The sequence below is a fragment of the Ochotona princeps genome, chromosome 3 (genome assembly GCF_030435755.1).
Source record: "Ochotona princeps isolate mOchPri1 chromosome 3, mOchPri1.hap1, whole genome shotgun sequence".
Classification (NCBI taxonomy): Eukaryota; Metazoa; Chordata; class Mammalia; order Lagomorpha; family Ochotonidae; genus Ochotona; species Ochotona princeps.
This window is the reverse complement of record NC_080834.1, coordinates 92,813,434-92,884,324: the sequence shown is the minus strand read 5'-3', so window position 1 is coordinate 92,884,324 and position 70,891 is coordinate 92,813,434. Positions and strand designations below refer to the sequence as shown.

The 70,891-nt window shown below is 50.6% G+C and overlaps 1 protein-coding gene and 1 pseudogene across 1 annotated transcript; one reads left to right on the top strand and one right to left on the bottom strand.

The window, feature by feature from the left end:
* The first annotated feature begins 28,198 nt into the window (after positions 1-28,198).
* LOC118758871 (ras-related protein Rab-18-like) lies at positions 28,199-29,617 on the top strand (annotated as a pseudogene).
* A 12,067-nt stretch (positions 29,618-41,684) lies between these two features.
* TMEM44 (transmembrane protein 44) lies at positions 41,685-68,775 on the bottom strand. Its single transcript, XM_058662096.1, has 10 exons — positions 68,639-68,775; positions 65,699-65,825; positions 63,238-63,331; positions 62,231-62,400; positions 61,756-61,842; positions 58,819-58,992; positions 57,521-57,652; positions 55,058-55,162; positions 49,414-49,572; positions 41,685-41,806 (listed from the first exon to the last, which is right to left on the bottom strand). The coding sequence occupies exons 1-10, from the start codon at positions 68,773-68,775 to the stop codon at positions 41,726-41,728; spliced, it is 1,266 nt and encodes a 421-aa protein (XP_058518079.1). The 3' UTR covers positions 41,685-41,725.
* Between the last annotated feature and the right edge of the window lie 2,116 nt (positions 68,776-70,891).

The window sequence follows — 70,891 nt, the reverse complement described above, 5'->3', positions numbered from 1 at the left end:
GGCCACAAGCCCTGCACTGCATGCCTCAATGGAATTCCAACCTGTCCTGGACACTGACAAGTCTTTCCTTCATTTTCCCTGTTAGACGCTCTTCTCTCACTACCAATAAATCTCAATTCCTGTGGGTCCAGATTCCACATTTTCACTAGGCAGGAAGCCTTCCTAACTTCTCCACGGTAGCTGAAATCCTCAGGTGCTTTTACATTCCCTTTGTCAGGCAAGCTTAATCCCTTTACTGGGTGTAGTCGCCCACCTACACAGCAGGCAGGACCAACACCCTCTCCAGCTCTCGCTTAGAACACCTCCACTCAGGTTCATTGTTGAAATCAGACTGGTTGTCAGTTCAAGGTTAGCTAAACCAGGATATATTCAACAAGGCTGAGGCACAGACCTAACATGATGCTGTGTGGGAACTGATCACTCCCTGCACATACTAGTCTGACAATCGAAGGTTTCCCAGAGGCGTGGAAGGTTGAGTGACTGTGAGTGACACATGCTGATCTCGCTCTCACCTTCCTCCCTACCCCGTGGGCTTCAGTGCATGTCTGGATGCCACAGGCTGGCTGTAGGAATCTTGAGAGATGTCTCAAACTCAGGAGTGATAGTAACTGAGGCACGCTTCTGTTTTTATGCCCTCATTTCAGTACTCCCAGCACATGCTGTTCTGACGAGTTCATCTCAGTGCAAAACTAGGGTATACTTGACCCAGCAGAAGTCCCAGATCCAGCATGGTGCAGGAAATGGGGGGCTGAACAGACACCCCCTTGGGGTGCCATCTTAGACACTGAGTGCCTGCACAGCACCAGAGCTTAAAGGAAAAGTGCCTGCTTATTTTCTACACCACAGCCTGGGTGCCTGTTTTGAGCTTTAGAATGGAGAGAATTCGTTTAGATGGGTCCTCCATGCATGGCTTGATTGGATTAACTCTGCTGCTGTGCTAGCTCCCCCTCCACCCACTACTGGCCCACTACTGGCTTTCTGGTCACTTCGGCCCTTCCCTGTTCTGTCTCGCTTTTAGCCAAAGTCTCCTGGCTGCACCCTGCCAGACACTGTTAGAAATTTCTAGCAGGAGATGGAAGTTCATTTTGTCTCTCCTTGGTCATCCCTCTCCGAAACAAAAGGGAATACTGCTAGTTAACAACCCGCCTGGCCAGACTCCCCACCCCCGCTGGGGAGAGGCTTGAATTCATTAACCCTTTTAGCCTGGAAATCTGAGCCAAGGACCAAAAGGGTTGGCACCACAGGGGCTTGTCAGATACCAAAAAAAAAAAAAAAATCTTGTCTCCCTTTCCTCCCCACCCCCAGATCTCCTGAATCCAGAATCTACAGTGAATGAGAATGTGTGGGAGGCTCTCCATCAGCGCAGCAGTGTGAGAAGCACTGGTCTAATTCAGCCCTTTCGCAAGCCATGAAAGCAAATGTCCCTGTGCAGTGGCTGACAACCATTCACTGAATTCACACATACACCGCTGGCTCTGGCTAGCCTGTCGTCCCTGGCACCACACTCTGCCTCACCCAGTGAGAAGGCTAACAGTAATGACTATTCATTCAATCCATCCACCCCTAACTAATTTCCTTACGCCCCACTCAGGCTTTGCCCCACAGCAACATACACCACCATCTTTTAGCTGGGTCAGGCGTTGGTTAAACACACATCATCCCATTTTGGAGGACCCGAGTTCAGGTCCTGGTTCCATTTCTGACTTCCTGCCAGCGTGAACCCTGAAGTAACTGAGCCCTAGCCACCCACATGGGAGACCTGGATTAAATTCCTTCCAGGCTGGGCCCAAGGAACTGCAGATCTCTGGAAAGTGAATAAGCAGATATGAGTTCAGTCTCTCAAATTATGAAAACAAACAAACAAAAAAAAGATGTTGCCTTTTAAAAACTCCAGAGCATGAAAAGAAAGATGAATCTGCTTCCCTTAACCCCTACAGCACAGAGTGCCTCTGGTGGGCTTTCCCTTATACATCACCTCATCTGTTGAGATTGGCTTGACATACACAGGATGCTTAGGTGTGGTGTCCCTTGGAATGTTTCTCCCTCTGGAAGGATGAGAAAGAACACAAATGTTATTATGACAAAACAAAACAAAACAAAACAACTCTTATGACCTGAAGCATTTAAAACAAAAAAAAATTCTGGGCTATGCCACCCCCAGGATCTTGCAGATTAGACAGCAAACCCAGGTCATATCCCAAAAGGGAAGCATCCAGGAGAGGAAGGGCTCTATTTTCAGGGATTGATAGGGAGAATGGCTGGAAGTTTCTACAATGGAAAAAAAAAAGGCTAGGTTATCATCTCTGCTGTTGCTATTATTGTTATTATCAAGAAACATGTAAATAGTGCTTTTCAATGATTGTCCCTTTCAAACAATAAAGGTGATAACAGAGACTCTTTGTGCATTTTCAAGTCCAAAGGCAGCCTTGCACAGGCCAGCTTTAGGAAAAGTAAGGAGGTGTCCAGCAACTGTGGGAAGCCGGGCAAGGCCAAGGTCAGAGCCAGGTGTGTTCTAAGAGAGGGAAAGGGGGCAGAGGGCGTATCCAAGAAATGGTTCTGGTAGCAGCGTGGGAAAAGATGATAAAGAGAGGCACCTGATAGGCTGTGTGGGAAGGAAAGAAAAGGGGGGTGGTGGAGCCCAGGGCATCCACCCCAGCCTGGGTGGGAGCCGGGGAGGAGAGTGGGGGAGAGACGAGGCAGGAAGGCAGGGGGAGCAGAGAGTACAGAGGGCAGTCTGGGAAGGACCAGACCTGAGTAGTGGAGTGGGGTGTGGGAGTTACCTTTCTGGTCCTGCAAGGATTGTATGAAATTCAGCATTAGCACTAGCAGCTGTGCACCCTTGTCAACACTCAGTATAAGCAGAACTGACTTTTCTTTCACTTATGTCAGGGTATGGTGTGATGGAGCTCCTGCTGTGTCACCTCCCGCAGCCCAACTGTCTTTCAAAGAATGACTCAGCACCTCGTTGAGCCTAGCATGAACTTTACTTGCCTTGAGCCTGAGACACAGATCACCACCTGTGACTTAGACGTGAGCCCCTACTTCTGCAGGCATCTATCCAAGGATGAACACCCATCACCTGTGATGCCAAGGAAGACAGTAAGGCTAGGAAACAGCTGTGTCTACCTGAGGTTTCATAGTGGAAGCAGGAGGCCTTGCTGTCCAGGCCGTGTGTGTGTGTGTGTGTGTGTGTGTGTGGCCACTCTGGAGGCTGGCCCATTTTCACAGAGGGAACTTGCTGCCATGGGTGGGGAAGCTGTGGGTGACTGACTTGAAGATGGTTTCTCTGGTACCTCCTCATTGCACATAACACCATGCTGTACCATCTGGAGGCCCATGGTCAGGGCTGGGGTTCAGAGAGCATGGCAACCTCTATAGTTCTGGCCACTGCCCTTGTAAATAGCAAAGCCCTGCCCTGCGTGCTGTTTGTCACCTTTGGCTGCTCCTTTCAACAAAGGGAGGTAAGGATGGCTGTCTGCTGCTTCTGCCATCCTATCCCTGGTCTCAGGGGAAGCTCTGCTTCCCCTTGGCTACAACAGGGGTGGTGGGCCTGGATGTTCTTCCCAGGCCTAAGAGCTGATGTCCCTGCAGGGAGCTGCAGAAAGCAGCTGCTTCCAAGTCCTTGTGAAGAAGGAAGGTCTAGGAAACCTGCTGTAAGCATGGGCTCTCCTGCAGCCTGGCCCTACTATACCAGCAAACTCACAGACTCACACGGCTGCCCAGCTGTTGACCTCCAGGAGCCAGAAGATACCCAGTGAAAGCAGGAACTGAGTGGGGACAGGAAAGAAGACCCAAGGACCTATGCCAGGGTAGGGAAAGGATTTCATGTCATCAAGGTGTTCTACTGGCCTGGAGCCCTGAGAGATGTAGGTGTGAGCAAGCCTGAGTATCCATGGACATGAGATTAAGTTATGTCGTGTGGACTCCAGGAGACGGCAGGTGCACACTCAAAAGCCTCTTGAGAGAGCGGAGGGAAGCTTGAGGCTGGGCCTGTTGGCAAAGGAGTGGCCAGAGATAAGGCATAAGCACAGAAGGGTGAAGCGTCCATGGGCAGTGGCCAGGCCTGAAGAGGCCAGGGAGGAGATGGGCTGACTGAGAGCTGGAGTCATAGGAAACGGGCTTCCTGCAGCAACAAGAGCCATCCAAATATATCTGCAGCCAAGCAGGGCTGGACCGGTGTGGATGGAAGCGGGATGGACTGGAAAGAAGCATGGCAACCCCTAAGCTCTTACAAGTGCCTGGCATTGACTGACCCCAACAGGAAGCCTGAGATACAACTATAAGAAACACAGAGGGCCCGGAGCCATGGTAGCCTAGCAGCTAAAGTCCTCGCCTTGAATGTACTGGGATCCCATATGGGCGCCGGTTCTAATCCCGGCAGCTCCACTTCCCATCCTGCTACCTGCTTGTGGCCTGGGAAATCAGTTGAGGATAGCCCAAAGCTTTGGGACCCTGCACCCGTGTGAGAGACCCGGAAGAGGTTCCTGGATCCTGGCTTTGGATTGGCACAGTACCGGCCGTTGCGGTCACTTGGGGAGTGAATCATCGGACGGAAGATCTTCCTCTCTGTCTCTCCTCTCTGTATATCTGACCTTGTGATAAAAATAAATAAATCTTAAAAAAACAAAAGGAAAAACAAAGAAACACAGGATGCAGAGCAGAGGTGGGAGCACGGGAAAAGAAACTAGAGTCTGAGATCTCAACTGATCTTTTTTTCTCCCCATCTTATTGTTGGGCACAGTTGGCCTGGACGCAGTGGTGCACTTCCCATGAAATTCCCAGCCAGGTTTGTGATGAGTACAGAGGTCATGCAGATGGTGACGTGATTTCTGTTTTACCTAACTGTGTGTTCCAGCAGCAACGTCTAGTTACCCAGAGCACCTTTCACAGCATGAAGGAGCCAGGTCAGACGCTCCGCCTGCTGCATCTGAGATGTCTTCTCAGATATAGATTTGTTTACCTTTTTCCCAAGTGGTAGCACTAGCAGCTCCATTAGGCCAGTGAGAGTTTGCAAGAGTGGTATACATTTAGACCACAGAGTTATTGCACTTGGGACAATATTTTACATACTTAATTTTTAACATGACCTTGACCTCTCTGGCTTACATAACCGCCTATTTCCTGCCTTCCGTCTGTCTAGACTCTGGGTGTCTCACCCCCAGGCCCAAATGTATCTCCCTGCTCCCTCTAGCTATGAATAGTCCATGTGAACAATGAGACTGAGTGTGGAGCAGTAATCAGTTCCCACTCTATCAGATACCATCACTGTCAAAACAAAATCAGCTATGTGAAAACCCTGACCATTCTGCCTGCCTCCTCTCAGAATGTGCCGCGCTGACTACGAGGACAAAGTCGCAGTTTATGAGCCTGAGTTGGTGCCCAAAGCAAGACACACGTGCAAGAAAATGACTAGGCCATGGCATGGCATGAAATGCAGCTAGGGTGCAATTGGGAGTGAGATGTCTTGAAGGACCAAGAACATGGACTTAATATTCCTACATTGTAGTGTTCATCTGAAACTATTGTCAATAGATTGTTTCCAGCTGGAACTTTTAATAGTTTTTCAGATAAGCATTTGGTGCATTTACGTTGTTTTCCAGTCCTACTCTGGGAAAGACATAGAAAGGTCTTCTCTGTCTCTCTTTTTTTGTTGTATACTGTTTTTGAATTACGGGTCGCAGTTTGGATAAATCACGAAACTAATGGAATGACATCAGCATGCTCCAGGAAATGAAGTAGTTGAATATACACAGCAGAATATGTTGCACCTTGAAAGTGAAATGTACTGTAAGATATTACCTGTCAGTGTGTGTGTCTGCTGGGTGTTGCTGGAGCAGGTACTTCTCCCCGTGGGCATGGCTGGGCTGGCATCAGGACACTTGTTCCAGCACGGTGACTCGTCCCCTAAGTGGCTGCTTCTAAACAGTTGTCCTCTCTGACCTTGGTGTCCTCATGTGCAAAATTGGTACCAAATGAACTCTAAGAGCCTCTCAATCCACCATTGAATACCAACTAGATGCCAAGCACTGGGCACTCAACAGCAAACCAAAAATAGGCCTGAGATTGGATTCTCCTAGGGGGATGCAGGCAGGAAACCAAATGAGTGCCATGAAGAGAGACAGAGCAAGGTAAGGAGCTGGAGGGCAGCAAAAGCAGGCACTGCCATGTAGAACCCCGTGATCAAGGGCAGCCTCTGGGGAGGTGACTCTTCACCAGAGGCAAGAAGAAAGTGAAGGCATCAAGGCACATAGCTGTCTGGGGTTCAAAGGCTAAAAAGTGCTTATCTTGTTCAAGGGCCAGTGAAAGGTTGGAGCAACTGGAGCAAAATCATCCAGGAGTATTGCTTTCAAAGGAAAGTGCGACAAAGGCAGAAAACAAGCAGAGGTGAGAGCTGGGAGACAGGTGAACAGCAAAGTGATGCGATCTGACTCATGTTCTATAGGGACTTCTGCAGACTGTTGGCTCCTGGTACTCTCCAGAAGTGAGGCTGCGATGTCCTGCTGTAGGAGGGTGACATGTGTGCTGGAATTTGATTGCCACTCTGGCTGTGTTAGGTGGTGAGGACCCTGAACAGGTGATTGGGTCAGCAGGAAAGATTCATGCACTCCTTGAGAAGTGGGTTCACTCTGATTCTAAAGAGAGCCCGGAACCTCTCTTGCCTTGATGTGCCCATTTGCTCTTCTTTTCTGCCAGATAGGGACACAGTATGAGGCCTTTGCCTAGGCAGCCACCCAAACCGTGAGCTAAATAAGCTTCTTCATGAATGACCCTGTCTTGGGTATTGTATTACAGCAGTGGAAAGAAGACTACGATAGGTAACAAAGATAGTGGAGGTGAGAGAAATTCTGAGTATGTTGGAGGTAGACCAAGTGGCAGGTACTGATGCCTTCTAGAAAGCGAAGGAGAAGAGGAACACTGTGTGGGCTCAGGGACTGAGGCCTAAGCAGCTGGAAATACAGAGTTCCCATGGACGGAGAAAATGAAAAACACGAGAGTCATTAGCCTGGGTGGATTTGGCTTCCTGAGCTGTTCTCTGACGGCAAGAGAAAGCAAGCAGGCTAGACTGCCCTCGTTGCCCGTGTCACCTGGCCATTTGTACATCTCATTGTAAATTCATGATGTGGCAATTCTGTCTTATCCCCAACAGATTCCTCTGGGTGAATCAGCTTTTTAGAGTCCCGTTAGCTTTGGGGCCCTAATGGGATCCAATTTCTAAGCTGCCGAGGCCAGTCCCTGGATAGTGGCTCTTCCTATAAAAAGTGAGTTACCACCCCCTAAGGGCCTCAGCTGCTGGCCGGCTGTTCCTTCCCAGGCACCACCCACCATGATTGCAACATTTGTTTAGTGTCATGGTAGTGCCACTTACGAATTACTATCAAAGAGATAACCGGGTATCTATGTGAAGATAAAAGCACGAGGTGTTCATTGGGCCATTGTCATCTTTCTCTCACCTCCTCCTCCAATGGAACTGCTGCTGCTGGGACTTTGAATTCCAGGCTGCTCTCAGAAGTTGGCTGGATGCCAGAGCCCTCAATTGTATTTAACCATTTATTGACTTATTTATGTAAAAGGTAGAGTTACATCCAGAGAGAGAGGAGGAAATCCATTCACACACACAAAGAGATAGAGGGAGAGAGAAAGATCTTCCATCCACTGGTTCACTTCCCAAATAGCCAAAACAGCTGAGGTTGGGCTAGGTTAAAAGTCAGAAGCCTCGAATTCCATCTATGTCTCCCACTTGAGGTGCAGGGAGAGAACTTGGACCATTTTTGGCTGTTTTCCCAGGCCACAATCAGAGAGTTGGATCAGAAGTGGAGCAGCTGGGGATCTAACCAGTGCCCATTGCCTACTCTGCCACAAGGCCAGCCCAGTCTTCAATGCTTTTAACCCCCATGGGGATTAATTGGTGGTGGTGTCTCCTACTGTAACCATAAGGAAAAGCTAGCGAATGAATAACAGTTGGTTTGGTAATCTACCAAAGCCATCAGTGGGTGAGCTTTGGCCTCATTTGGTGACCCAAGTGTTGGGCAGCCATGTCTCCCGCTGGCACCAGGAGTGGAGTCCTGGTGGCAGAACAGTGGACTGAATCCTGGTCTAGGAGACAGGTTTTGTCTTTAGTTCTCGCGCTTGCCAAAGGCAGGTTTGCAAACAGACCTGGAAGTCAGCCAGAGTCAAGAGGGGCTCTGGGCCCTGACAGTTCACCAAGGCACCAGCTGGAGTATGGCAGCATCCTCTTCAGCTCCAAAGGTCCCTGCAACTCCCATCACAGGAAGAGACGGTAGAACCTTCCACCCACCCCACCCCACCCCTCCGCTCCTCAAGCCTTTGCTCCACATTCACCCCCCGATACTACTTTGAAGAGAACAGCTACTTTTATGTTTTTATATTTGCCTATTTAAGAGACAAGGCACACATGCTCACATCCAGCATTCACTCCCCAAAGGCCTTCGTTAGCTGAGACTGGCTTGAAGCCAGAAGCCAAGAACTAGGTTCAAGTCTCCCTTGTCAACGTCAAGATCCCAACTGCTTGAGTCCTCCCAGCTTTCTCCCAGGATCTGCATTTGCAGGCAGCTGGCATTTGAAGCCAGAGTTGAGAATTGAACCTAGGCACGCTGAGGAAGGATGCCAGCATTTCAAGCTGAGCCTAACTGCTTAAGCACCCTCTCTGACGGCTGCTTTTAGTTTCCAAAGGTGATTCTTCCTATCAATGGAGATCAAAATCTCCCTCTCCTAAATCCAGCCCCCCCCCCCCCCGCACTCCCCAGCAGGTTGGTGACAAGTTGGAAAAAGCTAAACCCACAAATCAAAATTGGGTCACTATACAGTTGTCAAAATGAAAACGTGGATCTAGACAAACGGTCTCCCAAAAAGAATGACAAGACTGCATCTGTCCTCTGGTCCATATTTGGCAAAAAAAATATTGATGTATAAATATATATTCATGCAGAAGTAATTGAATGGTGTGCATGAAAGGGCTTAGCAGTGGCTATTTGAGTAGTGAGATTTCTGGTATGCCATTTGTATACTTTCTCTGTATCATTTGCAATTTTGCAATGAGTGTGTTTATTTTATACTAGAAAAAAGAAAGGCTATCCACATTCTGAAAGAAAACACTTCCATTTAATCTTGTGTACCTCCATCTGCAAAGTGCTGGTGTAATGCTGGTGTAAATATCCCTCTGAAGGCCCAGGAAGGCCAAGAGTGACCATGATATTGACCCTGGCAGCTCCTTGCAGTCAGGGTCAGATGACTTCATGGTAGGTCTTCCTATTTCAAGAGTCGATGGTTTTGAGGCGCCAAACAGTATCTCTAAATCCAAACTATTTATAAGAATCATTTCCTTCATGATGAGCGGGAACTTCCACTAACTACTTGTATATTTAGATGACCTCATCTCAGAGATTTATTCAAAATGACTCCTTTTCCTTGATCTTATCAAGGGGTTTCAGCCCTTGAGTTTCTTACAGTTCTTTGTGTTGAAAGCATATCTGAAGAAGTTGTCATTTGTCAAGGTTTAATTGTTTTCCATTATTTTTCCCTGGGAAGTTTCCAGATATTACTGGGCAGATTTGATTTTTTAAAAGGCCAGCAAAGAAAACGCTGAGCGGTGGAGCAAAATCTTCTCACTATTTAGCTGTGTGGCCTTACCTCAGTCATCTTTTACTGTACCTTCATTTCCGAAGTTACATAAAATTGGAAAGGGGAAAGTAAAAGATTAGAAGAAATGGCTTTATGCATCTTTTGAGTTCCAACTCTCAAGAGGAATTTCTTCTTCTTCAGGCCAAGTTCAGCTCTGCTTTTCAGCTGTTTCAGCAGGTGGGATGATCTAATCATATAGGGTCATCTCCTTTACTTAGACCCTTAGGCTCGCCTCACACCTGTCACCTCCACAGCACTGTCTGGCGTGGTGCTTGATTAAATCACCAGTGGGGAGCACCTGGTGAAGTTAGCACATGAAAAGCGCTCCCACGTCCCTCGGAAACTTGTCTTGGAACTTAAAGGCACTCACCATCATCTATTTTTTTCCTATGAAGGATTGATAGAAAATGTGCTTGATGTTTCTTTAGAAAGGTTTGTATTCTTTGCGCTGGACAGTAACTCTCCTTTTGTCTGTTAATAGAGTGGCACGAAGGGCCCAAAGTGGCCATGTTCAGTCTTTACTTTCAGTCCAATGGAAGCCTGATTGTTTCCCAGGAGAAGTACTTCTCTCTCCAAAATGAACTCTTTTTTTTTTAAAGATTTATTTATTTTATTACAAAGTCAGATATACAGAGAGGAGGAGGAGGAGAGACAGAGAGGAAGATCTTCCATCCGATGACTCACTCCCCAAGTGAGCCGCAACGGCCGGTGCGCGCCGATCCAATGCCGGGAACCAGGAACCTCTTCCGGGTCTCCCACGTGGGTGCAGGGTCCCAAAGCCTTGGGCCGTCCTCAACTGCTTTCCCAGGCCACAAGCAGGGAGCTGGATGGGAAGTGGAGCTGCCGGGATTAGAACCGGCGCCCATATGGGATCCCGGCGCGTTCAAGGCGAGGACTTTAGCCACTAGGCCACGTCGCCGGGCCCCAGAATGAACTCTTGTGACCAATACTGCTTAAGGTCATATGGGAGGGAGCAAGACCTTAGCTAATGGACCCTCAACAATGATGGTGAGTAAAGTCCTATGCATTTCCACCCCTGGATTCCTGGATCCACACATGAATCCTGACCATGAGAGACAGTGTCAACCATCACTCACTGCTTGAGAGAATACACTGCACTAAAGGACACTCCCCCATGCCCCTTGAGGTGGTACTGTCCAGTGGGTGTTACCTTTAGGTTTCAAAGGGCCATGCCACCATGTTGTCAAGCTAGCCAGTTCACAATGGCAGAAACACGTTCAAACCAATGAGTCCCATGAGCACACGACCACTGCTATACTTGGTTTGCTGTGAAGTAAGTTCTTCCATCAGCAACACTCTGTGGAATAGCCTGATTGGAAATAAGCTTCTGTTGATCCACAGGTGGCATTTTTGGCAGATGTGTGTACACAGGGGAGGCAAATCCTTATCCAGAGTAAGTAACTGTGTCAGTAAGAACAAAGGCCTGGCCATTCCAGGATGGAAATGGTCCAATGTAAACCAAAACCACTTGCTAAAAGGTAGCTGGCTGATAACCCCCAGGTCACACTGGGTTCTCAGCATGGGTCCCTACTGCTGGCAGACTGGACCCTCAGCAGTGGACATAGCCAGGTGAACCATGTTGAGTAGAAGCTCACATTACTGAGCCTCTGCCCAGCTCCTACCCGACAATACAATCACTATAGCACTGAGCCCAGGGGTCCATGACCATGGTGGTCGTGCAAAAAAGTTAGCTAGTGTCTAGAGAACAGATCATCCCATTCACCAGTTAGTAAGTTTGCCGTTAGGTGTAGTTCCCCTTGGGTGAGCATGTGTATGAAAAATAAACATCTTCATGTTATTTGCATATTCTGAGAGTTCTGTTTTCTTACCTCTTATCTGTAAGTGTTTATCAGTCATGTTCCTTCTAAATCCTTGACCATACAGTTAAACCATTAGTCACAACTTGCTGTATGAACTATGGGAATGAGTATTTGGCCAGGATGTTTTAGAATGTCCACACCCCGTACCAAAGTGTGTGGTTCAAATCCTGACCCCTCTGCTTCTGATTCAGCTTCCTACTAATGTGCATACAGGGAGGCAGCAGATGATGGGTCAAAGTCTTGGGTCCCTGAGACTCACGTGAAATATCCAGATGGAGATTCAGGTTTCTGGTTTCAGCCTGGATCCAATCCTGGCTGTTGCAGCGATTTAGGAAGTGGACTAGCAGAGTAACTGAATAAAATGTTTGTTTGAGTCCTAGTCCCAGTGTGGTGATTATGGGAAGTGGAACCTTGGGAGAAGATAATTAGATCATAAAAGAAGAGTCCTCTTGAAGAGAATGAATGTCCTTAAAAAGACAGACAAGGGTGACCTCATTTCCCCTCTCTTGTCTCTCCCGCCATGTGTGATTATCTGCAACTCAGAAAAAGTCCTTACCAGATATCAGAAGTGCCAGCACCCTGCCACCAACTGGAACCAAGAAAACTGGATCTGGGGGTGGATTCTGTAGGGGATTTGTGGGCTCACCCCTGTGGGACTGTGGGACCCACTGGTGACTAGCCAAGCAAGCCATGACACAGAACTCACTGACACTCGTGGGAGCTGGGATTGAGAGCAGGTTGTGCTGGGCTAGACTGTAGCATCAGCTGAGAACTGTGTCCCAGGCCAGGCCAGGCCAGGTCAGGCTGGGCTGCTGCACCCATAAGCACATGCAAAGGATGGGATTGGGAGTAAACTATGCTGGGCATGGACCTAGCAGCTGCCAGTACATGTGAAATCCAGGTCCAGGAGCGGGCCTGGTAGTGGAACTTGGGGAACTCCCCTGCTAGGCTGCATCTCCTGCTGGTAAACAAATACTGGGGTTGGGCCATGCCAGGCAAGGTCATAGCACCTGCCAGCATGCACAGGAGCCAGGACAGGGTGTGAGCCATGCAAAACTTGACTGCCACACTGGCTGGTGCACAAGAGAGCCAGGGCTGGAGACAGGCTGGGCTACAGTAGGCTATAGCACCTATCAGTGATAGTTGGGACTGAGGGTGGGCCGTTCCAGGCCAGGCTGCAACATCTGCTGGCAAGTGCTGAAACTGGAGGCAGGCCATGTCAAGCTAGATGGAAACACCTACCAGTGTACCCAAGATCCAAGGCTGGGCCTGGTAACAGAAATACAGGGACTCTCCTGCTAGGCTAGAGCTCCCGCTGGTGAGCACAGGAGCCAGGGCCGGGTGTGGACCAGGCTGAACAAGGCTATAGCATCCCTCAGGCTATGTCTGGGCTGGGTCCAGAGGCAGGCCGGACTGAGCAAAGCTTTAGGACCTACTGGCACTTTCAAGAGTCAGAGTGGATGTGGGCTAGGCTGGGCTAGGCTGTGACATTTGCCAATCCACATGAGAACCAGGTCTGAGGGTGGGATAAGCAGGGCTGGACTGTACCAACCAATGGTGAGAGCCAAAATGACTGTGGACCAGTCGGGCAAGGCCAGAATACCTGCAGATAGTGCCTAGACTAGGGGTGGGCTATGTCAGGCTGGGCCTAGCACTCACCAGTAAGCATGAGATCTGCACCGTAGATCTGGCAGAGAAACTGGGGGAATTCCCCTGTTATTCTACAACTCCCACTGGTGAACATGAGAACCAGGACAGGAAGTGGGTCAGCTTGGAAAGGTGGTAGCACCCATCACCATATGTGTAGCCTGGGTCTGGGCTTGTATTAGGCTGAGCTAAGACATAGCACGCATGCGATGCAGGATGGGATGGGCTAGACTGCAGCACATGCTGCACACACAAACTTGTGGCTGGGGGCAGACATGGTGGGAATTATTAAGGTTGCCCTAACTAAGTTATAACACCCACTGGTATACATGAGAACTGGGTCTGTGGTAATCTAGGTTGGGTTAGATCTAAGCACTTGTCAGTTTGGGTGAGAGATGGGGCTGGAAGGTAGCACTGGCAGAAGTGCTGCCCACAGGTGAAATTTCTTCTTCAGAGAAACCTCAGTTCTGCTCTGGAGGGCAGATCAAGCCCACTCAGATCATGCAGGATAATACACATGACTTGAAGTCAGCTGATGCTGGGGCTTTTAGAACTTTATTTATTCTGATCTTACTTGAAAGGCAGAGAGATAAACAGTAAGAGGAGAGATTTCATCAGCTGGTTCCCTCCCCAAATATTTTCAACAATCAGAGTTGAGCCAGGTTGAAGCCAAGAGCCAGGAACTCCATCCAGGTATCCCCCACGGGTGTCAGAGGCCCAAGCACTTGAACCCCCATTTATTGCCCGCAAGGTTACACATTAGCAGAAAGCTGGATCAGAAGTGCAGTAGCTGGGACTCAAATTGGGGACTCCAGGATGGACTGTGGACATCCCAAGTGGATTTTCAACCACTGCACCAAATTTTATAGATGTGAGCTGTAACCACATCTATAAAATACCCAGACTTCAATGCCCCAATTAGTGTTTGAGTAACAGCTAGAGTTGACTATTTAAGAAAGATTCATTTGTTTTTATTTGAAGGCAGAATTACACAGAGAGAAGGTGAGAGAGAGGGACATGCGTTCATTGACTCGCTCCCCAAATGACTGGTCCGAAGCCAGGAATCAGGAGCTTCTTCCGGTGTGCAAAAGAAGGACCAAGGACTTGAGCCACCTTCTGCTCCCGGACACATTGGCAGGGAGCTGGCTCAGAAGCAGTGCAACTGGAACTTGAACCCAAATTGCTCCCCAAATGTCTCCAATGGCCAGCCTAGGCTGAACCAGGAACTGAGTCAGGATTCGGGAATGCAGTTCAGGTTTCCTGCATGGAGGCAGGGGCTCAAATACTTGAAACCATCACCACAGTCCCCCATGGCCACGTTTGGCAGGAAGCTGGAATTAGCAGCAGAATTAGATATTAACTCCAGTGGCGCACTGGCTAACTACTAGGCTAACCACTAGGCTAACTTTCTGCCCCTATAATTTTTTTTCCATACAATTTTGAAAGTCTCATTTTAAAATTTGCACCATCAAGTCTGCAATATCCTGTTGGTCACATGGACCAGTCTTCTTCATAGTGTGAGGGGGACTCACCTAAAAGTGAATATTGGGAAGTGCAATGACTAGGGCCTGGCTACCACACCCGGCACAACAGTGGTCCATTAAAGGCTATTTTGAGCAATATTGACCAAAGGTTGAAGGGCAAGCAACCAGCAAAGGCCCGAGCCTTACTGTCCCTGTGATTCCAGCCAGAGGATCTATAAATGACACTCTTGGGCTTGCAAATTTTTTCTTCAAGGTGAGAGTTCCTAAGTTCCTTCAAAGGTATTGATTCAAAGGTTTTGGGGGTGCCTTCAAAGCAAAGCCACACACAGACCCACCATCGGTCCAGACACACTCTGTTTGCTGTGCAAGTGTGAAATGCAGCATCTCAGGGGTCACGTTGTCTCTGTTCGTTAATGGATTTAGAGCTGATGCGAAAGGGTGGGAACACACAGGGCACAGCTACAAAGAAACAGACCTGATTTTCATGCGGAGTATCTTTTTGTTCTTTGTCAAGAGAAATTTATCAGCCTGTCTGGGGTGGTCTGGCAGGCTGCGGGTAAGGCAGCGGGTTCCATTTTGATACATTATGGTGAAATGCCAGGGTACCTCAGTAGCTGTGGAACCTACCAGAGACAGATCCTTTGCCCTTCATATCACCTCTTCTGATCCCAGCCAGGAACTTTCCTGCCCCCATGGTTCTCCAGAACACTAGGTAAAGGGCCTTGTGCAGTGGCCTAGTGGCTAAAGTCCTCGTCTTGAACGCGCCAGGATCCCATATGGTGCCAGTTCCAATCCTGGCAGCTCACTTCCCATCCAGCTCCCTGCTTGTGGCCTGGGAAAGCAGTCAAAGACGGCCCAAAGCCTTGGAACCCTGCACCTGTGTGGGAGACCTGGAGGAGGTTCCTGGCTCCTGGCTTCAGATGACTTGCAGTCACTTGGGGATTGTTGCAGAGCGTTGCAGTCACTTGGGGAGTGAATCATTGGACGGAAGATCTTCCTCTCTGTATATCTAACTTTCCAATAAAAATAAATAAATCTTAAAAAAAAAAATCACTAGGTAAAACACTTATGGATGAACTTAGAGCTCAAGTTTTCTTTTCCCCAACAGTCACGCCTCTGACATCTTTCCGTGCCGCAGGATGCTGCGGTAGGTGCACTAGAGCTGAGCTTAGAGGCAAACATTCATTTGCTACACCTTGCTGTATGACCTGGAACATGTCGCCATCCTGGGGACCTGTCTGAAAAGTTGGCCTCTGTGGTTCTCCTTCCTGGACAGTCCACAGGGGGTGTGGGGGGACAGCAGAGGTGAGGGTGGAACGCAGCACAGCCAGAAGAAGCCTGGGTGCCCATTGGCCAGCTCTTCAGGCAAGCTCAGATATGGCCCCACCCTGTGGTTTTCTGCCTTGTGGCTCTCCAGGCTGTACCCCACATCACCTGGGGGAGTTTGAGAACAACTCCCTTACCTCACCCAGACCAATAGAATAATCTGAGAACATGGACCTGTGTGGTTTTATTTGCTTCCCACACGATGCTGAGTTGCTTAACCCTTGCTAATTCACAGCTCTCAGCAGGGAGAGGCTGAGATCTAGGGAGACAAGGAACCAGGTGCACCACAAGGTGGCAGCTGGACTGAGACTGGACCTCCATCCTTGAGAAGGACCGACATATCGACATCTGAAAATCTCTGGGGGCCCCTCCCACGCAGATTTGTGGGTTTCTGCAAGAAAAATTGTTGCTGCTCCAGCCAACAGTGGGAGGATCAGCTCCACGTGATGGCGTTGGGCAACCTGATCAGACAGATTCTTTTACTTTGTTTGATTTATTTATTTTATTGGAAAGGCAGATCTACAGAGAGGAGAGACATAGAGAGAAGGTTTTCTATCTGCTGGTTCACTCCTCAGGTGGCCGCAACAACCGGAGCTGAGCCAATCCAAAGTCAGGTTCCATGAGCTTGTTCTGGGTTTGCCACGTAGGTATAGGTTCCAAGGCTTACGACCGTCCTCCACCGCTTTCCCAAGCCATAAGCAGGGAGCTGGATGGGAATGCAGCAGCCAGGAGCAGCTGGGACACGAACCGACACCCAAATTGAGTCCTGGCACTTGCAAAGTGAGAATTTAGACACTGAGTCGTCGCACAGGGCCAGACACAGATTCTTATTTCCTGACTATACCTTCCCCCCATCTGCAGGTGCTGGACAGAGTGGCCTTCATTCTCGCTGAATACTGTATGGTTTTGCTCATCACCTCAAGAAGTCCTAGTCGCCAAGAGAATCTTCTACTTGAGCTTGTCCTCTGACAGAGCTGCCTGGGGCTGCCTCATTGCCTCCGTAGAACTAAAAGGACCACGAGGCCTGGCTGCTGCTGGTGGAGTTCTGAGTAACGGAGACAGTTTCGTGACCGTGCAAACCCCACCTCTGGAGTTAATACTTCTCTGGGTGATGGGGGCTTGGAAGGGCCTCCTGCCTCCCACACATCATCTCCTACAGTCATCTTGTCTCCTCTCCTCCTCCAGGAAGCCCACCAGGAAGAAAGCAGCAGCAGAGGGGTGCCGTGATGGCCTGTTTCATATTTTTCTAGCTAAGAGATCGTGATCTTGTGGTGACAGGAAGGAGTAGATGAAGCAGTAGTGAACAGGTCTAGATTCCAATTTTCAGTGTTTGTTTCTCTTGCTACATGACTATCGGATTGTGGCTAACATTGAGGCATAGTAGGTTTAGCTATAACTTAGACCAATTGGTATCCCAAATGGGTACCGTTCAAACCCCAGCTACTCTACTTCCAATCCAGCTTCCTGCTGATGCGCCTAGGAAAGCAGCAGAAGATGACCCAAGTATCAGGCTCCTGCACCCACATAGGAGAGCCAGAAGAAGCTTCTGGCTTTGCACCAGTCTATTTCTGGCTGTTGTGGTCATTTGCAGAGTGAACCAGGGATGAAAGATCTCTCTCACTGTCTCTCCCTTTGCGTGTGTATGTAACTCTGCCTTTCAAGTAAAAAATTTTAAAGATTTATTTATTTATTGGAAAGGCGGTTATATAACAAGAAGGAGATACAGAGAGAAAGCTCTTCTGTCCATTGGTTCACTTCCCAAGTGTTTGCAAAAGCTAGAATTGAGCCAATCTGAAGCCAGGAGACTCTTCCAGGTCTCCCACATGGGTATAGGGTCTCAAGGCGTTGGGCTGTCCTCTACTGCTTTCCCAAACCACAGGCAGGGAGCTGGATGGGAAGTGGAGCATCTGAGACATGAACCAGCACCCATATGGGATCCTGATGAGTTCAAGGTGAGGACTTTTAGCCCCTAGGCTATCGTGCCAGGCCGATTAATAAATACTTTTTAAAAAATTGTTTTTAAAGCACAATGTATAGATCTTGTCACTCCCCTGAGCTTCTGGTCTCTCAACCTGAACACGAGAATCTCAACTGTGCCCTGTCTATCTTTCACTAGTGAATGAGAAAGATCTTGGTAAGCTGTAAGGACAATGTGAGTATTGTTGGAGAATTGGTGCTTGAATGGGAGTGCATACAGCCAAGATGATTTATTTTGCAAAGAACCAGAATATTCTGTCTACCCAAGCCAGGGATAGGGGGCAAGACGGAGGATGGGGGAGAGTCAAGTAAAAAGGGAAGGGAGGGGAAGAGAAGGCACAACCCAGGTGAGCCTGAAGGTGTGGGGGGTGTGGAGAATTAGTTGGGAGGAGGAGCTGCAGGTGGGCCTCAAGGGACTGGTGACAGATTCTTTTATTTTTTCCCTTTATTTTTGACAATCTTTACATAGATGATTAGAGCACAAATGGTCAAGGGCTACAGGAAAGTGGGTAAGACTATTGTTTCCACATCATTGCTTTTTTTTTTCCTGTATCTGGGGTAAAGGGGGAGATAAAGGGAGAAGCCCCACCTAGTTTCCCACCCATCCCAGGTCCCCGATGTGGGGCATGCTCCAAGGGTCCTGCTCAAGTAGTTTTGATAGTTCAACAGTTATGAATTGCTGCCAATCTCGCCATTCCAAGCACAATGAGGTTGCTGCAGAATCCACTGATTGACATAGTCCACCTTAGAGTCTCCATTTGCCCAGTTTTTCATTGCCAATATGTGGCTGGGGTAGTTGATTGATTTGTTCTGGCTGGGGTAGTTGATTGATTTGTTCTGTACTCTGTTGTGGTACCAGGTATCCTCTGCAGGTTCTGATGGACTGCCATATCTTCCATGTGCACCTGGATATGCTGTCTACTGCTCCGTCTGAGCCTCTGAGGAGGCTCTGCTCTGACACTTGCCTCCATGGTCAGACCATGGATGGAACCTGCACTTCTCTTCATGGTTAGGGTTCTGAGTCTGGCAGTTTGATTGGGGAAACCCCAAAGAAACTTTGTCTGAGGTGATCCCAGACCAGATTCTTGTGTGTACTTGCCAGTACAGGGCCCAGCACAGTCTGTCACCCCAAATCAGCTGATGGTTGCAATTGCTGGGTCAGTTCTGTTTCCAGCCCTGTCTTCCACACAAACCAATGGTGTTGCAGTCCAGCTGATTCTGCCCACCTCACACTCGACCCTCACACAAACCAGTGGGATCTGAAGCCTAGTCAGGGCAACTCCCAATAATCCCCACCGGGCCCACCCCCTGCCCTGGTTCCTGTGCTTGTCAGTATGTACAGCAGACTAGTCCAATCTGCCCACATCCCATTCAGCTCTCATACATGTCAATGGGCATTGAAACTTAGTTCAACACAACCAGCTCCACTATCCAGCCCACACACATGCTGGTGGGTGTCGTTCTGTCTAACCACGTCTGCCTCAGTCCTGGTTCTTAGGCTCTCCGGTGGGAATGGTAACCCAAGAGGGAGGTGTCCACTACTTTCCTACTGGGCCCACTCCTGGGTCATGCACTTTCTGGCTGGTTCTGGAGTTTAACTTCACAGAATTAGGCCCCAGTGCCAGCATCTGCCAGCTGATGCTGCAGCAAAGCCCAACAAACCCTCACCCATTCTGATTTATACTTGCACCAGTAGGGACAGTCAACCAAGCTTGGCTCTTCTTTGATCTGGCTCACATGAGGCCCACAGGTATTGTAGCCCTGCCTGGTCTGATCTGCCCCCATCCCAACTCACGCTCTCCAGTGGGCAAAGTATTTAGCAGGGATGCCCTCCACATTCCCCCTAGCAGCTTTACCCTCTCCCTCCCTGGTTCCTACTAGTTGGGCACTGAGGCCCAGTCTGGCATGGCCTACCTCACCTCGGCATTTGCCAGTGGGTGCTGTAGCCTGGCCTGGCCAGGCCAACCCCCAGTTCCAGCTGATGAGGGTTACAATCTAGCCCAGTGCAGCATGCACCCTATCCCAGCTGTACTGTGTACTGGTATGTGACTGGTACGTGTTGCAACAATACCTGACCTGGCTGTTTTGGTGTTTGGATTCATCAGCAGTTGATGTGAACTGGTTCAACCTGGTCCACCACTGACTTGTGCCAAATGTGTGCTGGTGAGTACCTTTCCCTGGCCTGGTCAGGGCTGTTCTTTATCGTGCTTCTTGTGTTCACCTGCAGGGACTGTGTCCCAACAGAGGAGTTTCCCAAAATCCTCCATCAGAACTTCTCCCAATGCCAGACCTCGCGTATACCGGTGGGTCCATCCTGGCCTTCAATCCATTCTGGTTCTTACTGTTGGATGTTTCAGCCCAGCCAAGGATGATCCACAAGCAGACACAGCTCACACATGGCTCAGTAGGGGCAGAGACCTAGCCTACTCCATCCTACATCTACCCTGGTCCTCCAGAGCACCAGATGGTGCTGGAGTCTAGCCAGACTTGGTGCATCTAGTTTCAGTCCACACTTGTGCCAAGGGAGACTGTAGCCATATCCAGAACAGAACACAGCCCCCTCCAGCCCCTGCACTCACCAGTGAGAATCCCCAACCCAGCTAGGGTGTCCTCTTAACTCCCCAACCGGGCCTGTTCCCAGCCATAGATCACACATGCCAGTGGTTGCTCTGACCCAGCTTGGATAGCCCTTCACCTGTCTTGGCCTTTGCCTTTGATGTGGTGGCCTAGCATCCCTGGCTCATGCAGACCAGTAAGTGTAAGAACATAGCTCGGCATGACCTGTGCTCCATCCTGATTTCTATTTTTGCTTGTGAGCTAAGGTTTGCTCGGCACTGCCAGGTCCACCCCCTTCCATTACCAACCCACACATTAACCAGCCATTGGAGCTACTTTGCCCAGCTTGTCCGACCCCTGGGCCTGGACCATGTGTTCACCAGTGGGAGCTATGACCCACCAGAGGAGTTTCCCAAGTTCTTCTACTTGACCCACTCCCAGACCCAGTTCTCACACATTCCAGTGGGTTTTAGGCCAGTGTCAGGCATAGTCTGGCCTTCTATTTGGCCTTGTATGAGCTCGTGAATGTTGCAGCGTGACCCACCCCACACCCTATTTAGGATGCGCATTCGGGTGCTGCTGCCTTGACCAGCCCAGACTGTTGTCTGTTCCTTTACCTGTGAGTGATGGCAGGTTCCTTGGTCACACCTAGCTCAGCCCATCACCATCCCAACTCTTGAGCTAACCAGTGGGACTAGTATTTCCACAGGGTTTGGCCCACAAATTCCCCACAGAATCTACCGCAGGAAATGGTTCTCTCGTGTGCTGGTTAATGTCGTGGCTCTGCCTAATGTGACCTGTCTCCTGATCCAACATCCTGTCAGGTATTGGATTTGAGCTTGCTAGACAAGCCTCCACTCTTAGCTTTCACATGGACTGGTGTGTGCTGGTCAGCATCGTTCAGTGATAACAAACTCTACACAAGACTCAAAGGAGGGTGGTATATCAGTCTGACCTATAAAGATCATCTGGTCCCTCTTCTCCAAACCACCAGGTCTCAGTACCCTTGCTTACCTTCAAGGAAAAGTTACTCTGTTGTTGGGAGTCTTCAGGATTGATTCGCATCCCAGAAGCACAGTGAGCTCAACATGGAGGTACCTAGGCGGCAGTTCATACCCCCCAAAACCCCAGAGCTTGCCACCAGGCTGCCAGCAAGCAGAGCCTGGCACCAAATGATGCACTGGCCACCCGAGGACAGCTCACTGACAGACTATTTTAGTCACAGGTAGGTGGGAAGGGACTGGGGGAGGGGCCATGAGAGATTGGGGGGTGGGATTCTCAGGTAAGACATGAGGTTACATCTCCTTTGTGGATAAACAGAATGGTGCAAATTTCACCAGCTGTGGGAAAAGGGAAGCAGGAAGTGGTGCCAGGTCCAAGGCGGGATGTTCAAATCACTCTTCACATTCCTCCCTTTTGTTATATATAAAGGAAAAGGGGCTTTGTTCTCCTCCATGACTTCTTCAAGCTGAGTTTGGGCACAGTGTTCTCTCAGCACTGATGTCAGCCTGGTGAGGGAGGAATGGGAGACTCTAAGCCCTGCAAAAGAAGCTGGTTAATGATTTGGTTAGAAAACATTTTGCATTTGAGTGTGGATGACACAGGAATGGAGGGAGGTTATCAAAAGTCCTTTTGAAAAGATGGCTTTGAGTTCTTCCTGAGGCTCGCAGGAATATGTAGTGTCTGAGGGTTTGTTTTGATGAAGAGCTTCTTGGGGGTGCCTCTGTGGGGGTGGATGGATCATCAGGACAGGTGCTGACCTTCTGTGCAGACTCTGCATTCAGCCATTCTTGGAAGGAGTGTCCACTTGGCTTTGGCAGGGCACTGAGATCACTTCTGCTCAGTCCCACAACCCTTCTGAGTGTTGCTGTAAGCAAAGGCCAGTGAGGAATACCCCCTCAGCACTTTAAGGTGAGAGACTGCATGGGGACCAGGAGGGACCACAAAGGGCTTGAGGACAGGTGACAGAGAAGGGATGAGGAAAGCCAGGGCAGGTGTGGGGACCTTTGGTCTACCCAAGGCCATTTGGATATTTACAACATTATTCACAAGCCATACAAAATCGTCAACTTAAACATCAGCCTTATATAGATTTACTGGCTTCCGGGTCCCACCTGCCATTTCCTAGTCAGGGCCAGACCCAATGATTTTGTGAGCTTTTAAACAACCTGTGGGCAGGACATTTCCCACCCACCCCTGCTCCAGAGACTGTCATGATAAAGTCACAGCGACTACTGATTGTTTCCTATGTAAAAGAGCAGTGTTAAATACTTGACGGACCCTGTCTTATTTGCCCCTCACGATAGCTCTGTGAGGTCAGTGTTTTTATTTCCATGTTACATCTGCGGACATGTCACCTAGCAGTTTAAATGTGCAAGTCCCGTATCAGAATACCTAGATTTGATTCCCAGCTCCGACTCCTGACTACAGCTACCTGTCAATGCAGATTCTGGGAAACGGTAGGTGACAGCGCAATTAAACTCCTGACACCCACAAGGGTGACCTAGATTGTGTTTCTGACTCCTGACTCCAGCTCCGGCCCAGCTCTGAGTATGGCAGGCCATTTGGGCAGTCACTGGTCCTGTGGCAAATGGGTTCACTCTTCCTCTCTCCCTCTTCTCCTCTCCTCCCCTATCCTCCTTTCCCACCTTACTGCCTCTCAAATAAATAACAACAAATAAGAAAATAGAGTTCAGAGAATCACAAAGTTAGCAAATCAAAAAAAAAAAAAAATTCAGACCCTGGTCTCCTCCCAAGCTGGCCCTTGTACAGTCTGGCATGGATGGAATGAATTGCTTACAGAGCCATACGGTGGGAGAAAAGATAGGATGGAGACCAGCTATGGAACATCTTGTTCAAGGTTCTGGAGGAGTCTTAACACCCAAGCCAGTATCTGTGGTGGGGACGTCATCGTAAGCTGCTGGCACTCAGGAGGCACCCTGAGGATCAGTTAGCAGGCTGTGGTCCAGGGTAAGTGCGTCATCTCTCGCCATCACATTTTGTTACTTGTGGTCCACAGAGTGGCATTCTCATCTCCTTGACCTTGTTAAAAACAGAGGCTCTTAAGTCTCTCTTAGACCCACTGATTTTCACATATACCCAGAAGGTCAAGGGCACACTGGATTTGACCACCATTGCCCAAAAAGATAAGAGCCCTGTCTGGGAGGTGGGAGACCTCTCCTAGAGAGGTGTGCTTGTTGTTGTTGTTGCTTTTCTTAGAACTCTTTGAGAATCAGAGGAAAGCCAAAGAATGCCTGGGGGGCGGAAATTGTTGGCAGCTACATGCCAACATTCCCCAGAGCCACAGGGGCCTGACAGCAGCAGGACCCCCTCTGGCTCTAGGGAGGACTATCCCAGCAGGACTAATTTGGCTGCAGAGAAAAAGTGAGAAATTTGCAGTTGAAAAAAACCACCTGAGGTCTGCTGCTATGGGTTGTCATTTTCCAACTCTCCGGATCCCCGGGCAAGGCTTGTGGCTACAGCAGCCCAGGAGGTCGCAACTAGCTCATGGGCCACCCCGGCATTGTTCCCCAAATCCCTGGGTGATCTGAACTTAGTCTACACCAGGGAGACAAGGAACCAGGCCCACCCCGGCTGGCTTCCTTGAGCGGGACAGAGCCCGCCCGGGTGCCTTCCTTTAGTCTCAGAAAAGCCAAAATTAGCCTTGTGTTGTTTCTTTTCTCAGGAGCCTCCTAATTGTATCTCAGGAAAGGATTATTGTGCTCTGGGGACCCTATCTTATCGGGGAGGGGTGGTGGTGGTGCAGGAGGCGATGAGTGAAAGGAAAATGGTCTTTGACAAATTGGTCCCCTTTGGGCAATCACATGACCTTCCAGTAACTGCCCACCAATGTGTCAGTCAAGCTATTGTTCCAGCTCCCAAATAGTTATCCACAGAGGAGGCCCAAGCAGACTGCGGAGGAAGGGGCATGTGGGCAGAGGGCGGGTTTGGAGAGCTCCAGGGAATTTTATTGGGAATGAGGGCCACCCTTGGTCACCAGCTTTGAAGGACTGAGTATGTGGGGTGCAGCAATCCCCGGCCAAAACGTGTAGAAGCAGGACAGATTACATTGGCCCCACTGCCAATGGGGTGCTCTGGCTGGGGCAACCTTAGAGTAGAGCTGCATTTGGGGTCTTCCCTGTAACCTGGTCGGCCAGGCTATTTCCCTGAGCCCTCTGAACAAATACAGAATTATTCTTTTACCTCTATTAGCAAAGTTTAAAACACAGAAAAACAAAATCACACAGGGAACCCAGGGACCAATGCAACCTGAGCTGTCGCAGTGAGAGCTTTCACACATAGAACTGGAGGCAGCAGCAGGCGTTTGCCCTCAGGGATCACTTTTTCGCTTGCCTCTCCAGGGAGGGAACTTGTGAGCTCAGGGCTGACCTTGCTGAGCCTGGCCTGGGACTGCCATCACATCACAGGACATCGCCACCGGGGCGAGGCTAGGCAGCACGTGAGAGTGTGTGTTATCGGTGGGGAACACTTTTTCCCTGCCCTCAGGGGCAGTCATCCGTCTGATACGACCATGGGTGGAGGTGGGCAGAGGGGAAGGGCGTGTCCAGTCAGCCACGGCCACACAAAAGAGCCATGAGGTCATCGGAGCCCTGACTGCTGGCAGCAATTGTCCTCCCAGCTCAAATTCCCAGGGGCTTGTCTCCGCTCCCACTGAGGGCTCTGCAATTCTGCTTCGCACATACATTTTCTCTCAACAGGACCTGGGACCCGATAGCCAGATGGGGCATTTGTTATCAGGCAAGAGATTTGAAGTCTCCCTTTGAGACACTTGGAGGACCACAGTGTGCCTCCCACTTGTAATGACCACTGCCCTCCTATCTGATTGATTCTTCTCTGCCTGGGCTGTGACAGTTTGTGCAGCCCTCCACCCACCTTGCTCATCCGCTCCTACCCAGGGTCCCTCCCTGGACCACCCCTCCAAGACCCCGCTCTCCCCTCTACTCCACACAGACTTTCTGAGTTCATGTGACTGGTCAGGAGCTGTCGCCTGTGAATCTGTGTGGACAGCGCCCCACCCCAGAGAGCCGTTCCTGCTGGAGTAGCCTAGGGCAGAAACGTTTCCAAGGGTGGAAGATGTGCACAGCCTCCTCATGTTTAGCTGGGTTTTAGTAACCGCTTCTTACCCCACTCATCTTTCACTGTGGCTGGATATGAGAATCATGCCTGAGACTGTTTAAGGATCACTCAGGCTGAGGTGTCCCACCAGATATTAGCTTGTCGGGTTTCTGTCCTTTAAGGTAACCAGAACCTAGCCTGGAATCCCACGCAGTAGCTCCACCCAAAATGTAGGTGGGGGCACCTGGCACTGGCAGTGCTGGGTGGCATTTCCATTTGGAGTTCCAGAGGACAGCTTTCCCAACAAGTGAGAGTGGGCAACCTGGGATTTACCATGATAATTTCCTTTGAAAGAATAGCCTTTCGGGGCTAGTGTTGTGGCACAATGGGCAAAGCCACTGCTTGCAATGTGGCATCCCATATGGACACCGGTTCAAATCCCAGCTGCTCCACTTCTGATTCAACTCCCTGCTAATGTGCCTGGGAAAAGAAGTGAACAATGGTCTGAGTGTACGGACCCCTGCAGCCACATGGGAGACCTGGATAAAGCTCCTGGTTCCTGGCTTTGGCCTGGCTCAAATCTAGCCACTTGAAGAGCAGACCCAGAGGGGGGAAAATAATCTTTCTTCTCTTTAACTCTGGCTTTCAATCAAATAAGTAAGTCCTTAAAAACAAACAAACAAACAAAAAACAAACAACAAAAAAAACCACCAGCATGGAGTGAGCACATGGTTCAGTGGTTGAGACACTTGCATTTCACATTGGAGTGCGTGAGTTTGAATCCCAGTGCTGTTTCCAGCTGCAGCAGGACCCTGGATGGCTTGGGAAAGCCAGATGGAGTTCCAGGCTCCTGACATCAGCCTGACTCTGCCTCCACTGTTGCAGGCATTTGGTGAGAGAGTCCATGGATGGAAGATTGCTCTCTATTTTCCTTTGTGTCTCTGCCCTTTAAATAACATGACAATAGATAAAGTTGAAAAGAAGAAGAGGCTCACTGTTGGAGTAATATGATAACCCAAACTCTTCCGGTTCAAGGTACACAAAGAAAAGCTGCAGCTAGGACAGACACCTTGAGAGGGAACATAAGAGGGCAGAAGTTGTAAATCTGTGAGCTAGATGTCTGGGAGTGGGAGAGGTCCTGGCATTGGTGCTGATGTGGTAGTCCGGGGGCCAGCTGGTGTGCTGAGAGCAGGTGTGTAGGTGGGAATTCCCTTAGCCAAGCTTCACAAAGGGGGTGATGGTTTCTTCTTCAAGAGCCACAGAGGGCCTGAGAGGCTGCGGGGATCAAGTGGCAGGTGCCAGCCGACAGGGTAGGACCAATGTCCAACAGTGACACCGTGAGGCAAGGAGAAGTCACAGCAGAGGTAGGCATGGCTACTAAGTTTCCCTGGATATTGCTTGCTCATTGATCCAAACACCTTCTGATGCTGATTGATGTAAAGTGTATCATCAACAGTTCTGTAAGAAAGTCATTATCACCCTGATCTATAGAAAAGGAAATTGACGCATGGGGATTTCACAATTCCAGAGTGGCAGTCAGCTTTGGTGGTTAGAGGCCACACCTCTAACCACTGGGCCTTGCTGTCTCCTTAGCAACAGCCATGGTTTACAGAGCGTATTCTACCAGCTGCTACGTTCTCCATACTTTTTAGTCTTCACCACAGTTTGAGCAGAGAAATATTTTTATTCCCATTTCTCAGGTGAGTAAGGGGACGCGCAAAGAGGAAAAATTGCAAGGTTGCTCATCTTACGCTCTCTCTCCCCTGCGAGAACGGAAGCTGGATTGACCCTAATCCCATGGCAACACCTTCATGTGGTGGGATGGTCTCAGGAAACTCCAGTTAGGTAGGAGGCATTCTGGGGAGGCGAGGCTTCCTGACACGGGACACGTGGACTCTGCAGTGTGGCAGTGGAAAAAAACAAAGATAACTGGGACAGTAACATTTATATCCTCACATTGCTGACAGCAGGTGGTACCAGCACTGGGAACCTCACCCTGAGTGCACACGAAGGGTGGGGGCAGGAAATCTGAGTTCAGTGAAAACCCAAAACAAACCGCAGGTGACTCTGGGGCACAGGCAGGGCTGGGAACGCCTGCCTTGTGTTGTGGTCATAGTTACAGCCTCCCGCAGTGATTCCAGAACTGTTTCTCACTTAGGGAGCTCTCCGCAGCCTCCATCAGGCTTCCACTCCTGTCTTGAAAGAGGACCATGAGGGGGCTCCAGCGGCTGGAGGCCTGGCAGCTGAAAGCCACTTGTACATTCTCTTTGTTCTGGCTTTTTCCCATGCTTCTCCACTTGGAAAATTATGGGGTCGGCACAGGGCCTACCAGCTTAATCCTCCACCTGTAGTGCTGATGTCCCAGAGACTCCACTTCCCATCCAGCTCCCTGCCTGTGGCCTGGGAAAGCAGTAGAGGATGGCCCAAAGCCTTGGGACCCTCCATCGGCATGGGAGACCTGGATGAAGCTATGGCTCTTGGCTCCTGGCTTTGGATTGGCTTGGCTCCGGCCATTGCAGCCATTTGGGGAGTGCTACAGCGAAGGAAGGATCTTTCTCTCTCTCTCTCTGTTTCTCGCCATAAATCTGATCTGCCTTTCCATTGAAAATAAAATAAGTTTTTTTTTTATCAAAAAGAAAAGGGAGGAAGAGGAAGATCCTGATGTATTTTTTGGCCCAATTCTTTGGGCAAAGTGCTTCTTCTGAAAATATCTTAGAAGAGGAGCAACTTGTTGCATTGGAATAACTCCAGGAACCTGGAGCTCCCACCAACCATAGCAGCCTGCACAGGGTTCAACAGAAACAAGCCCTTTCACTTTCTGTGATCACAACTTACACCAGCCCAGCCCTCTCCTCTCAGCCACAAGCTGTACCAGGCTGATCCAGCCAGGCCTGCCCCAAGCCTGGGTGGAGGCCCTGCTTCCCTCCCTCCCTGAGTCACCCTGGACAGTGCCTGTGAGTCACTGCTGGCCTCCAGGCATGCTTTTCCCCAGTGTGGGTGCCCTTGCAAGGCTGACAGCTCTGCCGCTCACTGCCCACACAGCAGCCAGTGGCAGACACTCAAGGGCCTCAATGCTGCCTCCTCAGAAGTTCAAATTCACACACACATTTATGATGAGAATACACTAAGCAGTGAAAAGACACCCAGAGGAGTTTTAAGGAAATTTGAATAACAATGTTTATTTATTTTTTTAAAAAGATTTATTTATTTTTATTGGCAAATCAGAATGACAGAAGGAGGGAGGGAGGTGGCGGCTGCGGGGCAGTGTGCATGCGCCAGCTGCGCTCCTGGGAGAAGTGAGAGGCGGACAGGGCAGCCGGCGGGGCTTGGAGCAGGGTCAGGATGGACGAGGACGTGCTGACCACCCTCAAGATCCTCATTCTCGGCGAGAGTGGCGTTGGCAAGTCCAGCCTGCTCTTGAGGATCCAGAACTTGCAGTGACTGTAGGTGTTGACTTTAAGGTGAAAACAATTTCAGTGGATGGAAATAAGGCTAAACTTGCAATTTGGGATACTGCTGGTCAAGAGAGGTTTAGAACGTTAACTCCCAGCTATGACATAGGTGCACGAGGTGTTATTTTAGTTTATGATGTCACACGAAGGGACACCTTTGTTAAACTGGATAATTGGCTAAATGAATTGGAATCATACTGTACAAGAAATGACATAGTAAACATGCTAGTTGGAAATAAAATTGACAAGGAAAATCGTGAAGTTGACAGAAATGAAGGCCTGAAGTTTGCATGAAAGTATTCCATGTTATTTATAGAGGCAAGTGCAAAAACCTGTGATGGTGTCCAGTGTGCCTTTGAGGAGCTTGTGGAAAAGGTCATTGGGACACCTGGGCTGTGGGAGAGTGAGGCCCAGAACGAAGGATTCAACCTGTCTCACAGGGACGAAGGCCGGGGAGCCGGCGCCTGCAGTGGCTGCTGCTCTGTGCTGTACACTTCAGGAAGCTCCATCTCTGCCCGTCCATCAGCTAGCAGCACCTTCTGTGTGTATACTCTGCAACTGCTATGTGGGGGGCCGTGCAGTTTGCACATAATAGTTTTGTATCATGGCAGTAAATAATTGCAAGAAATCCCACTGTCAGTGGAATGTTATTGTAAGCATTCACAGTTGGCAGCCTGCAGTTTTTTATGTAACAAAAAATAGATGTGCCTTTATAAGTACCTTTGATTTTATGACTTACATTTATCATGTCAGTTTTTTAAAAATCCATCTATCTAGCATATGTTGAAACAAGGTCTGCCCCTGGTCTCCCTCTTTGTGCTCTAGTACCCCTTTCAATGACTGGATCCCTTGGTATGTAGAGCTCTGGAGCCCGGATGGTTCACAGGTGTCCTTCAGGAATGACAGGGCACGATTTGACAGCTTTTCTAGGGTGTTGAGATTCTCTTGTGGTACTAAACAACACTACACACAGAATGTAGCACAGGCTGGTTATGATTGAGTCTCTATTTGTCTTGATGAAGCTTCTGAAATAGTATTTATATGTTAAAAAAGTTACTTTTTAATTTTCTTCAGTGATTAGCTCAGTTGCTTGCCTGGAGTGTTAATCTGGTCTGTCTCAAGGGCCTCGCACAGCATTTGGAGTTCATGTATTTGCAGAACCACAGCAGGGTTTCAGAAAGAACTAGTGTGTTTATTGGAACTCCAGTCACAGTTTTAGAACCATTTTTTTTTTCTCATTGTAAGTGTTGGTAATGTTTGTCTAGGTTCCTCTGCTTTGCCTCATGTGATGTTAATAACTATCCATATTTTATAGTTTCTATATAAAAAAAAAAACAGAATGACAGAAGGAGAGGCAGAGAGAAAGATCTTCCATCCACTGGTTCACTCCCCAAATGGCTGCAACAGCCAGAGCTAAACCAATCTGACAACAGGAGCCAGGAGCTTCCTCCAAGTCTCCTAGGTGGGTGCAGTGTCTCAAGTCTTTAGGCCATCCTGTACAGCTTTCCCATGTCACAGGCAGGGAACTGGAAGGGAAGTGGAGCAGCCATTATGCAAACTGGGACCCATATGGGATTCCAGCACATGCAAGGCAAGGACTTCAGCTACTAGGAAATGCGCACGGGGCCCCGATGTTTATTTTCATTTGCTTGAGTGGCATAGTATCAGAGAAAGAGAGGTCTTCCTCTGGTTCACTCCCCAGATACCTGTAAAGCAGGGATTTAGCAGGCCAAAACCTAGAGCTAGGGGCCCAAGCCCCCTGGGGAGGGGGCGGCTAACCGTTGGTAGGAAGTTGGCTCAGGAATATACTTGAGCCAGCACAAGATGAGGGTCTCCCAAACTTCACCCACCGTGCTACAACACCTACCCAAAGTTTTAAGGATATTTTGAATTGGACCTGAAATAAGGGGAGTTTATGTAACAAACTATTTGGTGCAGAGGAAGTGAGGAGAATAACTGATACTTTCATGTCCAGGTCGAGTAGTTAAACGCCCTTTTGTGGTCTGTTATTTGTTTTCTAAGCCAGGGAGGCAGGTGAAAGAAGGGTGTGTGTGTGTGTGTGTGTGTGTGTGTGTGTGTGTTTGTGGTCACAAGTAATGGAAACTGGAGTTCCACAGTGGGGGTGTCGTGGGAATCTGCTGGATCCGAGGTCAATGACTTTGCCCGCAGTTGTCAGGGGCTGGCTCTCTGGGACCCCTCCGAGGTGTGGACAAGGACAGGTGCCCAGGGCTGGCTCTCTGGGGCCTTCTGCGGTGCTGACAAGGCTAGCTCAGCCAGCTGAGTGCAGCCTGGTCCCCTGGGAGTGGCGGCAGCACTTTTGAGCTGAGGCTTTATTGTCTGTTATCTTATCTCAATAGGAAAAGGCAATTCAGGGAAGAATTTCCTTGTCACATTGCTCCAGGCTTTCTTAGGGCCCCCCATCCCCTTCCCGCACCCCCCCTGCTGGGTCTGATCATTACTCAAGCTGACCAGGCATCTTATCAGGCATGTCAGAGATACAGTCTTTTCTCAGGGCCAGACATACTGGAATCTGGTTACCCTTTGTGGTCCACCATTGGGCCAAGTCCCTCACCTCAAAACCCACCCACCCTCGGGATCTGCCAGAAAATTCTTCCCAGTAATCAGAGTTTTGCAAGCCCTAGAATTCTACCCTCCTCTACTGGCCAGTGCCATGATGGGAGATTTTCAGGGGAGTGTGTGTTTTTCGCTTGCTTGCTTTCTCTTTTTCTCTTCCTTTCTTATCTTTCCTTCCTTTCTTTATTATTCAAAGACTATTTCACTTTGCTAGTTGCTTTTTTTTCCTTAAAAGTAAAAAAAGAAATTTACTTATTTATTTATTTGAAAGTCATTGTTAAAGAGAGAGGGGCAGGTCTTTCACTCACTGGTTGCCTAAATGGCTGCGAAGGCAGAGGCTGGACCAAACCGAAGCCAGAAACCAGGAGCTTCTTCCAGGTCTCCCATGTGGGTGCGGGGGCCCAAGAAGTTGGGCCATTCTCTGCTGCTTTGCTAGATGCATTAGCAGGGAGCTGGATCAGAAGTACAACAGCCTGGGATGCCTCCTACATGGGATGCCAGCATCACAGGCAATGGCCTAACTTGCTATACCACAGCAGAGCCTTCCAACTTTCTCTGAAAAACTTTCTATGTCAAAAATAAAGAAAGAATGTGATGGGCATGTCTATACTAATCACCTAAATTCATTAATTGTTCCCATTTTGTCACATTTGCTTTTTCTCTTTCCTTGCACATGCATCCTTGAAAAAAATGTGTTTTGGTACAAAGATTTATTTTTTATTTTTTGTTGTAAATCTTAAAGAGAAGAAAGAGTATGAGAAACAGAAAGAGGGAGATAGACCAGAGAGAGGTTCCCATCTACTGATTCATTTCCCAGATGCCTTCCACATAGGAACACAATCAAGGGCTCCCACTTGAGTGGCAGGAATCCACTTTCTTTGGTTACCATATCTGCTCCCAGAGCCGGCTTCAGCAGGAAGCTGGAGTCAAGTCAGGAACTGGGACTGGTTCCAGTGCTTTTTATTATTATTATGATTTTAAGATTTATTTGCTTTTTGGGTTTTTTTGTTTGTTTTTGTTTTTGAAAGGCAGATCAGATTTATGGAGAGGAGAGACAGAAAGCTCGTCCATCTGCCGATTCACCCTCCAAGTGGCTGCAACAGACAGAACTAACCCAATTCGAAGCCGGGAGCTTTTTCCTGGTCTCCCATGTGGGTTCAGGGTCCCAAGTCTTTGGGCCATCCTCCTTTGCTTTCCCAGGCTACAAACAGGGAACTGGATGGGAAGTGGAAAAGCCAGGTACCCATAAAGAATACCAGATCTTGGAGGGGGAGTATTAGCCAGTTGAGCTACTGCTTATTCAGTGTTGGCAATATTTAAAAATAAGTTGTCAAATAATAACATTTCACTCATAACTAGTTTATCATATACATCTTAAGACTACAGCTTTCTCCTGAACAACCATGATACTGTTATCACACTCAAGAAATGAACCAATAATGTTAGCTATTCTACTGAACATATTTGAATTTCCCGTTATCTCAATAATCCCACACCAGCCTCCTTCCACCCCCACTTCTGACAGTGTTGTTTTTAGTTTTATACCATGCTTTAATTGACACGTAGTAATTATAGCTATGTATAGAGTACACAGCAAGATTTTTGATGCAGACCTACAATACAGTCAGGTAAACGGGAGATATATGTTATTTCTTTAGGTTGGGAACATTCAAAACCCTCTCAAATAGGTATTTTGAAACATTTAGTTAATTGTTGTAGTTATCCGACTGTGCTGTGGAACATTGGAAGTTGTTCACCCCTGCCAACAGCACTTCTACCTGTTCCTTCTCCTTTCTCTAGCCTTCCCTCCATTCTTCCCAGGCTCTGGAGAACACTACCTTATTCTCTACTTCCTTGAGATCAACTTTCTAGCTTCCACATATGAGTGTAAGTAAGAGGTTACGGTATTTGGCTCTCTGTGTTTGACTTCTCTTCATAATAATCCTCTCTGCTTCCCTCCATGCTGATATCAGTCACCGGGTTTCATACTTTTCATGGCTGACTAATATTCCACAGGGTTTGTACACCAGGTTTCCTTTTTCCCACTCATCCACTATCATGAATAATGCAGTGATAAGCAAGCCATTGACGAGGCATCGTCAATGGGCTGATCACTCCTTTGGTTATGTAATTAGGAGTGGGATTGCCAGATCCTAGAGAACTAACACTAGGGTGATTTTGTTTAAATTTGGGAGCCCTTTGTATCTTTCTCTTATTTTTCTAGATAAGATTTCCAACACTATATTTAATAAGAGTGGTGAAAGTGGATATCTTTGTCTCATTTCTGATCTTAGAGGAAATGACTTCAGCTTCCTCCATCAGTGCGAGTCAGGAAGTGTTTGTCATATAAAGCCCTTATTGTGTTCAAGTACATTACTTCTATACCTGATTATATGAGGTTTCTTTTTTTAATCATGAAAGAAAACAAAATTTTACAAATATATTTTCCTGTCTATTGAGACAATCATATGATTTTTATCCTTCATTTTGCTGATAAAATGTATTACATTTATCTATTTGTGTATGTTGAACCATCGTTGCATCCTTGAGATAAATCCTACTTGATTATAATGTATAATCTTTTTTGTAGGAAGTTGGATTTGATTTGGTAGCTTTAAAAAAAAAAGATTTATTTACTTATTCATTTTTGAAAGAGTTACGAGGAGGAAGGAGGGAGGAAGACAGGAAGAGCAGAAGAAAGAGAAGACAGAGATTGTCTTCTGCTGGTTTACTCCCCAGATGGCTGTAACAGGCATGATTGGGCCAGGCTGCATCCAGGAACCCAGAGCTTCATCTGGGTCTTCCATGTGGGAGGCTGCTTGTCCCAGGCCATTAGCAGGGAGCTGGATAAGAAGTGGAGCAGCCAGAACATGATCCAACACTTATATGAGATGCCAGTAGAGCAAGTGATGGCTTTACCCACTGTACTACAATGGCAACCCTTGATTTGTTAGTGCTTTGTTGAGGAGTTTTTGCACTTCTGTTAATCAGGCCTGTATTAGCAAGAAGCCAGCGCTAGGAGTCAGGGTCAGGGATGGGACCTCGGTGCTCCAATGGGGGATGAGAGTAGCTTTACCTGTGAGTGAAGGGCTTATCTAAAGTTCCACCTCAGAAAGCTTTTATTTTTTTAATGTAGGCACCTAGTGCTAGAAGCTTTTCTTATAGTATTGCTTTTGCTGTATCCCAATTTTCATGTTGTGTTTTTCTCATCTGTTTTGAAAAAAAATCTTTTATTTTTAATGGAAAGGCAGATATACAAGGAGGAGAGACAGAGAGGAAGATCTTTCGTCTGCTGGTTCACTCCCCAAGTGGCTGCAATGGCTGGAGTTGAGCAGATCCAAAGCCAGGAACTTTTTCCAGGTTTCCCAAGCAGGTAAAGGGTCCCAGGGCTTTGGGCCATCCTCTACTGCCTTCCCAGGCTACAAGCTGGGAGGTAGAGGGGAAGTGGAGTAGCTGGAATATGAACTGATGCCCATATAGAACACTGGTGATGCAAGACAGAGGATTAGCGAGTTGAACTATTGCATTTGGCCTGTAATTTCATCATCGTAAAGGAACTCATTTTCTTTTGTAGTTGGGAAAGCCATCTAAGGAGTGAGACTTGAACATCATGCCAATATCCTATTCCCAATAACCTTTCCTTCAATACTTTCAGCAAGTTTTGAGCCCCATCAGTGATTATGGCAATTCACTTTATCAGTTTGTCTTAAGCTATTTTAAATTAATACAGTGGTTTGCTTTTTCATTATTTTCACCTATTTAACAAATAACAATGTAGAAAATTGGTGACATACTGTATGTGTAAAATTCTATAGGCACAGGGCCCAGCGGCATGGCCTAGCGGCTAAAGTCCTCACCTTGCAACGCCCCGGGATCCCATATGGGTGCCAGTTCTAATCCCGGCGGCTTCACTTCCCATCCAGCTCCCTGCTTGTGGCCTGGGAAAGCAGTCGAGGACGGCCCAGAGCCTTGGGACTCTGCACCCGTGTGGGAGACCCGGAAGAAGTTCTTGACTCCCGGCTTCGGATTGGCATAGCATCGGCCATTGCGCTCACTTGGGGAGTGAATCATCGGACGGAAGATCTTTCTCACTGTCTCTCCTCCTCTCTGTATATCTGACTTTGTAATAAAAATAAATAAATATTTAAAAAAAAATTCTATAGGCACAGAGAAAGAAAAAAAATTCGTGCAAGGGCAAGCGTTTGATCTAGTGGTTAAACTGTTGGCTAGGATACCCACGTCCCAGAATGGAGGCTGTGGGTTCTGTTGCCATCTCTGATTCTGATTTTTTTTCAAAGATTTATTTATTTTATTACAAAGACAGATATACAGAAGAGGAGAGACAGAGAGGAAGATCTTCCGTTCAATGAATCACTCCCCAGGTGACTGCAATGGCCAGTACATTGCCAATCCGAAGCTGGGAACCAGGAACCTCTTCCGGGTCTCCCACGCGGGTGCAGCGTCCTAAAGCTCTGGGCTGTCCTCGACTGCCCTCTCAGCCACAAGCAGGTAGCAGGATGGGAAGTGGAGCTGCCAGGATTAGAACCGGTGCCCATATGGCATCCTGGCGCGTTCAAGGCAAGGACTTTAGCCGCTAGGCCACGGCGCCGGGCCCCGATTCTTTATTTTGTCTTCTGGTTAATACAGACTTTGGGAAACGCTGGTGCTTAAGTTTCTGCCATCCTGGTGGGAAACATGAGTTAAGTTTGGGCTCTTGCTTCAGCCTGGCCTAATGCTGGCCCTTGCGGGAATCTGGGAGGTGAATCAGTGAACTGGAAAGCTTTCTTCCTGCTTGTGTCTCTTCTACACTGCGTGCAACAGCATTCCTTGAGGAGCTTAAGATTTCCACACCCTGTCCAGCCAGACCCAGGAAATCAGCAGGGACACAGTCTTTACATCAGAACTGTGGTATGGACACAGTCTTTGTGCAACTGCAAGCCAGGGAACAAGGCTTAGGCAAGGGCAGTTACCGCAGGTGGCCAGGCTGTCCCTGGCAAAGACCCTGGAAGATGCAGGCTATGAGGGCTTCTGTTCCATTTCTGGCTTAGGAAAAAAAAAATCTGACTTGTCCTGGAAACACTGTATTGAAAGGCACCCTTCGGGGTCTGGAGGCTCTGTACCCCTTGGGCCCTCACGAGGGAGGCTGGAGCCCCGGGGCGCCGGCAGGTGGGCTAGGTGCTGGCTGCATAGTGCACACGCGCCTTTCCTTCCTTCCCGGAAATGCCCTCTGCGTCCATGAGGACATGGGCACAGGGAGTTGGAGTTCCATCTTGATGGATGCTGAGTGGGTCCCCATCCAGGCCCATGTAGCTCGAGGAGACCACCTTGTGCCTCGCTGGGGCGGCCTGATTCCCCTGGGAGGTTGAAGAGGGCCAACGGCCACCAGTGGAGTCAAAGTCTGCAGGTAATGGGAGACTTGCACCTGCACGGGTGGAGGCACTCCCGTGTTGTCCACGTGGCCAACTAACGGGATCTTGAAGAAGGAGGTGCTGTTTGTGGACTTGGCCTGCCCTAAGAGCCCAGAGTCTGGTTAGGCTTTCACAGCTACAAGCAGGTCTAGATCTAGTACCACTCCTCCAACTGCCTTCTCTAAGATGGCCCCTCGGGATGACGGCCCTGGAACATATGTAAATGGATCGGAAGGATCTTTCCCAGCACCATAGCATCTCCGTCCTTTCATGGCAGTCTGTTCTGCCAAAGCATCCACTGGAACCTTGGAACGAAGCAGTGTCCAGTGGAAGGGAGTGGAGCCACGCCAGCAGGGTTCAGAAAGTGTGGAGGAAGATGATCTTTGAGAAAGAAACTGTACAGAAGTCTGGAAGTGCTGGGGAATTAGAGAGGCACCCCTAACACCTCTCTCTCCTTTCCTGTAGTGACTGGCACAGATTTTACTGTTATTTGAAAGGTGGAGTTACACAGAGGGAGGGAGAATCATGCTTCTTCCAATTGACTCCCCATATAGCTGTAAAGGCCAGGACTGTGCCAGTTGGAATCCCCGAGACTTGATCTGGGTCTCCCACGCGGGTAGCAGGGGCCCAGCACTCGGGCAGGACTGTCCTCTGCTGCTTTCCCAGCTGCACTAGCAGAGAGAGCTGGATAGCAAGAGGAGGAGTTTGATAGCAAAGAGGTGTTCACGTGAGATGCTTGCATGACGCGAGCTCCAAATGTGACTTTATGTGGATACTAAAATCCACAAGGATTTTACATTACACCTTGAAACCTGTATTTAAGGTATATCTGATAACAGAACGCTGCCTGTGAGTTTATAAAGCTGCCAATATTTCCTGTGAAATAAACAGATGTAACAAACAAACAGGGAAGGAATCGGGCCTAACTTTGATTTTACAGATGGAGAAACTCTGACCTGGAAAGGGAAATGACAGTGTCACAGTGTGTCAGCCCTGTGAGCTGGAGCACAGCCATGCGTCCTGGCCCAGCGCCTCCCTTGACGCCAGCAGCTCATCCTCATTCCCGTGGTGGGAGTGAGTGACACACTGTGCACCGGAGGGATAAGTGGCTGTCAGTGCTTTAGGATCTAACTAAGCATTCCAGAACATCTCAGCGACCAGAGCTCTCCCTAAATCACACACTGAAAATGAAACTACCATGGTGCCTACTGCCAGGAAGAATGCATTTTGTGGGTGCTTCTTCACAAAGCTCCCGCAGTTCCAGATCTCTGCATCCAGGCAGGTTCTCGTTGGTTAATGAAGCCCAGTCCCAAGTCCCTCGTTTGCTGGGTCACTCCGGGTGAAGAGACTTGATACTCATCTGATACAGCTGGGACCATGATGTTAGAAACTTGTGGAGCCAGCATGGTGGTTTATCAGGCTGATCTTCTTCCTGCAGCGCTGGCATCCCCATAGAGACACTGGTTCAGGTCCCAGCTGTTCCACTTCAGATCGAGCTTCTTGCTTATGGCCTGGGAAAGCAAGAGAGGATGGCTCAAGATGTTGAGCCTCTGCACGCACGTGGGAGGCCCAGAGGAAACTCCTGGCTTCGTACTGGCACAACTTTGGCTGTTGTGGCCATTTGGGGAGTGAATCAGCAGATGAAAAATATCTCTGTCTCTTCTGTTTCTGTGTAACTCTTTTTTAAAAAATAGAAAAAAAAGAGAGAGAGAAACTAGATTGTGAAGGGAGATTGGGCTGATGGCCTGGGGAGATAGCAACTAGAGCTCAAGTAATTTGTGCTGCTTAAAGCAAGCGTGGTTATGTGATGTTCTTGAGTGGAAAGACATTTCTACCAGGATCCAGCTTCTGGTTTTCCAGAGGGCATAATCCGGCCTCTCCCGGTGAGTGTGTGCATGCACGAGCATGTGTGAGCTTGTGCATGTGTGTGTGTGTGCGTGTGCGTTTTCCGGGGAGGTCAATTCAAGGCATTTTCCAAGGATGCCAGTTTATCCCTATCATCTGCCTTTGTAAAGATCAGCCCTTCCTGCTGTGTTGTAACACTCAATCTCATTAGACCAAACACATGCTCATTGGTGCCCAGGACCCTAGAATTCTGCTATAGTGATGAAAAACTCAACAATTAGTCATCTTACTGTTTTGGTCTCTTCCATGGGTATCCATTGCCAACAAAGTCAAGCAGCAACACCCTAGGTTTCACCATCTGGTTCCTTTCCGGCTCCTGCCCCTGCCCGGCCCAGGCAACAGCCTACATACTGCACCATACTGGCCACATCAGATTTCCTCTTTCTTCACTAGATTGTACCCTTTCCCTGCTGGCAATGCTGTGTCCTATTTCATCCACTGGAATGCTCTAGAACTTGTCCCTCAACTCCCAGGCCTCTGCTCACATCTCCTTCCTCCAAAGTACAACTTGAGTGGTCAAGATAACAAAGCAAAGCTGGCTGCAACAAACTGTTGATGGCGAGTTGGCTTAAAGGATGACCGGTTCAAATAACGAAAGTAAGAAAGGTAAGAAGGGTGGCTTTACGTTTACATCTTGTTCAGAGTTCACCCAGGGGGCTCAGAGCTCTGCAGGGGCTTGCAGCACCAACCTGCTTCTCTGAGACACGTCACTATTGCTGCTGAGACCTGCAGTTCCCACTAGGGGACACAGGGCAACAGAGTTGAGTCACAGCGTTCCTGGGGTCAGCCAGGAACAGGGCTGCTGCTTGGCAGTTCTCCCAGTTGTCCTCAAGGCAGACTTTTGTGATGGGGCCAGGATTCAGACTTAACGACTGGCCTTCACAGTGACGCACTTTAATTCATTCCGTCAAATTGTATTCACACTAGTGTTCACTCTTACCCTAGGCCCGTTCCCTTCATTCACAATCACAGTATCAATATGCAAATAAAATTGCTGTGCTTAAATCTAACCCTCCTACCGTGCCCCCCTGCCTGTAACCCTCAACATGCTTTTCATGAGCTTTTGAAGCCTCTAGACCCCTTCATCTGCAAACTCTGCCTTAGCACACACCTTGCCAGGCTCTAAGTCCTGGCACCTGCAGCAATTTGCTTTGCTTGTCGTCGCAATACCAGTGAGCTCACAAACATGTGGTTGCCCATGCAGTCCTAGCTGTGGCTTCCAGCAGGTAAGTACGTGACTGGAGGGCAGAATCCAGGCCTCCCAGCACATGGATCCGCCCCTTGCATCTTGGCTGTCAGGCCTTGCAGAAGGAGCTCTGCTGCAATGCCAACACCTGAGCTGTGGTGAGAACTCACTTCGGGAGCCGAGAAGGAGTTCTGGCTGTGCTTGGCTCTCAAGGCAACAGAAGAAAAATGGGGAAGGGGAATGGAAAAGAGGCTTCAGCGTCTCCCAGATGAAGGTTTATCTTTGCAGAGTAAGAGCTGTCTGTGATCCTCTAATCTTCAAAACCAACTAGGCATACCCCAGTGTGCCGCAGGACATGCACTCCGAGCTTGCCCTCTAAGCCGTCCTGCAGACCAGCCAGCTCGCTGCCAGCTCTGGATTCTTCATCCTCCTGGGTGGCTTCTGAAGAAGGGGATTGCCTGCTCCATGACTGGCCTTGGGTTCTGAGCTGATGGGTGGCCACAGGTGGTCATCGACCAAGGTCAAGTCCACAAGCCTCAGAGAGTCTCCTCCATGTTGTCTTTGTGTCCTTTGAGATTCACATCTTCTGGATCCCACTGTGGAGAAAAGACCAAAGGGAAAAAAAAAAGTACTTTACTGGAACAGGCCCTTCACATCTTCTATAGTGTTCCACCTGCACAAGAGCACCGATCATGATATTCACGAATCAGGACAAGGACAAGTAGGTCAGGACAAGTTAACCATGTCGTCGTTTCTGGAACTAAGTGGACAATTCTAGACATTAACAAATAGCTCCTCTAGTCAGATCAGCCTCCCTTCCCTTCCCCACACCTCCCACCCCGATCTATTCTCACCTGCCTTCAACAGGCTCTTATCTAGTGAGGCTGCATCAGGGTTGCTGAGTCCTGAACAGCCCTACTGTAATGCTTACCATTCCTGGAAAAGACCAAGCAAGTTCAGGTCACCGTGTAGTTCAAGCAACTACCTCCTCCACCGGGAAGCCTACCGGAACAGCTTTGGCCCACTGAGCTCTGCCTCTGGGTTCCTTTTGTTACTTCTCCTGGGTATTTGCCTCTGTGCAACGACAGCCTTGGCCTTTGTTTCGAACACCTGCCTGTCCTCTCCAGTCCTGAAGGATGGCCCAGAGCCTCTCCTGTACCACACAGTGTTTGCTCCCAATCTGAGGCTCAGCAGACTTATCAAAATCAGATACTTAAGACCTGATTTAGTGTGGTGGGCACTGCAGGATCCCAGGGAGACACCATGAAGCATGTGCTCAACGGCCACTCAGAGGCAAGGGTGGCACAGAGACAGCAGCTGGCTGCTCGCAATCTCAGAATGATACCACGTGGCACATGGCCTGCAGCCATGCCCAACACCACCTCCATTAGTGACCTGCAGTTGTTCCGCTGGCTCACAGAACCTTTGCTCCAAGCTATGTTCACCCACTGGGCCATGCTCCTTCTCTGACCACTACAGGATCAGGTAGGCTCATCTGGTTGCCCTCCCAAGTAGCCAGCATGCAGCTGAGAAGGCCTTGGGCACCCCCATTGGTCCTTAGTGTTGCCTCTCTTTGTTCCATGTTTCCTAAAGCAAGGAGTGTGTCATGGGCCCAACCATCCAAAGAGAGGTCCGACCAAAACAGTATCTGATATCACATCCTAGGAGCCCTTTCTGGAAAAGGCGGCATGATTGTGCATACCTGCTCCGAGTTTAGTGCCTCCCAATACTTCTGCTGCAGACAAAAAAAGAGAAAAAAAAAACGTTGGCCGGTGTTTTCCACCCTATTCCAGGGCAGAGCTCAGCAGCCCTGGTGGGCTTGGTGAGCCTCAGCGGGTGGGAGGCAGAGGGACAGCAGGCCTCATGCGAGCAGAAAGCAGCAGTGACCGGCAGGGATAATCAGTTAAATGATCAATAGTGTTATGGGGATCATTAGCAGGGGCAAGCAGGTCCTGGAAAAAATGACCATCTATAGATTTACAGATTACTATTATTAGAAATTATTAGCAGTGATAATAATAAATCTCCCCATTTATTAGCCACATGGTTAGGATGAATCACCACTAACCCATAAAACTCAAGAGATGCACATAAACTCCCCACCCTGAAATACGGGCATTATGCAGCAGCCAAGATTCATTTAATCAGTGTTTGCTGCATCGTTGGTTTTACTCCAAACCTCAACTATGTGTGACTCAAGTTCTTGGAGAGCTGCATCGAGTGATCCGCTCTCCTCCAGCACCTCATGCCGGACTGGGGAGACACGCATTTCTGACTTAGAGCTGTGAATCTGCAAATGTCTGTTTGCTTGGTGTGCATGCTGCCTGTTCAACTGCCCGTTTAAGCAGGCCACGGGATTTGGGGTTACTATCACTTTCGAATGAAGTCTCCGGGCAGCATGAGGTGCAGTGGACACCTGCACCCCACGCTGGAGTGCCATGTCCGAGTCCATCTCTGCTCCCAGTTCTCACTTCCTGCTGATGCACACCCCAGGAGGCGCCAGATGACGGCGTTCCTGTCAGCCACCCACGGACTGAATTCCTGGCTGCTGGCTTTGGCCTGGCTCAGCCCAAACCGATGCAGACGTCTGGGAAAGGAACCAGCAGATGGGAGATCCTCCATCGCAAATAAGGAAACCCTGTGATAATAGCTTCCACCCCAAACACCAAGAATATTTCATTAAAGGACTTTATTTTATAAGACAACCTCTACTGTTTAGCTGTTTAAATTTCCATTTCCAAAAAATTTTTTTACTACAGGATTCTCAATCATATACACAAATTCTAAAACGTCTAAAAGCCACCAATGACATATCCTGTTTTATTTGATTCAGCTCCCTAATGTTTTTATTTGCTCAAGTGTTTTAAAATAAATCATTTGGAGGGCCGGCACCACAGCACAGTGAGTGAGTGAGTGAGCCACCACTTGGGCACCATTCTCCTGTATCAGAGCTCCAGTGTGAATCTCGGCTGCTCTGCTTCCGATCCAGCTTCCTGCTAATGTGCTTGGGAAGGTGGTGGGAGATGGCCCAAGCACTTCTGCCCCTGCCACACATTCATAGGAGACCCAGAAGGAGTTCTGGGCTCCTAGCTGTGGCCTGGCCCAGACCTAGCTGTTTTGGGAATTTGGGGAATGGCTTGAAGAGACAGAAGATGTCTCCTCTGATAACCAACCCCCCTCTTTTTCTCTCTTTCTCTATCTCTGTGTTTGTGTGTTCCTACTTCTGTCATTCTACCTTTCAAATAAATATCTAACCTTCTAAAAATCATTTTGGTTGGTGTTATGGCATAAGGGTAAAGCCACCATCTGCAGCACTGGCATCCCATATCGGCATTGGTTCGAGTCCCAGATACTCCACTTGCAATCCAGCTCCCTGCTAACGCACCTGGGAAAGCAGCAGAAGATGGCCCAAGTCTTTGGGCCACTGCACCTATGTGGGAGACCCAGAAGAAGCGCCTGACTCCTGGCTCCTGGCTTCCATCTGGCCCAGCCATAGTGGTTGTGGCCACTGGGTAGTGAAGCAAAGGCAGGAAGAGATGTCTCTCTGTAACTCTGCCTATTAATTAAATAAAATTTAAAAATCTTGGTCCTGGAGCGATAGCATAATGGTTAAGGTCCTCGCCTTGAACGTGCCAGGATCCCATATGGGCACCGGTTCTAATCCTGGCAGCTCCACTTCCCATCCAGCTCCCTGCTTGTGGCCTGGGAAAGCAGGAGAGGACGGCCCAAAGCCTTGGGACCCTGCACCTGTGTGGGAGACCAGGAAAGAAGTTCCTGGTTCCCGGCTTCAGATCGTGGAACACCGGCCGTTGTGGCCACTTGGGGAGTGAATCATCGGACAGAAGATCTTTCTCTCTGTCTCTCCTCCTCTCTGTACATCTGCCTTTCCAATAAAATAAATAAATATTAAAAAAAATCTTTTTAAAAGGTACTAAAAAAATACAACTGATAATATAGTAGGGGTTAAGAAGTTAAACTTACAGTAACGTGCTGATCCTCATATTTAGAAAATATGGAGCTCCATGCAGACAAATGTTAATTTGTGGTAATTACAGCTAGTAATATTTGTCTAATAAAAATGACTAAATGCAGCGTAGCATCCTGGAACAGAAAGAAACCACTAGTGGCAAAAGGTGCAGTTCAGTTGGCAGTCGTGCACTCAGACTGGTTTCTGACAAGTGTAGCATGTGTAGGAAGAGCATTAGGAAGACTGGAACCAAGCCACCCAGAAGCGCTCTCTCTCTGCCTCTGCTCTGTAAATCTAAAGCTCCTCCAGAAAACAGGGCTCACTATGCCAAGCAAGCAAACAGGCCTCCTCCATCCCCCGAACCCTCTAAGGGCCTCACCGCGTCCCAGCATTCTAACATTATAGATGAGTGCCCCCTAGCGGAGACAGCAGTCAGGATTTTTAAGTTAATTTTTTTTTAAAGGAAAGGCAACGTACCTAGGACTACAATTAACCTTTATCTGTGACAGGTTTCTCCCAATCCCCTCAAAAATGAAAAATAAATACACTTATATAGTCTTTTCTCTGTTCCAAGAGCAAACTGTGCTCATTACAGAAAGAAAATTTAAAAGCCCGTTAGATTTCCATTCTCTAAGAGCCTTTATATTGTTTTCGAAATTGTTATTTTCCCTCAGTAAATCAATTTTAAAGGCTTAGTTGTTTTCATTTCTTAATATGTATTTATTTTTACTTTAAAGACAGAGTTAGGAGAGAGAGAATCTGCTGGCTCTTTCCCCAAGTAGCTGCAACACCTGGACTGGGCCAGGCTGAAGCCAGGAGCCAGGAGCTCCTTTCAGGTCTCCCACGAGAGTGCAGGGGCCCAAAGCCTCGAGCCACCCTCTGCTGCTGTGTCAGGCCCTCAGCAGGAAACGATTTGAAACTGGCTGCAGCCAGGACTCAAACCAGTGCCCATACCAGATGCTGGTATCACAGGCAGAAACAGCCTACTATCTCACGCCTCCATTTTATTTATTTGTTGGTTTGTTATGTCAGGGAGACTACAGGTAGTAATTCAGTGCCTCCTGTGGGGCAGGCACTGCCCATCTTCACAGGGGTGCTCGGGACCTCCGCATCCCATAGTGGAGTACCTGGATTGTTGCCTGGCTCCATTCCTGAGACTAACCGCCTGTTCACTCACATGCGAGAAGGCAGCAGTAATGGCTCAGGTACTTGGGAGACCCAGGATTGAATTCTGGACTCCAGTTCTGAGCTCGTGGCTTTGGTGGGGCCCGGCCCACCCCAGCACCATGAGCAATCTGGGGAGAAAACCAGTGGGTAGAAGATCTCTTTCTCTGTGTCTTTTGAGTAAATGAAAATGAACGTGACAAGTCTTGAAGCCTCTGAAACATCATGCTGTGGTAACTACACCGCACAGTGCTGGGATGGTATGCTGGGACTAGGCCACATCACGGCTGGGTGAACGGGACACAGGAAACTCCCACAGACCCACACGGGGTAGTCAGACACCCCACACAGGCTCCTGACATGGGTGGGGAGCTGGGGGAGCACTGCTGGCGGCACAGCCCAGTGGACTGTCTTACAGTGGAATCTTACACTCAAGGGTTCTTGTAAGTGAGGGTGCACTCTGATTTAACCATGAAAGCACAGGGCAGTAAATGCATCAGTCAGTCACGCGGCCGCTGGATGTTCAATCATGATTCATGTACTGTCTAGCTCAATGCACTGACTTCACAAGTCAGGCAGGGCACAAGCTGGCTCCCTTCTGCACACACACACACACACACACACACACACACACACACACCATGCAAACACAGCAACCATTGCAGGTAAGAGAAACGGCATTGTTCTATTCCCACCTCTCGGGACAGCCACCATGCACCCCAGCCCACCGCTACCCTGGTGATGCCCTCCCAGACCCAGCCATGCTGTGCAGACGGCTTCCCTGCCTCACACATCATGATCACTTCTGAATGTCTGGACACTGGCCCTCAGCCCTGTGATGTGGCCAGCACGCACTGTTTGTGCTCTCCCTGTCCCAGAAAGTGTGCATCTCCCAGCCCCCAGGAGCACCATCCCCTGCCCCGCCTCATGCAGCTGGGCTGAGGCACCAAGGAAGCCTGAGCTGGGGAGGGTGGAAGCCAGAGGGTCCTGCAGGATGCAAGGGTCCATGTAGGGAGGAGTCCCATTCCTCAGGGCCATGGGGTTGGGCAAGACTTGGCAGGGATCACAAGGCTTGCAGACCCGCCACACACACGACAGCTTTTCTGCTCTCCTAGGGTCTGGGTGATGACTTCCTTTTACCTGGTCCCTTACAGACTTTCCCAATCTGACCTGGCAGGTTAAAGCTGCAGCCTGTGGTGCCAGCATCCCATATGGTGCTGGTTTGAGTCTTGGCTGCTCGACTTTCTACCCAGCTCCCTGCTGATGCACGGGGAAGACAACAGATGGCCCAAGTACTTGCATTCCTGCACACTTGTGGGAGCCCTGGATGAAGCTCCTGACTTTGGCCTTTGCAGCTGCATGGAGAGTAAAGCAGCAGATGGAAGATCTCTTTCTTTCCCCCTCTCTCTGGGTAGCTCTGTCTTTCAAATAAGTAAATCATGAAAACGAATTGCACCCGGGGTAAAAGGAGCATTTGGCAGAGTGGTTACCATACTGCTTGGAATACCTGCATCCCATTGGAGTGTTGGGTTTGAATCCCAGCTCCACTCTTGATTCCAATTTCCCACGAATGTGCACCCTGGAAGGTGGCAGGTGACAGTCTTGAGCTGCTGATGACAGTCCTGGCTTCTGCTGTAGCATCGTGGGTATTTAGGGAGTGAAGTGACAAGTGCACGGGAGCTCTCTTCCTCTCTCTGCCTTTCAAATACTAAAAGCCAGCTCCGTGCCTTTCACCACACCATATGAAGGCCTTTGCCAGCATTCAGTTCCTGCCTGCATGTACAGCCCGGCCCGCTCTTGGCTCAAAACAATGGTGAGGGACCTGGCACAATGGCTCAGTGGCTAAATCCTCGCCTTGCACATGCTGGGATCCCATGTGGGCACCAGTTCATGTCCATGCTGTTCCACTTCCAATCCAGCTCCCTGCTAGTGGCGTAAGAAAGTAGTTGAGGACAGCCCAAAGCCTTGGGACCCTGTACCTGTGTGGGAGACCTGGAAGAAGTTCTTGACTCCTGGGTTTGGATCAGCTCAGCTGCGGCTGTTGTGGCCACTTGGGGCGTGAGCCAGTGGATGGAAGATCTTTCTGTCTCTCCTCCTGTCTGTATGTCTGCCTTTCAAATAAAAATAAATAAATATAAAAACAAAACAAAGAAGGTTGAGATGCCCACAGCATCTTCAGCAGATGCAGTGTGGGAGGAAGCTCATTTGCACACCTGTCATGCTGAGCTCACAGGAATCCGCCTGGCAGGTGGGGCGGGATGGAGGGAACACACAATAGTGGAGCAAAGCAGATGACAGAGTTGAGTCCTACCTCCACGCAGAAAAGAAGAGGACATAGGTTAGAAGAAGAAGAAGGATTGCACAATAGAGAAATGGCCCTAACCACTCCAAAGACGAATTTCAGACTGCTCAGGCTCATGGTCTAATCTCTATCTTGACAGAAGGTTAGTGGCTCAAGTCGCAGCCTCCAGAGCCAAGGTCCCTTTCCCTCCCCTCAGCCCCTCCCCGATCTCCCAGTCTCTTCTGCCACCAAAAGTCACATTACAGTCAGCCTTGTCCCTCCTTCCTCCAGCCTGAGGCCACAGCTGAGACTGCTGACTCCACGCTGTGGGTCAAGGGCCCACTTCCTGAGATCAGAACCCAGGACCACATTGGAAGCCACCCCTAAAGGGGCAAGCTCCCCAACTCAAATCCAGCTTTCCAGCACCAGCAGCGATACCGTGGTGTAACGAATAGAGACACTGCCTGTGATGCCAGCACCCACATAGGCGCCAGTTCAAGTTCCGGCTGCTCCACTTCCAGCTCAGTTTCCTGCTAACAGCCTGGTAAGAGCAGTGAAAGATGGTCCAAATGCTTGGGCTCCTGCATCCTAGTGGGAGACCTGGATGAAGCTCACAGTTTCGACCTGGCTGTTATTGTGACCATGTGGGGAGTAAGCCAGTGGATAGAAGACATATCTCTTCCACACTCTGTAACTCTGACTTTTAAGCAAACCCTTTTTCTTTTTCCCTCCCCCCTCCTTTTTTAAGGGGAATGTTCTGATTCAATGGGTCCAGGAACCAGTAACAACTAAGTGACCAAGAGAACCAGGGGAGTTCAGAGCTGGTGTTACACCATCTGTGTACTCAGAATGAAAGCATACTTTGTTCATAGGTGCAAGTATTACAAATTGGGGACTGAATTTATAAAAGTGCTAAGTCTGGGACCTGGTGCAATGGTTCAACTGGTTAATCCTCCCCTTGCAAGAGTAGTTCATGTCCTTGGCTGCTCCACTTTCCATCCAATTCCCTGCGTGTTGCCTGGGAAGGCAGTAGAGGATGGCCCAAAGCTTTGGGATTCCTATGGGAGGTCTAAAAGAAGCTCCTGGCTCCTTACTTTGGATTGGCTCATCTTGGCCATTGTGGTCATTTGGGGAATGAATCAGCAGGTGCAGAATCTTCCTGTCTCTCCTCTCTGTAAATCTGCCTTTCCAATAAAAATAAAGAAATCTTTTTTTAGTAAAAGTAGTGTTAAGTCTGGTGTCCAGCACAGGCCCCCCTGCATGTGACATCATTGATCGAGGGCAAGGAAGCCGTGGCAGTCAAGTGGGTGTGGGAAGCAGCAGCACTTCGTACAAGCTTACCATTTAGGGTGAGTGTCTGGCTCCTCTGTTAAGGCACTGATTGGGGCATCCTGGACCTACCCCAGAGTAGTTGGGTGAGCTGGCTGCTGACTCCAGCTTCCTGCAGGCCTCAGAGACAGCGGGGGCGGCTGAAGTCACTGGGTTCCTGCCACCACCCACATGGTAGACTTGGATTGAGTTCCCAGCTCCTGGCTTTGGCCCAGTTCAATCCCATTGTGGCTACGAGGGGAAATGAACCAGTGGAAAAGCGCCCTCTGTCTCTCCAGGCATCCTTTTTGGTCAAATGAATAAGTATGTGAGTGCATGATTCATGCATTTATTTCCATAGGGCTTGGATGTGCCCTGTGACCCTGGAGGGGCTTGGCCTCAGTGTTGCCCTGCCCATCATGACCCTGAGGCACTCTTGGTTGCTGACAAGGCTGTGGGGAGATCTCCTGCACAGGCTGGGAATGGAGATGAGCCCTCTCACAGCAGCTGCAAGGTTAATTCGGCCAAGGTCAGGGAACAGCAGCGCAAGCTCCCACCCAGCAGGTGCCCAGTGAGTGAATGCTCCCATGCCCCGCCCCACCCTGCAGGCCGAGCCCTGTACCTCCAAGTCCGAGCTGATGGAGGAGACCTCAGAGGAGCTGCTGGAAGACACATGGGCTCGGATGACCTGCACGGGAGGATATGAGGGCGGCTCCTGAGGGAATGGGTCCTCAGCCCTTGTCTGTCCATTGCCGGGCAACCTGGTAGTACCGCAGCTGGCCTGTAAGGTATGTGGGGGCAGGCAGAGGCACTCAGGTGATGAGTTGGTTTTGAGGAGTGGCCCAGAACACACATCTTGAATGTTCACTCCACACCCATCTCCTGGCCATTTGGTCTCCCCAGGTCTGGTCACGCCCTTCCATGAGAGTCTGTGCTCACAGTCAAGGACACAGACATGCCTCCTCCCAGTCCCACAACAGCAGATCGTTCTCTGTTCTCTCACGTCTGCTGCTGCTTCTCACCTAGCTCAAATGTTTCAGGCAGCACTGCAGTGTTCACAGTTTGCTCAACCTTTGTACCCCACCACTAAGGCACTTTAAGTCTTGCCCTTATAATCAGTGCTGACGTCAGTAAGTCACATTTGACATCCACAACTTCAGGGTACCTCAAGGGCCAATCTCTAGAGGTGGAACTGCTGGGTCAAAGGGCATATGCATTTGTAGCTTGGAAAGCTATAGCCAAGAATAATGCATACCATAGAGACTTCACCAACACACCCCCATCAGCAGCGCAGGTTAGTGAGGTTTAAGGGAGAAGGAATCTAGGGAGACTGCCTATTATTTACCTATACATCATCTACCTACCAATTATCTATCATCTATCTTTTACCTACCACCTATCTGTCCATAATCTACTACCTATTATCCGTACCTCTACCATATATCTACTTATTCATCCATCTATCACCCATCCACTATCCATCCATCCATACATTACCATAATCATCCATCATCCATCCATACATACATTATCCATCATCCATCATCATTCATCATCCATTCATCATCCATCCATTCATCCATCATTATCCATCTATCCATCATCCATCCATACATACATATATACATTATCTATCATCCATCATCATCCATCATCCATACATAATCTATCATCCATCCATCATCACCATCCATCATCACCCATCCACCTATCATCCATCCCTTCACATTGTCTCAGCTGACAGCTTCCTCAGAGCTCATGGAAGCTCCAACACCTTGATTTACAGAGTTCTGCAGGAATGAGGTCATGCCCCTGGACCCAGGATAGAGTGAAGAGCTCTTGGTCCAGCATCTACCACAGATGATCCACATGACCCCAGGATGAAACATGTGCCCTCTGAGTCTTAGCTTCACAGTCTATGCAAGGGCTGCCATCCACTGTCTTGCCTCCTCTGAAGGGCTTCAAAGTCAAGGCTTTGGTTGCAGGAGAAGAAGGGCACTGAGCACAGGATTCCAAACCCAGCAGGGCCTTGGCTGGCTTTGACCAATTCCGTGCACAGTTTCCTAGAAGAGTCAGCATAGCAAATCCACGGAAGAAACCAAGGCAGCATCCTGGAAGCATTGCGGGACATAGGCAGGTGCACCATCCATCCCTGGCCCCCTCCACACTGCCCCCCTGTGCAGGTACTAGGCAGAACCCTCTGGGTGAGGGTTGAAGAGAAGCAGAGGGCTTGGTCAAGCTCAGGTTGAGTTCTTTCAGTTCCCCAAGTCTGACCACACCAGAGCCCTTGATGAGATGGAGTTTTCAGAGGCTTCAAGCAACAGCCAGGGACTGGGTCACAGGACCCCACACCGTCACCCCTCTAGGCAAGGTCCACCATGAGGCTGCTCCTGGCGCCACCCTCCCTGCATGCTCAGAAAACCTTTCCTGAGGACCAGCGCACAAGTGGCCAGCTGTTGGAAGGAGTGATGAGGGAGCCGCCCAGTGGCTCTGGGCACCCACACGCAGGTGGCCTCTGGAGGCGCAGCACGCATGAGGGGACTTCATAGGCTCACACACCCAGGGTTTTCTCACACTCATCTTCCAGGAATTTTTTAAAGGGAAAAACTAAGAGAGATTTCAAAGAAATGTTTTTGGTACCCAAGTAAGCTTGTCTTTCCATTTCACTTTTCCTTGAACTTAGGAATGTACTCATGTTTACCAATGACACAATCCAGGGACACTGTCTCACCATGGTCCTGCCCAGTGAGTTATTCATGTTAAGCCAAGGCAATGCTGCTGAGCAGGTGCAAAGGGGCAGTGAAGACAGTCTGTACTCAGGGTCTGGAATCAGGCAGGCTGAGGTGGTAACCGATTTGAGATTCTTAAACCACAGGCTCGGGGTAATTATATAACCTTTCCGTGCCTCCACTGAAAATCCTCCTAAAGTATGCATCATTTAAAAACAGCAACAGAAAGAGGCAGAGGGTTGACTTCAAAGGGTCATGGTGAGAATTTGCATTCACAATGAAAGCAAGCATTTATCAAAGGCTTACTTGGTGTCAGCTGCTCCCCGCTCTGCCGCTGACACACCGTGTGACCTTGAGCAAGTTATCCAAACTCTCTGTGCTCCAGCTGTTTTCACACAGACAAGGAAAATGATCCCCTCAGGTGGCTTTGAGTTGATGGGAGTTCATCTAGGAGAGCCCTTAGAACAGTACGCCGGCCTGCACCAAGCACAAGGAAGTGTTGACTGCTGTCCCGTACTCAGACCCTGGCCAGGGGTCAGCTCCCTGCGGGAATGATGCCCCCGGAGCTGAGGGGGTGGCTTCCAGCCGGGTGACCCACCAGACACCAGGAGCTGGGTACACTTGCTGGGAGTTGCTTGGGGCGCCCTCTGGTGGACAGAGAAGGAAGCGGCCAGGTGGACACTCAGAGGCACACTTGCAAGGCACCTGTCCCCAGCAGAATGCTGGGGGAGGAGCAGGTGTGTGTGTCGGGGGGGCAGTTAAAGTGAATACAATGATTGCACGTATTCCCTCCAAGAAGTTGTATAATTTAAAGCTTTCTAGTGCAAAGCTTTGACAACACACGGCCAACATTGCCGGTGCCACCACCCTGTCCCCTATCAGAACAGCTAGGAAGCTGACCTGGGCTCCAAGTTACAAAAGCAAGCTCCAAATCCCTCTGAATCTCCAGACATCACACACAGGGGTGGCGGAACAACAGCAGGTCAGGGTTTTCCTCTGGATAGCCGAGCAGGAAATCCCCTGAGAACACTCTCAGTACCCACCTTCCATGAGGGCCCAGAACCAGCAGGAGACAGGCACCATGAAAAGCAGAGAGAGCAGGAAGCGTTCTGCAGAACCTGCTAAATGGGCAGTGGGCAGGCAGGGGGCTGCTGAAGCTCATTCTGCCCGGCACGTTGGGAAGGCCTTCGGGGACAGGATCAACAGGGTTTGAATGTGTCCCTCCAAGGTCCCAAACCCATATGCCAACAGTATCTTCAGGTCAGGAGACCTGGGATCTCGCAATGGCGCCAGTGGTTCTGCAGGGAGAGGGAGAGGCTGTGCCAGCCCCGGGACTCTGTCTCACCAGGGGATGGCCACTGCCTGGTGTCGGGCAGTGAGAAGCCTGCCCTCCAGAAGCTGAGATGAACGGCACCTCGTTCCCGGGCTTCCTGCCCCCCAGGACCACAAGCTGGATAAGACATCGTTCCTTATACATCATCTGCGATCAGGTGTTCCGTGGGAGCAACAGAAAACAAACCAAGACTGTGGCATTGGAAGGAAGTGTGAAGGATGAGGAAGAGGCAGCCGTGCAAGGAGAGTCAGCAACAGTTCCTGGCGCCGGGGAACAGAATAAAGGCCTACGCAACTGCCGGAAAGGGAACAGGTGCAGGGAGGGGTAAGATCTGCGTGGTCGTAGAAGTCTCAGTAAACTCAGATTCCATTCTGAATGAAAAGAAAAGCCAGACAAAGGAAGGAGGAGATACAATTTGCATTTGTAACGGTTCCTTTAGAGGGTGCAGATGGAACGGGAGGGACTCGCAGAAGTGGGAAGGCAGGCCTATTTTAGGAAAAACATTTATAGGACTGGGTGGATGGGCACTGGGGGTGGGGGCAAGGATAGTGAGAAGAGGTTCTTGGCTCCAACCGCTGCTTGGACAGGGGATGGAGGAGAATGGAAAGGGAGTGAGTTTGCGACTAGAATTGCAGGATTCTATGTTGAATATGCAAGAAGTCATGTGGTGCCGAACGGGCCAGTGGGCAGGCCAAGGCTTGAACCCGGAGCCCAGGGAGAAAGGACCACCGGGCACTGACAGATGGCGGCTTCTCAGAGGGCGGGGGACCCTGGGGGGTCAAGCAAGCACCAAAGAAGGGGCCTCTCTCAAGCCGGGGCTTGGGGCACACTCCCCGCACTCCTCCAATGTAGAAGCCAAGCGGAAGCCCTGAGGAGAGAGCCTGGGAGAGCAGCCGCAGCCCAGGGAGCGGAGTCTCCCTTCGCCCCGGGGGTGGCCATGGAGGTCACGGGACCTGGACAGGCACAGTGTTCAGTGGGACGGCCGGGTGTGGCGGAGGGGACCTCCAGCCACTTCCTCCCACCCTCCCCTGCGGCCCCACAACTTTACCCCACCTGCCACACCTCTCCCCTGCATTCGTTGTCACCCCCACTCCCCTTCTGCCAGCCCTGCTGCTGGTCCCTTCCTGCCCCGGGGTCTCCCCATTACCCCCCACCCCTAGTTTCTAACAGAGCGGCAGCCTCCTGGGGTCCCCTCTGCCTCAGAGTAATGGATTGCCACAGCGGGCAGGTCTGACCCCTGTCTCCACTCCTCATTCCAGAGGGGGACAGAATATGGAAGCACTCCCCCCTCCCCACCTTTGGCATGCGGATTATCTGGGGGCTCCAGTCAGCTGACAGTTAATAGAAGTAGTAGGAAGGATGCCTGACATCATCCTCCCGTGTCCTCCGCATCCTACCTCCAGATGACCACACACCCAGTCCACGGTCAAGGCCATCTGCTTAGGGACTAGTGATGCGGCAGCGAAGGGCATTTCTGAGGGGACCCTAGCACGTGCCCCGGGGAGGGAGCTGCCTCCAGAAGGGCTGAGGGTCTCGGTGCCCAGCAAGGCTGCCCCTAAGCTACTGCACTGGCCTCCCCTCCCTCTCCTCCCCCACCAGCCCGAACTTTTTCTCCTTTTCCAGCCTAAGATGGCATATCCTTTATATGCTCCGGGAAATGGACTACAAAGTTAAACGTGGTTCAAAGGTCCTGCGATTTTTCCACAGCGTGCATTTTTCTGCACGAACTCTTTGAAAACCCCTCAGTAGAAGCTGCAGTGAGCCGGCAAGCCCGAGCTGCCCTGCCTCTGTGTATGTGCTAAGTACAGGGGACATTTTCTCTTCTCTGGTTACTCTTTCATCAGTTGATTGACAAGCCCTGGCCATGGAACCTGAGAGTGAGGAGGGTAAAAGCGTCTTCCTGCCGTTGGCCTGGCCCCTCCACCGTGGCCTCGGATCGAGCGCCTCGCAAACACGTTTCCATGCCTCTGCCTGCAGAGACACTGGCCAGAGCCGCGTGGGGAGCGTCCACTCCAGCCGGCCTGCAAACCCATTTGGTCTGATCCTGCAGGGGGCGCTCGAAAGTCAATACATCCACAGCAGGCTAATTTTTAAGGGGATAATTTTGCAGGATGCCCAACCGGCCTTCCACCACATCCTAGAGAAGCCTTCCATGACTGTGTCCCACCCTTCCGGACGCCGGACTGGGGTCCAGGGGCGCTCACCTGCTGCACGGGCTCGAGGGTCAGCTCCATGTATCGCTGGATTCTTGCTGTCACATTCTGTGACTTGCCAGGCGATAGGGTGGTGAGAGGCAGCCAGTCCGCCTTCTTTTAGATGGGAGACAGGAAGGAGAATTGTCAACGTCAGGAGGTGTTTTCTAAGAACAAGGTCCCATTTCATTTTTTAAAAAAAGGTATTTTGTCTGTTTTTTTTTTAAGATTTATTTTTTATTTGAAAGGCAGATTTACAAAGAAGGAGAGACAGACACAGATCCTCCATCTGCTGGTTCACTCCCCAAATGGCTGCCAACAGCTGGTTGCATGCGGGTGCAGGGTCCCAAGGCTTCGGGCCATCCTCCAGTGCTTGTCCAGGCCACAGGCAAGGAGCTGGATAGGGAGTGAAGCAGCAGGGAACAAACCAGCATCCACGTGGGATCCTGGCACTTGCAAGGGGAGGATTTGGCCACTGAGCCATGCTGCTGGGCCCGAGTTGGGAATTAAGAAACAAAAAGCAGCGGTTGTTTAGTGCCCACCCCTAGACATTCTAACTGAATTGGTGCTGGATAGTGTAAAAGCTTTCCAGGTGGGTCTAAAGTGTCACAAAGACCGGAGGCCAGTGCAGGAGGCATCATTCCTGCATCAGAGGCAGGCTGAGGGCTTGCTGAGATGCGGCTGGCGGGGCCCCAGCCTCACCTGCAGACTTGGGCAGACAATGTCCAAGCATTGTCCAGGCACCTCGCTGTAAATGATTGCTAGAGAAGAAGTTGCAAAGCACTCTGCTTCTCTCTTTGGAACACAAGAATGCTTCAAAAAGTTCATTGGAAATGGAGCTAAGAGGTAAGCTTATTTTGCTGTGGAAAACTGAAACCCATGCACGCAAAGAAATCTTGGGGAAAAAAAAAATTCATGGGAAAGGTCCATTACGAAAAAAATTAAAACCTACATAGACTTCAACATTTGTTGTACCAAAATAAAACTCACCGGGGCTGACATAGTGGTGTAGCAGGACAAAGCCTGCATCATGATTATCTCATGAGCACTGGTTTGTGTCCCGACTGCTGCACTTCCAACCCAGCTCTCTATTTGTGGTCTGGGAAAGCAGCACAGGTTGCAAGGCCTTGGTTTCCTGTTCCCATGTGGGAAATGCAGAGGCGGCTCCTGGCTCCTGACTTTGGACTGACCCAGTTCAGTCTGTCGGGGCCAGGAGCTCCATCCAGGCCTCCCCCATGGTTCCATGTGGGGCATCTTCCATTGCTTTCCCAAGCACATTAGCAGGGAGCTGCATCTGAAGCAGAGCAACGGGGACTTGAACTGGTGCCCATCGAGGATGTCAGTTTCACAGGCCGTGGCTTAAGCTGCTATGCCCAGGAACCATGAACTTTTGATAAAGAAAAACTGCTTTAATCAGAATAAGATTTGGTTGCTTAAAAAATCATCTGATTGACTCAGTAAGAGGAGGCAAACACATTTACATTGAAAAATAAGTCATTTTCACAGGTGGTACAACATAATGACAAATGTTGGCTGCTTTTGTAACTAGCTCAGGCATTTGGTGCAAGAGTTAAGATACCACTTGAGACACCCCATTCCCCGGCGAGGCTCGGTGACAAAGGGCGGTGGGGACAGTGGGTGTATTGAAGCCACATGTGCAGGTGGGATTCCCCTTGGGATGAAATATTATTGGATCACACCATTTTAAAATTAATATATGCATTGATACAGTACATGAATTTATATGTCATTTACAGAATAACAGAAGTGGATATTTGACTATTTCTTTGATACAGCTAAAAATATCCTGTTCATAGTAATAGAAAAAAACTTAATAACCTCTTGTTTTTGGAGCAGGCACTGTGGTGTAGAGGGTTAAGCCGCCATCTGCAGCACCCACATCCCATATGGGTGCCTTTTTGCGTTCTATCTGCTTCACTTCCAATCCAGCTCCCTGCTAATGTAACTAGGAAAACAGCAGAGGATGGCTCAAGTGCTCGGGGGCCCTGCATCCACATGGAAGACCTACAAGAGGCTAATGCCTTCAGGCTGTTGTGGCTGTCTGGGGAGTGAACCAGCGATGGAGAATCTCGGTTTCTCTGCTTTTCAAATAAAAATGAACAGAAAAAATTTAAAGAGTTCTTTTTGTAGCAGTAGGAAGGACAGAGCAGGGGACATGACAACTCCAGCTCCTGAGTGACATCGGCAGACTCCACCCCTCCCCTCTGCAAACATCACAACTTTCTTCTGCTGGGAAAGGGAAGGGACCTAGCGCAGTCAAAGCTTTAGACGCCAACACCAGGTTTCCTAAACGACCCCGAGCTAATCTCAGAGGCCACTGCAGAATTCCCATGCCCCGCCCCATCAAGGCTGTGTCCCCCGCCCCCCAGCATGCCCCGCCCCACCCTGCCGGCTCCTGCCAGCTCCTGTTGGTGCCTGCCATAGACACGGTGGAGGAAGCAGCAGTACTGAGACCTTGGCCTCCTGCTTCTCCTCCTGCTCAGTGCAGGTCAGCAGGGCTTGTGTGTCTGAGCTCTGGCTGGATCCAGCGGCCAATCCCAAAGCCCGAGGTAGCTTGCTATTCATCGCGCAGGACAGCAAAATGATCTGAGCCGTGGAGGTTAAGGCACCAGGACGTGGATGGAGTGCCTTCCGCGGCGTGCCCTGCCCTGCCCCTCCAGCTGCCCGCCCCCCAGCCTCCCTCTTTCCCCTACTACCCCTCCCCGGAAGGATCCTGCTCCAGACAGACCTGAGTTCATCTGATGGCAGCCCCAAGTGCGACTCTGGGTGTCTCCATCCCTACCAGGGCCCATGTCCAGTGAGACCCCTGCCCTATATAGAGCACTTGGTAAGCAAATGGTCATTAGAGACCATTGAAGCATGTGTTTCCTGAAGGCTCAGCTCCTAGCAGGTGCACACATGGTGGCCATGAGAAACCAGAGGCAGGAATGAAATTCATGCCCGCCCAGGCCAAGAACGGCAGAGGCTGCAAGAGGCAGTGACTCTCCCCTCCAGCCTGCGAGTGTGGTCCTGCTTTGGTTCGGGGCTTCCAGCCTATTCTCTCTCTGTACAGACACACACACACACACACACACACACACACACACACACACACACACGCAGCATGGCCTCTGTCCGTGTCTCTGGCGACACTCCTAGCTCACACAGTCTGCCTGCCCTCGTGGTTCTCATCCAAGGTCATCAGGGTTGGCAGCACGTCGGGTCACACCCCCGAGGTGGGGCTGACAAGTGGTAGCTTTAATCTCTCAGTTTTCCAACCCAGGCGTCCACAGCAAAGGGAGCAGAAAGCAAAGTGGGGATCCTGGTCTTCCCCGTCTCCCTCAAACCCGCCTGGCACTGCGGGCAGCTCCAGGCCCTGCTGAGACAGGCAAGGTCAGCAGCAGGTGGAGGCTCCCAGGAGGGCCATGACCACCCAGGGTGAGATGCCCAAGCGGGACGCAGGACGGAGCCTGGAACATGGCTCTTGGACCTTAGGATCAGGAACCTGCCACTCTTTCTTTCGTTGTTTCACAGACTCACTCCTGCCACGAGGGACTTCGTGTTACTATAAAAGCAAGCAATAAGCAAGCAAAGGCAGAATTGCAAATAATTGCATTTGTGTCTTCCTGCTCTTGGCCTCAAACTGCCTCCCTCACAACTGGGAGAGATGGGTCCAGTGAGTGCGCATGGGAGCAAGCCAGCAGCTGCAAGGGCAGGAGACACAACTGTTTCTGGCCACAGGTGGTTGAGCCCAGCTGGGCTGGGTTGGATACAGCAATGTCCAGCGAGGCCCGGCCAAGGGAGATCAGGAGCCAGGGTGCAGCTCGCAGCAGGTACTCCGGCTGCCGGTCGTGGGCCACGATGGCCGAGGCATAGAGGAGGTCGGCCAGGGCTGACAGGGCCCTGGGCCAAAGACACAGGCAGGAGAAGGGCTTCCGGCGGCAGCACTGTGCGGAGAGAGAAGAGCTGGGGCCCCACCCCGCCTCCCCCAGCTGGGTGGGGGCAGAAAAGACCCAGCCCTCTGTCCAAGGCCACTCCCTTGCCGTGCCCAGGTCTTTTTCCTTTTTTAAAGATTTATTTACTGTTCTTAATAGAGTTACAGACAGAGGGAGAGAAAGAAAGTGAGATTTTCTATTGCTGGTTCATTCCCTAAATGACTGCAACAGCTAAAGTTGGGCTGAGCTGAAGCTGGGAGCCAGGAATTTCTTCCGGATCTTCCACGTGGGTTGCTGGTACCCAAGCACTTAGGCCATCTTCTGTTGCCATAAGCAGGAATTTGGATGGGAAGTGGAGCAGTCAGGACTTGAACCAGCACCCAATATGGGATTCTGGTGCCACAGGTGGAGGATTAGCTAGATATGCCATAGCAGCTGCCCATGCCCCCTTTCTTAAAAGCGCCAGCTCCCCCTTTAGCATCTGGCTTTAATTGAACCAGAAATCTCCCTGCTATGGGGACCAAGGAGCTCCTTTTCTAGGTCCAACACCCTGGATGCTACCCCCATGGTAGTGGTCTTTATTGCACTCCTTGCAAGCTCAGAGAGCTCCTAGGAGAGGCGGGCCCAGAGCCTGGCCAGATCCATGCCACCAGTCCCTGGCTGAAGGCAAGGCAAGGCAGGGCAGAAGGGAGTCTGAACTGTGGGGAGCCAGCCCTCCCTGCTCTTGGGGCTGCTGGTGCAGAACCAGGCCAAAATGGGGAGGGTCAGGGGAGCGAGGGATGATATTTCCGGACACCTGAAATCACGGTGATGAAAACTTGAGTTCCAAAAGGTGAATGTGTGTTATTTCCAGATCAAGTAGTCTGTAGGTGCCATGAACACGTGGACACATAAACACTACACATGCCTAGTTAGGTGGCAGACACCTGGACGAATATATACGAATCTAAATGATGCAGAACTTAGTTTCTTCATGAAGTGAGACTCACGAGAATAAAAGAAATCCAGCGGGTGGGTAAAAGCATGCCTTGGTCAACAACTGGCCTCCGCGTTTGACTCTAACTAGGGAAAAGAAACAGTTGGGACTGTGACCTTGTCCTCTCTGCCCTGTGGTAGGGTTTATGTCCAAGGCTCCCTGTACCTGCCTGTCACCCACTAAACACAGGTTCACAGAAAACAGCACCCAGCCAGGATAGGTGGGAGGTGGCCCTTCCCACACATGCAGCAAAAAACAGCTGGAGGTCCCCAGGGTTCCCTCCTAACCCAACCACCCAGAATCCATCTAGGGAGGACAACCATCACCCACAGCCAGGGCAGGGTGCCCTGCAGAGCTGAGCTGGACCACCAAGCTTCCTACCCTCTAGTGGCTGCCCAAGCCGGGTACCCCACATGCTGCATCCCCTGTCTCCTTCCAGGGTGGGCCCTAGGATCTGCGTGGCTCTATTTCTTTGCAGTGTCAGATACACAGGTAACTGTCTGAAGAGCGGTGCTGGACTACGGCCACAGGAGACGTGCCTGGACCTCTGAAGCACCTGCGAATCCCTTGCCTACAGGCAGGGAAGAGGTTGGGAATACTGCCGGGCAGGGGCTGGAGGCAGGCAGGGTCTGCTCCAGCCTCCACAGAGGCCACGAATGACTTCTCTTGGTGGTAGCACAAGGCTCATTGAACTAGCACCTTTGTCTGGGCGATGTTCTGGGGGTGTTATGGGGGGGTGCTACATGCTATCTTCCTGGGAGATGCTGGCATCCTAACCCTCAAAGCCTGTGAATATGGTAGCCCCATTAAACCACAATACTCTGGGGGTGAGGGTTCTTTATAGACTCAAGGATGGGCATAGGTTGTTTGCTGTGGTGTAGTGGGTTAACTATTTACTTGCGGCACCACCATCCCATATTAGAGCCCTGCTGCTCTGCTCTGCTTCCAGTCCAACTCCCTGCTAATGCACCTTGGAAGGCAGCAGGTGGTGGCTCGTGCTTGGGCCCCTGCCCCCTGTGTGGGAGACCTGCATGGAGTTCCTAGCTCTTGGCCTGGTCCAGCTCCAACTGTTGTAGGCATTCAGGGAGGGAACAAGCAGATGGAAGATCTCTACTCTCTTTTTCTCTGCCACTCTGTCTTTCAAAAAACCTAAATGATGGGCTGCACTGATCCTGGCTGGGGGTCTGGCCGAAGTTTCGGTCTCAGATCTGTCTGCACAGCAGATCGCCCACATTCACAGTAGCAGGTGGCTGCTCAGGCCTCCCCATCAACTTTCCCCAGGCTGTGTTTTCTTAGCCCCCACCTTCTCCACCACACCCCTCGTCTGGCTGGGCAAACACTACCCCACCCTCCATTGCAGGGGGGCAGGGGAAGTACAGGAGCCTCTTCTTTCTGCTTGGCAACTGCCAGCATCACTCTCTCTTCCCAAGAGCACCGGAATCCCCCGTTTCACGTCCCTGCATCTCCCCTAAGAGCCCAGGGCACCCCAAGGGCAACTCAACTCATGCGGATCTGCCTGGGGTCCACCCTCTCACAGGCATGTGTGCCTGTATTGGGACGCCATCCCAAGCCTCCTTGTCATTAACCAGACAGCTTCCAGCGAGGCTCAGGACTCCCTGAGCCAGCCTGCCACTCTGCTCTCACACTTTCCCTCACTGCGGCCACGCCTGGTGGCGCCTCAGAGAAACCCAAGGGTGTGCCCCTTGACCCCTACCCCATGACCTGGGACTTCCAGAGTGTTGCCAGGGCCCCCAAAACCTGCTCCAGGACCCACACTTCCAACCCCATCCCAGCCTCACAATTCGGGAGAGTGGGGGGATCCGGGTAGCCCAGGAGCCGAGGGCAGCAACCACACCCAGCAGGTAGCCGAGGGTTTCAGCATCGTCCTGCAGGAATGAGGGAACTGCCATGAGCACTTTGCAGACTTTTTCTACCAGCCACTGAGCCTGCCTGGCCCCCAGCCCTCTCCACCCTCCACCCACCCGGGGCATCCCTCAAACCACCACTCCCACCAGCCACTGAGCCTGCCTGCCCCCCAGCCCTCTCCACCCTCCACCCACCCGGGGCATCCCTCAAACCACCACTCCCACCAGCCACTGAGCCTGCCTGGCCCCCGGCCCTCTCCACCCACCCGGGGCATCCCTCAAACCACCACTCCTACCAGCCACTGAGCCTGCCTGCTCCGCAGCACTCTCCACCCACCCAGGGCATCCCAAGAGGGAAGGGACCCTCACTGGCCCGTGCATCCCACCCACAGTGGGTGCTCAGCCTCACCTGGAGCAGGTTTCCCAGCAGTCTCCGCTGTGGCCCTCGCACCACCAGGGCTGAGGCCTTGGGGACAGCAGCCCAGAGCATCCAGCCAGGGCCCAGGCTCAAGGGCAGGGCCAGGGCAAACACACTGGTCCTGAGGTGTCGCCTCCTCTTCCTCTCCCGGGAAGCCCCACCTGCAATAGACATCAAAATCCCACATGGCTCCTGGAACCTAGGTCCCTCCTAGGGGAGAAGTGGAGCCACCCCAGCCGGGGTAGGTGTATCCTCTGGCTGTTCAGGTCTTTCCAGCCCTACACCTGGCACTTCACCTGCCCCAGGCGGGGTGATGTCATCATGATGTCATCTTTCATCACACAGAACTGGAGCACGCAGCACAGCCCCCACAGACTCAGCAGAGCCCGGCGAATGCATCAGTGAATGGAGGGGCATGCAGCCAAGCCCCTGAGCTCTGAGCAGGGTAGACTACCACAAGCATCACTTGGGGAAGCTTCCTGAACACCGACGAGGGCCTCTCCTCTGAGCAGGCCTACCAATATCTCCCTCCTGGCAGGAGCAGGTGGCTGAGAGCCGAGGGTGAGGCCCAAGGTCACTGCTGGGCTACTCATTTGTCACTTCTGGCTTCTGCCTTGGCTGCAGTGCTCCCTTCATATTCCCAGCATCCGGAAGTTGTGGGCTCTCTGCTTGTCTTTCCCAAATTTGCAAGCTGGGCAATCACTGATGATCACATCCCCAAAGCCAGGTACCCTCCTCCCCTTTCCCTCCCTCATCCTGGCCTTTGCATACCTAGAAGGTCCCAAAGTCACGAATTTCTCCGAAACCTGCAGCCCCTTCCAGCCCTCTGGTGGCCCACCCTGTGCACACAGCCCCCAGGTCCACATTTCGGCTGAGGTCGGATCTGGTTCTTCAGTGTCCATCAGGGGATCAGCTCCAGGTGCAACAAGGAGCCGGCACTCAGAATTCTTGTGAATGAATGGATGAATGAAGACAGGAACAGAAGGCCACACACTCACCTGAATTAGACTTGAGTTTGGATCCACAGACTGGGAAGAGAATGAGCAGGAAGTTCGCTAAGTCAACAGCTGCCAGGTAGGCACCAGTGAAAACCTGGGAGCGAAGGGAGATGGAGTGTGGGTTTCCCAGCAATGGGGCAATGCAGCACATGTCACCTAGGGCCTCCTTTGTTATGTGCCCCACACTGACGGAGCACCTCCATGCGTATTCCTCAGCACTGCCTCCCACCATGCCGAGAGGGAGCCTTCCATCTTCATTTGACTAAGAAGGACACAGGTGTCTCAAGGATTGATCCCGGTGTGCACACAGTGCAGCGGTTGAAATGCCACTTGGGGCACCTGCACTCCATATTGGAGGACCTGGCTCATATCCCTTAAGCTACTCAAGCTCATATCCAGAGTTCTGGCTCTGCTCCAACCCCAGATTCCTGCCACTGCACACCCTGGAAGGCAGCAGGTGAGGATGGCTCAGGTAAGCTAGCTCCTTGCTATTAACATGGGAGATGCACAGTGAGCTCTGGGCTCCTGACTTCATCAGGCTGGTCCAGCATGCGCTGTGGTTGGAAACTGGGGTGGAAGACTTCTCCCTCCCCCACCCATAAAATTAAAATGAAAGTAAAAAATAAATAAGGGCCTGCTCCATAGTGAATTCCCAGTGGTAGAGGTGGGACAAGCACTCAGCCCTCTGCTTTCCGCTCCATGTTCTTTACTGCAGGAAGACTCTTCGCTCTGTAACTGTGGCTCAGGCCTTCCATTCTCTGGGCCTCAGACACCGGAATAGGATCCTTCAAAGATGTGTTCATATGCACACATTTGACTTTGGAGAAACTTGAAACTGCTCCCAAGCACTGCTTCTGCACTGCCAGTTGGGGAAGGGGCCCAGCCAGCTCTGCACCAGATGGGGCTGGGTTCAGGGCTGGAGATACTGTTAAGAGTAATTGTCACAATTTACTGAGCATCTACCAGGTGCCAGTTAGGCCAGAGACAAGGCCAACAGACGATGAATATTGGGGCCGAGTTATGGGAAGTAACCAGGCAGAACCAGGTGATCTAGGGTGCTCAGGCCCGTGCAGTAGGTGTGGATGGCACGAAGGTGTGAAGAGAACAGCTCCCCTGCTTGGCAGGGCCTGGGGGAGCTTCCAGCTGTTTGGCAGGGCAGGGCAGATTTCTCTCTGACCACCTTGACTCAGTCTCACTCCCTTTTTGCATGGACACTCAAGCACCCCAATAAGAATTCTGTAATCTATTGAGGTATTGTTTGCCCCTGTGAGATGGCTTTGGCAACCAATGTGAGCTTGAGAGTTAATGCTATTGATAATGTCTTGGTGAGAGGGCCTGTAACTGCACACGGGAGTACAATTAAACCCATGGCGTTTCTGGACACCTTATTGTGTGCCTACCCATCGCCCTGAAATCTGGTGCAGACATATAGCATGCCTTCTGGGAAAGGGCTTAATAAGAATTTTACAAAGTAATGGAAATGATGGGAATATGAGCGGAAACTACTATGGCAAAAAATATAGTTACTGTGACCTTAAAGGTTAGCCTGTCCTTGCAACTCTTTAGAGCATAGAAAATGTAGCTGTTTTAGCCATTTTCATAATTTTTTAACTAGAGGAAATATAGGGTGATTTTATTAACATCATAGAGATATACTTTTGATTATTATTTGATTGTTTATGAGGTTGTAGAGCCTGCAGTTGTAGGGGGATTTAATGTTTGAAACTTTTTGTCTTAGATCTTTACGTTTTTTCTCTTTTGATGTATTTCTCCCACTAAGTGATAGATAAGTTGTGAAAATAAAATTTAGTAGGAATGTTTTACTGATTAGTACGTAACCGTCTGTGCCTCGGCCTTGGAGTTCTGGCTGTCACCTAATGGCTACTTCTGAAGAATGAATAATGGCTTGCTTTAAAGAAACTGATTATAGTAACTTACAGAATTATCTTTAAGAGCACCTGGTTGACCATGAAGTAAAAATTAATTGAACATCTGTGCATGCTGCCTTAGTTTTGAAGTTAAAGGTAAGAAAATCAAATGTGTGTGCAGAGGCTTGTGATGTGTCTAAGTAAATAAAAAGGACAGCTTCTTCTTGAGCTGTGAGAAGAAGGCACCAAGTGACAGTGTCTGTGTCTTTTCTTGCCGCCCACTCCACGCACCCTTCTCGAGTTCCGAACTCCCGCCATGGGGAGCTTATGGAAGAGGCAGAGAATTGTCATACACAGGGAAGGCTTTCCCCAGCTGAGAATCGGGGAGCAGGGAGCCATGTGTAGCGATCATGATGGAGAGAATTCAGAGAAGGCAGAGAGATCCATCCGCACCTCCAGGGCTTAGACCCTGAGACAAAACTATGCCTTGCATGTTGAAGGAGCAAGCCAGGAGCCATTGCAGCTGCAGCTGAGCAAGCAACACCAGGCCTGCACTGGTCCCCAAGCCACTGCCACCTGCAAGCCCAACCTACCTGGATAGTGAGTTGCCTGGCCAGAACGGCCCCAACAGTGTCACCCAGGCTGGCCAGGAGGCAGCCCACAGCCCACACAGCCGACTGCTCCTGTCTGCATCTCTTGACACATCTCAGGTAAAGCAGCCTAGGGTGACAAAGGTATGGACACAACACAGAGGCTGAGAGGTTGGGAACAGGCCACAGCAGGTGTCTGAAAAGGGGTGACCATAACTCCACATCCGTAGGAAGTGCTTCCGACCCCAGGGGTTCAGCAGGTGTTTTTGAACTTGGGTCTTTGGACTGGAAAAGAAAGGATGGCAAGGACCCCACCAGAGCCTCTGGTCAACGAACCCATGGCAGGAGCCAGACCTCATGAAAGATGGGGATGCCACCTCTTCAGTGAAGAGAAAGTCCTTTCCTGCTCCAAACCAGGCCGAGGCGGTTTACTAAGCTGCCACTCCGCATAGACAAACTGACTGCCATGTTTGATCGGGGCTAACATTGTCACGCAACCACAGTGGTTAACTGTGGCGCTGCTCTGAAATGGGAGCAGTGGCTCCTATCAGCCTGTGTCCGAGCTGCTGGCACTGTGAGCTCACCTCCCCTGAGCCCGACTCCCAGCTTCTGGCCCTACAATCCCCTTGCCCTCCTCTGCACACACCCAGGGATAAGTGCGAAAGGGCAGGGCGGGCTGGAGGGTGCCCAGGCCCCTCTGTCAGTATCTCTGACTGCATTTCAGAAACGTTTCATTCCAGGTATCTCCTTGCTTATGGAGAAACTGAGGCACAATTGTGGCTCCTTGAGCCAGCAGGTGGGAGCCTGAGTGATGGCGGGCTGGCTTAAGAGCCAGAGGCCCCAGGGAATACAGGATGAGCCTGTATTGGATATGGGCTTTTAGACTCCCAGACATTTCCCGCACTTGCCTGTTTGAGCGCTAAGCTCCCAACAGGATGTACCTGTAATCTGAAAGCAGTTCAAGGCCAAAGGTGGAGACTCTCAGAGCAGGGATCCAGATTAGAAATCACTGCCTTGACAGGGTCTGGACCATTGGCCTCAAAACTCCACCTATGAGGGAAATTACAGGACCTGTGGTCTGACCATGGAGTGCATATGTCACGACTGGGTTTACTCGGTTTTTGAAGCCTGTACAGTGGGCTGCATGTCCAGAGGAGCCTTGAGGGACACGACACCCAGTTCACTGAGGCCTGTTCAGTGGGCTGCATGTCCAGAGGAGCCTTGAAGGACATAACACCCAGTTCACTGAGGCCTGCCGGAGCACATCTAGTACCATGGAGTGCAGAACAAACTGGACAGCTTTCCCAGCAAAGCTTTGACAGCAAGTATCTGGGCAAACTGACTCTAAGGTTGAGTGTGTCAGCCAACGGACCTTAGTAGGATTTCCTCATCCTTGGAGCAACAAAGTCAACAGCGCTTCAGAACCAGGAAAACCACTTTAGCAGTGCCCTCAGAACATGCTGCACACTGGGGACCCTGGGATATCGGGTGCCTGTCCCCCGTCCCAGGGCAGTTTAGCAGTGCCCTCAGAACATGCTGCACACTGGGGACCCTGCGATATCGGGTGCCTGTCCCCCATCCCAGGGCAGTGATGTGGTTGGGCTGCTGGGAACGTCCCTCTTCCCATTTCCCCCAGATACATGAACAAAAGGAGATTGAAAACCTTTGTCATACCGACTTTCCCCCATTCCTCCACCCTCTCCACCCTAATCAGTGGTCCGCATGAGCATGCATCCTTAACTATGCAAACATCATCAAAACTTCTAAGAATTATAATTTTTTAAAAAGAAATCACTGTCTTTTCACTGTCCCATTTGAGAGAGGAGAAAACTGAGGCCCCCAGGCAGGGCTCAGGCCACAGGGTTTTGGCCTGCACCTGCGGGAGGCAGCGGGGTGTTCCCTGGCTCTGCACCAGCCGCTCTCAGTAGCCAGGGAAAGACCGATGGGACAGTCAGGGACAGCCAGGGACAGCAAGGTTCCCAAAGTAGGTCCAGCCCCAGGCAGAGGCCGACTGTTCAGTTGGGCATTGCCTCATTTCTCCAAGTCCGTGCAGGGTCCAACAGCACAGGCCTCAGAGGGCAGAACCCTGGAGTCTGTGGCCTTCAGTCCTTAACAGCTGGCCCCTTTAAGAGGTTCTGGAGTGTTAATTCCCTCAAACCCTGGGGTGCTCCCCATCTCCTGGGGCTAGGCCAGGACTGAAGGGGTTCGTGAATGTCACATCTGGCCCACAGGAAATGTTCCACTCACTGTGCAGTGGGGTTGCTATAACCTGGACACTCTATCATGCTCTTGTGGGGGGGTGAGGGGGACACTCACCTGGTGAAACATCCCTTAGGGTGCTGGCCTTTCTCCCTGCCAGGGAACACTCGAGGGGCCATTATACTTGGAACTCACTGTGTGGGTTCCAGAGCCTGGGAAGTCCATCTCTGGTAAGGCCCTTCTGACCAAACCACTGCAGGTACAGCAAGGGCTGTGGGCCACGCCCCTTTCCAAGTGAGAAGGCCTTGGGCAAACTGGACTTGCAAGGAGAGGTTGAAATCCCAGCAGAGCAAACAGTCGTGATGCTTAACAAGTACTTGCTAAGTGGCTTGCCAAGACTGGCATTTAACCCTCCCAGTTATCCTGTAAGGTATTACCCCCAGTTACAAGAAGCCTAGAGGCTTACAGAAGCGAAGTCACTGGGGAAGAACAGACAACAGGACCTAGAATCCGTGGTATCCAGTCCAGGGCCCCGCCATGCACTGCACCCACCCAGCCGCCTGCGTGGAATCCGGAAAGAAGTGTCAGACTTCAGTCTCCCAAGAAACATTCAATAGGATCCTGCAATTGTGTTTTCCGTTCATCTATGCGCCCGCCCCCTTCCTCTAAGTCTCCACGGGGCAGCGCCCACCCCCAGCCACAGACCCGCCTCCGCTGCGCGGGTCCTGGGGACCCTTTCCTTACAGCGCATGGGCAGCGATCCAGCAGGAGGCGACGCAAATCCACAGGCCGAAGGAGATGCAGACGCGGTGGCGGGCGAAGCAGCGGTCCAGGTAGCCCCAGTCCCAGAGCGCGGGCGAGGGGCTAGGCGCCTCCCCCATGGCTCGGCCCTGTGCCCAGTCTCCCTCGTTCGCTGGGACTCCCCGCGGGAAGCCCGGGCGCCGCTGCGTCCTGGCGGGGCTGGTCCCGTCGCCTCGATTCAGCGGGCGCCCTGAGAGCCGGCTGAGATGGGAGCCGCGGCTCCGCGCTGTCACGGCGGAGACACCGGGGAAAAGTTTCCGGGACCGCGCGGCTCCCCAAGCCCTCCCGCTATTGTCGGGGGTCGGCTGGGCGGAGGCCGCCCCCCAGCGGCGGGAGCCGGGAGCAGCCTCCCCGCACAAAGGCTGCGCCCCAGCACCCTCCCAGCCACCGGCTCCTCGGGCCGGACGCAGCGGCTGCAGCGGCTGCAGCGGCGCCCGTTCCCCGCCGTCCCTTCGCGGGCGATCACCCACCCACTTCCAAACCCCGGGGCCAGAGCGGGGACGGCCGGAGCCCCTACCGGTCACGGTCAGACACTCTGTCCCTTCTCTTTTCCCCCCGTGCGTCCTTGACCATATAATACACACACACACCCTTGTGCCGGGGGAGCGCTCGGCTGCGAGTCCCGGGGTCGGGGAAGGGGAAGGGAGGGGAAGGGAAAGGGAGAGGGACTGGAGGCCGGGAGCAGGTCGCCCCAATATTCGTCTCTCACTGCCTCCTCTCTGAATCGGTCAAGGGCAGTGTCTGCCTGCACCCCGAAGTCCAAGCCGGGCTTTGGGACGCCATGGTGGGCCGCGCCCCATGGCCCGGGAGCCGGTGCCTCTGGGATCTGTCACCCCTCCCGTACAGCCACAATTCTGGCGCAAGGCCCTGTTTTTCACAAAGACACGCTGTTATGAGGATGATGATGATGAAGAGTTGCTTCCTGATGTTAGTTTGATGAAAGCCAGACGTTGGCTATCATGTCATTGTTCAAAGGTGGCGTTCAGGTTATTGTGCGTAACACTCCGCCCTAGTGTATTGTTCTGTGGCTTTGGCTGTGTCTGTAGAGTTGGGCAGCCAGCGCCACTATCTAGTTAGACAACATTTTCATCACCACTACCGCCAATCAACCACTCACAGGCAATTCTCCATCTGTGTCCACTCTCCCAGCCCTAGGAATGCCCCTGTGTCCTCCCGCGCCAGGACTTTTCCTATCCTGGCTGTGGAATCGCACACTGATGTCCTTTCACGGAGTGTGGTGTGTCCGTGTTATCTGTGCTGTAGCAGTTACCTGTGTGCGCCACCCAAGGCTCATGCCTTGTATGGGGGAGTGCATCACATTTCATCCATCCATCAGTTGCCAGACACCGCCCTTAGGAATACGGCCGCTGTAAACATTGTCCACAAGCTGAGGGTAGACACAGATGCTTACTTTTCCTGGTACCTTTCAGGTGGTGGAGTTACCAGGTCGTCTGGTTGCTACTACTAAGTTCGTTTTTCAAAGTGGCTATATTATTTTACAGATTCATTCTTTTTTTTTTTTTAAAGATTTTTTATTGTTATTGGAAAGCCGGATATACAGAGAGGAGGAGAGACAGAGAGGAAGATCTTCCGTCCGATGGTTCACTCCCCAAGTGAGCCACAACGGGCCGGTGCATGCTGATCCGAAGCCGGGAACCGGGAACCTCTTCGGGTCTCCCACGCGGGTGCAGTGTCCCAATGCATTGGGCCGTCCTCGACTGCTTTCCCAGGCCACAAGCAGGGAGCTGGATGGGAAGTGAGGCCACTGGTATTGGAACCGGCGCCCATATGGGATCCCGGGGCTTTCAAGGCGAGGACTTTAGCCGCTAGGTCACGCCGCCGGGCCCAGATTCATTCTTAAAAAAAAAAAAAAATTGCAGTCCCTGCATGGTAGCCTAGTGGCTGAAGTCCTTGTCTTGCATGTCCTGGGGTCCCATATGGACACCAGTTCTTTCATATCTGGCTGTTCGCCTTCCTTCCCAGCTTCCTGCCTGTGGCCTGGGAAAGCCAACAGAGGACGGCCCAAAGCCATGGGACCCTGCACCCACGTGGGAGACCGGGAAGAAGCTCCTGGCTCCTGGCTTCAGTTCAGCTTTGGCGGCCACTTGGGGAATGAACCAGCAGATGGAAAATCTTTCTCCCTGTCTCTCCTCTCTGTAAATCTGCCTTTCCAATAAAAAGAAATAAATCTTAAAA

Excerpts from the sequence above, each read along its gene's own strand:
- TMEM44 (XM_058662096.1), bottom strand. The coding sequence starts at position 68,775 with ATGGGGGAGGCGCCTAGCCCCTCGCCCGCGCTCTGGGACTGGGGCTAC. Across the intron at positions 58,993-61,755 it reads TCCCCCCACTCTCCCGAATT|TGCTGCCGCCGGAAGCCCTT; the intron begins GTGAGGCTGGGA and ends CTCTCCGCACAG. Across the intron at positions 57,653-58,818 it reads GGGCCTCGCTGGACATTGCT|ATCATTTTGCTGTCCTGCGC; the intron begins GTATCCAACCCA and ends TCCACGGCTCAG.